Source organism: Crinia signifera, chromosome 1 (assembly GCF_055691185.1).
Source record: "Crinia signifera chromosome 1, ASM5569118v1, whole genome shotgun sequence".
Classification (NCBI taxonomy): domain Eukaryota; kingdom Metazoa; phylum Chordata; class Amphibia; order Anura; family Myobatrachidae; genus Crinia; species Crinia signifera.
The window spans coordinates 206,113,024-206,185,112 of record NC_139217.1 but is presented as its reverse complement, the minus strand read 5'-3'; the positions used below and the strand labels follow the sequence as shown (position 1 = coordinate 206,185,112).

At 45.9% G+C, this 72,089-nt stretch overlaps 1 protein-coding gene and 2 long non-coding RNA genes across 3 annotated transcripts; 2 read left to right on the top strand and 1 right to left on the bottom strand.

Moving 5' to 3' along the window:
- Positions 1–4,881: 4,881 nt before the first annotated feature.
- Positions 4,882–6,780, bottom strand: LOC146064186 (uncharacterized). Its single transcript, XM_083177402.1, has one exon. The coding sequence runs from the start codon at positions 6,778–6,780 to the stop codon at positions 5,593–5,595; it is 1,188 nt and encodes a 395-aa protein (XP_083033528.1). The 3' UTR covers positions 4,882–5,592.
- Positions 6,781–20,417: 13,637 nt separating this feature from the next.
- LOC146027130 (uncharacterized) lies at positions 20,418–43,071 on the top strand. The gene is made up of 3 exons (XR_014454694.1): positions 20,418–20,761; positions 42,127–42,225; positions 42,951–43,071. It is a non-coding gene; the product is annotated as an uncharacterized LOC146027130 (long non-coding RNA).
- A 3,127-nt stretch (positions 43,072–46,198) lies between these two features.
- LOC146027121 (uncharacterized) lies at positions 46,199–47,534 on the top strand. Its single transcript, XR_014454687.1, has 2 exons — positions 46,199–46,815; positions 47,296–47,534. It is a non-coding gene; the product is annotated as an uncharacterized LOC146027121 (long non-coding RNA).
- Positions 47,535–72,089: the final 24,555 nt, after the last annotated feature.

Below are 72,089 nucleotides of genomic sequence, written 5' to 3'. Positions count from 1 at the left end.
TCAGACCGGATTGCGTGACAAATTTGTTCTCAAAATGGATAAAACCATGCTGCACTGCAGGTGGGGCAGAGGTAGCATATGCAGCAAGAGTTAGATTTGGGTGGGGTGTGTTGAACTGAAATCTAATTTGCGGTGTAAAAATAAAGCAGCCAGTATTTACTCTGTCTGCACAGAAACAAAATAACACCCTTAAAGCTAACTCTGCACATGTTACATTTGCCTCACCTGGAGTGCACATGGCTTTGCCCATTTTGAGAACAAACTTTCCCTGCAATCGGGTCTGAATTAGGCCCAATATTCTTTGGAAGAGTGGTTATTAGGCTTTGTTACTGCTGACTATTTTACTTTGAAATAAATTGATTTAAAATGTGTGGGAGCTGCTCTGTTAAGTTCTGACTGACAGGGTTTCAAACTTTTTGCATATTTATTATTTCATCACATTATTAAATAAGTAATTATTGTGCTTCAAAATGTGTGTGTGTGTGTATATATATATATATATATATATATATATATATATATATAAAATCATGTTTTAGGGGGCCATTTATAAATAATTGCATTTGCAATGTGATCCATGTACGGAAATAGCGCTCAAGATCGCAGAATGTGACCATATCGGGTGATTGTCTCAACAGGTACTGTATGTGCAAGGACTCCTGAAAGATGCCCAACCATGCAATGTTATAATTGCACATCCAGGGCTTCTGCACATGCTCAGAGGTTTGACCCCAATGCTCAGGGGCCATTTCATAGGCTACAACAAGCTTCCATAATGTGCAGATTGTGGTATCTGCTGGGGGGGGGGGGGGGGGGCAATATCGGAAATGCTTTGCAACCTATGCAGGGGATGCAGTACAGGCAGCAATGGAGAGATCGCAGCTGATATTGGAGAGATCTGTTGTGGTCCCTCTTTCCTAAATTGCAGGGTGTTATTGTTTGATGAATGAGTCCCTAAGTTCATATTCTTTGAGTTTGTAATAAGTAGTTTTCACCTAAAATTCAGCGAAACGTGATTGCACAAAGTGTGCTCACACTTTTACTTACAACTTTACAGTATGTAAAAATGGTATACGCAGCCGTACTAAGCTCTGAGTGGCAGGGAAACGTAATTGTTTTGAATTTAGTTTTGAACCTTTTTTATTTTAGCATGCATTACATAACCATTTAATTACTATTGTGGGGTGTATTCAATGCGGCCGGCGAGGGAGTTAATTGGTGGGGATCGCTGAAAACAAGCGATTCTCACCATTTAACCCCCACGCTGGCCGCTCACCCTAGTCAAAGTTTCGGGGCTGACACAGGACGTATTCCCCCAAACAGCGAGGCTCGCGGCTAATGCAGGGAGCAAGTTAATTTTTTATACAAAAATAAATCACTAGCCAACAGTGAAAATGCTTCTGAAACAAAAATAGTAATTTCTAGTTTATTCGAGCATGGGAAAGACGAATATGGCATTTAAAATGCTGAGTTAGCTCTATGTTCTGAGATAGAACCATATTTCATTAAATGCTAGAGAATTTGAGGGATTTTCAAAAAAATACTAGGGATTGTTTTTATTTAAATAAATTGTAGGTTGCCAATGCTTAGTACAGGTATCCTGAGTTATTGTCAGCCATATTTTGTTACTCAATATATATGTTACTCAAAATTCATTTTCTCAATTCTCATCTGGACTTCTTTGCTATGAATTGTGGTGCAGTAAGTGATGAGCATGGTGAGAGATTCCACCAAGATATTTCAACTATGGAACAAAAATATCAGGGTAAATGGGACGTTTCCATGCTTGCAGACTACTGTTGGACGGTGACAAGAGATGCTCCAGGACAAACGATAAGCAAAACGAAGTCGCACTCATAAATAGGTAGTCATACGAAATAGCAAGGCATGTTATCTTATTTACTGCTAATTTACCTGTACATAGATTGAATTAAAACAATTGCTACTTCTGTTGTGTACAGATATCATATTAATATAATGTTGGTTTTTACTACAGAAGTACATGTATCGCAAGTAGTGTATCTAAAAAACTAGAGCTAATAAACAAATTCTAAGGTCATATTCGGTTTTCCTGACCCAAATTTAGTAAAAAAAAAATGACTATTTTTGTAAAAGAAGCAAATAAAAAGTTGTTTTTTGTTGTCTAGTGTAATCAGTCCCAAGCCTTAACAAAGATATGGTGTCCTATCAAAATGCCTTGGCAGAAGAGGAGAGATCTAACCTGCAGTGACCATCTAGCATTACCGGTTCTGCAGCATATCGCCACTCACCGCACCTCCAGTTACGGTGTTTTACCACTTTCATCCCAGTTGGTTTTGACTTGCTCCTATAATTTTGTGAATAAAACTGAAAGAGATTCTCTCTTCCTTTCGCATACCAGATGCCTGGAGCATCATATTATGAAGATTTTTTTATGTCAAGCAAAAGATTCCATTATGCACAGTACAGTATATTCACTAGTGAGTGTGGTATGCATTTATCTTTGAGGGATCTGTGTGGGGGATCATACCATTTTGATCAATACAAGGTGTGACCTGGATGCATGTAAAGATACCTTTACGAACCTATCTTTTCGCCTATCAGTGGGAGTTTGTCTGCTGATTCTGTTATCAGACCATCTAGATATTGTTGCTTTTATTTATTTTATATCCCCCCCCCCCCCCCAAAAAAAAAAAACCCACTTGTATGTGGTGGACCTTAATTGGACCAAGAAACATTGGTGTATCCAGTTCTCCATAGTCATTTGCCCATTTCACTTGGTAAGTTACTTATTTAAACTGAGGGCCAGGAGACAATACAGTACAATTCACCATTAGTTAATGTGATAAGGTAAATAATACAAACTCAGAGTTATTTGTCAGATCTTACATATAGACGCAGCAACTCTTTTCCAAACATTTACCTGCCATTTGATCAGGACACTAGGCTACTAATGTATTTTTTAGTGAAATGTGTCCTAAAGTTTTTTTACAATAGATTGCTAATTTATTTTGATTGGGATTAAAATGTTTTTCAGCATTTTAAATGATGGATGCAGAGCATACATACTTGTAGTGCAGTCAGAGCCGGCCTTAGGCATAGGCAAACTAGGCAATTGCCTAGGGCATTTGGAATGCCTAGGGGCACCAGCAGCTTCTGCTGATTAAAATGATATGCAGCACGCCTATATTCTGTGTGTGAGTGATGCTGTATCTGCATATTAAATAGTGTAATTATGGAAATCACTGTAACATAGCATTCGTATGCAGGTACAGCCATAGTCGCAAACAGAATATAGGCATGCCACATATCGTTTTAATCATCGGAAGCTCCTTGTGTGTCTTGGTCACATAACCATGAAAATAAGACAAATTTTCAGCAAAAAAGGCACCCAACGTTAGCAGAACTAGCCAGGAGCTGCATGGCATATTGAGGCAAGATGTATGAGGAAACATCTGTATCCAAGCAGAGGCAGAGGTCACAGTGTTAGCGGCTGTGCGAGTGCTGTCTGTGAGTGGGTTGGTTGTGCAATAGTGTTCGGCATATGTGTAAGGGGCATTATGTGTGTCATGTATAAATGAATTAATAATGTGCGACATATGTGTAACAGGCATTATGTGTGTCATGTGTATAAGGACATTAATAATGTGCAACATATGTGTAATGGGCATTATGTGTGTCATGTGTATAAGGGCATTAATAATGTGCAACATATGTGTAAGGGGCATTATGTGTGTCATTATGTGTATGAAGGGCATTAATAAAGGTTGGCACAATGTGTAAGGGGCATTATGGTTATAAGGACATTAATAATATGTGTCATGTGTAAGGGGCATTACTGTGTGGTATTATCAGGGGTGCCGAGAGAAAGTGGTAGGTGGTATAAATTACCCAGGCCAAAGTCTGATGGAAGGGCCCAGTGGGGGCCCCGGGCCCCCTCCCCTTACGTGACAGCAGCAGCTTCAGCTCTTTTCCTCTTCCCAGCACGCACTGCTTTGTGCTGGGTTGCAGTGTGGCCATGGAGGTGCTTAAAATACAATATTTTCTCAGGATTTTTTTCTAAGGGTATAATGTGAATAATGTGAGGAGTAATGTACATAAGGTAAAGTGGTACTACTGTGTGATGTTACGTGAATAAGGGACACCATCGCATGATATAATGTGAATAAAGTTGCACTACTGTGTGGCATAATTTGAATTGCGGGTACTATTGTGTGGCCATGCCCCTTCCCAGCAAGAACACACCCCTGTTTGGGCTGTGCACCGAATGTGTGCGCTGTTTCTATTTAAAATATTGCGGGTAGGAGCACCAAAATGATGACTGCTATAATGAGGGTTGATGGTGCTGGGAAAGCGGAGCAGGGTCAGAGGTGGAACTAGTGGCGGTGCTAGGGGGCACCAGCCAAAATCTTGCCTAGGGTGTCATTTGGGCTAGGGCCGGCTCTGAGTGCAGTAGCCACGTTATAAAACACGTGGCTTTGGTAGTGAGTGTTTATGTATGGTATATCAGCATATACACTATGGAGAAGGGCCAAATTACAGCAGAAACAACTGAGGGGAACGGACAGTAAATAGTTATGGTCGATGGAGCATCATGTTTAAATGAATGTATTCATTGTTAGGGCATGGCAACATCTACAATAAAAGCATTATCACATACTTTATATGAGTGTGGCAAGTAGGAAAGCCAAACCACAGCATATATACCAATTAAACATATTATTGAACTTTTTCTTCATTATGGGGGGAATTTACTAAAGGAAATTTGTAAAAAATAAGTATAAAAATAGGTGTATTTGTATCCAGAAATACACTTATTTTTGACATTTACTATCCCGAAAATATGGCAATTCATATTCGTATCAATACGAATACGAATTGACATATTTTCGGGATAGTAAATGTCAAAAATAAGTGTATTTCTGGATAAAAATACACCTATTTTTTACAAATTTCCTTTAGTAAATTTCCCCCTATGTGTCTTCTTGTGCATTAAAAGGCTCCAGCCATCATTTAATATTTTTGGGCAGTCTGTGCAAACAATAGACATATCCTCCATGTGAACCTTACTGTGCCTTACAACAGTAGATTTGTGTTTAAATGTTTTCCCGCACTCAGCACAGGTATAAGGCCTCTCCCCCGAATGAACACGTTGATGTCTAAAGGCCCCCATACATTAGGCCGACTTGTCCTTAGGACAAGTCGGACCCACTTCTCCTGTGAGTCACCCGGCAGCTCCCCGGGAGGCTCACATACAATTTGGCACTTGATGAGCCAGTTTTTACATGTGATAAATCGCTTGCGATTTATCACATGTAAAACAAATGGGGAGCTGCAGGGCGGTGAGGAGCAGTGGGGCGGGCAGCGGCAGTAGTTGGGGCGGGCAGCGGCAGTAGTTGGGGCGGACGGCGGCAGTAGTGGGGGCGGGCAGCAGCAGTAGTGGGGGCGGGCGGCGGCAGTAGTGGGGGCGGGCGGCGGCTCACAAATGAGCTCTCAGCCAATCACAGTACGGCCGGTCATTTGACAGGTATTTTAAAAATCTAATAGCCGCCACTGTGCGTCCCGTCCCGCAGCGGCAGCGCTGCTATTTGTTATCACAGCATGCCGGCCAGGTCAGTGTGTCTGCCCGCCGTGCTCCCCCGCCCCCCGGTGTCTGCATGCATATGCCTGACAGGTGGGCAGGCATATGCATAGCATACAGGGAGGTCGGATGATCTTATGTGCTGACCGTCCGACCTCCCTGATCCGGTCCGATGCGCACGGGACCGCGCATCGGATCGGATCATATATCACACACCTGCGATTTTGGGGCGATTTCATCCGGTTATTGGCCCAAAGTGCCGAAATCGGATGAAATCGTCCCAAAATTGTATAGTGTATGGGGGCCTTAACCAATGCGGAGTTGCCACTGAAACTTTTTCCGCACTCCGAACATGTAAATAATTTCTCATCTGTGTGGATTTTCTGGTGTCTCCCGAGGCTGGTTTCATCTGTGTAACATTTTCCACACTCGGGGCACACACAGGGTCTTTCTTTGACATGAGTTTTATGATGCTGTAAAAGTGCGGAGCTTTGGGTAAAGCGTTTGCCGCACTCTGTACAAACAAATGGCCTTTCTCCTGTATGAACCCTCTGATGAGTAACCAGGTTGGAGTTGCTGCTAAAGCTTTTTCCACACATACTGCACATATATGGCTTCTCTTTTGTATGGACTCTAAAATGCGCTCGAAGCTGTGTGCTGCAGGAAAAACTCTTCCAGCACACAGTGCAATGCCACGATTTTTCTCCTGTGTGAACTTTCCTGTGCTTTACCAGGTTTGAACTGCTGCCAAAATGTTTGCCACATTCTCTGCAGCAGTAGGGCCTTTCACTTGTGTGGATCCTCGTGTGAGTGATAAGATGTGCGTTCTGTGTAAAGGTTTTCCCACATTCTGAGCAAGTGTAGGGTTTAACTTCTGCGTGAACTCTCAGGTGCCTAAAAAGACTGAAGCTTTGTGTAAAGCATTTTCCGCATTCACTACATATGTAAGACCTTTCTCCAGTGTGAGTTCTCAGATGCACAATGTAGTTTGGCTTTCTGTTAAATTGTTTCGCACAATGCTCACAAGAAAACTTAGCCTGATCCTTAGTGCATGTATTTGTTGTATCAGAGTTTTCATTCACAGCCTTTCCTATGCGAGAGAGCTTCCTGTGCAGTAACTCCTTTGGAGAATCATTTTCTGTCTTTCTGCAGTGTCTCCTTGGCTTGGAATTTACTGTATAGAGAGCGCAGGCAGCCAAAAATGGCGCCCGAAGCGGCATAGGGGGGCGGGGCTGTTGCGGGCTGAGGACCGAACGGCGGGAAGCTAGGGGGGGTAGGCAGGTATGCCGACCCCCGTTTCACACCTAGCACGCTGGCCAGCCAGTCAGGGGGAGCGGGGGGGAGCTGGGCCAGGAAGGGGTTAAATGCCCGAGCCGGCGGGGGAGGCAGCATTCCTCTGCAGAACACGGCCGGGCAACAGATCTAGCAGCATTACAGAGAGAAGGCATCTGACCACATCGTCCAGCAGCAGCACCGCATTCCCGCTAGCAGCAGCACTCAGAGGCAGAACAAAGGGAGCACGGAGGCAAGCCCAGCTTACCTGCCCAGCAGCATTCAGCTGCATCCAGCAGCGTCGAAGTCACCCGGCAGCACAGCTTCGTCCTCTCTGTCCAGGACATCGCAGGGGCTTGCTAGGCAACAGCATTATACAGCCAGCAGCCTCAGGGGTCCAGAAGAGTATCCGCATCCAGATAACGCCAGGCAGCATGGAGACCCCAGCACCCAGACCGTCCAGAAGCAGGAAGCAGCCCAAGCGTTTCAGGCAGGAAGCGGGGGAGGAGCCCAACAACAAGGGAAACCAGAGAGCTGCTAGTCGAAAGCAGCAGCAGCAGCAAAAAGGTACACGGCAGAGGGGTGCGCCACCTGGTGTCCGCAATACAGCAGTGCGGCCAGCAGGAGCAATGGAAAATAATGTGCAAGCACCAAGCCCTGTGCCCAACAGTGTGATTGCCACATTTGATAACGACGTGCCGGCGGCGGCAGAATCGGACAGGCCGGAGTCCGACGGCGGGTCGCAATTACCAGGCATCACCTCACACTTGGCCAGCCCCAGCTTACCTCTCACACAGCAGTGGCATCGCATCCGCAGCGCATCCGAAGAACGAGCAGCGTGGGTTCAGCAGGCAGCAACGCAGCTATATGCGGCCTTGGCGCAGCCCACCACCACAGCCGCATCCTCATCACACCACGACAGGGGGTCGCCACCTTCCCTGCGCATGGCAGGGAGGGACCGGTCACATCATCGTCAGTCCCCCGCGTCATCACCAGCAAGGAGCAGGCATCATCACCACAGGTCCCGCACTGAGCGGACCGGCCGTCGTAGCTGCAGTTGCACACGGCGGCAGGAAAGGCGGGAGCGCACTTGCCACCGTGAGGAGCAGGTTTTCCTGCGCGGGGGGAGGGGGGCCAGCAGAAGCCGACAGAGTCCACAAAGTTCCCACGGCAGCAACCACACACGCAGGTACCATGGTTCAGAGCACCGTTTTACCCCACGCATGTCACCGCAGAGGAGAAGAAGCCCATATTACAGCACACCAAGAAGGTACCATGACAGGCACTCAAGCAGAAGGGAGAGAGGCCAGCAGCAAAGCACGGGCTCCGCTATGGTCGGCGTGGCTTCTACATTCACGCCCCAGCAGGCGCATCTCGCTCGGTCACCTCCTTGCGCTCTGTCCGGCGCAGGTAACGGGGGACACGAGAAGAACACTCCAGTCATCAACACAGAAGCGGAGCAGACGGTACATGGGATCGGTAAGACAAATGTCACAAACGATAACCAGCATAGCATGTGTAGTACACCAGGAAATGTATGCAATAGTCAGAATGCTAGCAATGCTGTAGATGATGTTGTTTCACAAAATGTATGTATTACACCAGGGAGGGCTCAGGGAGTTAACAATGCCACGGGTGATGTCATAGGGGCAACGGGTACAGTTTTACAAGGTACAAGTGTTACACCGGGAGGGGACCCACACACCAGCAGCGTGTCACAGGGGGACCTTGATTTAAAGGAGGGCCCCGCAGAGTCAGACGAGGACGAGGCGTGCAGGGTTTTAAGGGAACAATTGAGGGCCGCAGTAGCCAAATGGAAAAGCAAGATGGGTAACATCCCAGGGGCGGACGCGGTCAGGGAACAATTGGGCGGGGTACAGCCGGATAAGGTGGCATCTTTTGTGCAAGGCAACACCGCCATGGGATACGCATTTGGGTCAGTAGCGGCACACTTGCCAGCTGTGACCAGGAAGGAGATAGAAAAAGGGGCTTTTATAGATATATGTTCGTTAACAGCAGCAGGGCTAGCGGATAAGGAGAAGGCCAAGCCAAAAGGGGGGACACAGGGCGATAGCTACAAAACTATTGAGCATTGGCTCAGTGGCATGTTCGCCTACACAGCATGCTATACGGAGGCATACCCCGAGGCATGGCTAGGCCTATCACGATACACGGATTTCGTCTACAACGCATACAAGGAGCAAGGGGGCTCAGTATGGCGTAGATATGACGAAGACTTCAGGGCGAAGGCTGCGGGCAGGAAGCCCATAGACTTCGGCACTAGGGACGTAGACCTATGGCTTAAGGCACAGTCAGCAGGCTTAGCAGAAAAGGCAGCAGCTCCGCAAAGGGTAGCCGCAGGGAGGCCTAGCACGCAGAAGCAAGACCTTAAATGTTGGGCTTTTAACGACATGCGCTGCACCCGCACTCAGTGCAAATTCAAACACGCATGCAGCACATGTGGCGCTAACCATGCAGCTAAAGAATGCACCAGGCAAGGGGGTAATTACAAGAAAAAAGTACCCACAGTGCCAGGACCTAACAAAAGCAGTTAGTCCTGTCAACATTGACAGGATCCTGGCGTGGCTAGCCAGGTATCCTAAAAGGGGGGAAGCCAAAATGCTGCGGGAGGGTTTCAGGGAGGGTTTCAAAATTCCAATCACGAGGGAGGTCGCACCCACGGGCAGCTCAGCAAACCTAAAGTCCATTAGGGAGCAGCCAGGTTTGGTGCGCGAGAAGATTACTAAGGAACTGGCACTGGGAAGGATGGCAGGGCCATTCCTAGCCCCGCCAGTTCCAAGGCTAATTATATCACCTTTGGGGCTGGTCCCAAAAAAGGCAGCGGGTAAGTTCAGGCTCATTCAGCACCTGTCACACCCCGAAGGGGGCTCAGTGAACGACGCGTTAAACAAGGAGGAATGTTCTGTGCAATACCAGTCGTTTGACTCCGCAGTCAAGATGATACGTGCACAGGGCAGGGGAGCACTGATGGCAAAGTTAGACATCGAGTCAGCTTTTAGGTTGCTTCCCCTGCATCCGAAGAGTTTTAGCCTTATGGGCCTAAACTTTGACGGATACTTCTTCATAGACAAATGTTTGCCTATGGGCTGTGCGATATCATGCGCCTTCTTCGAGGCGTTCAGCACCTTTTTGCAGTGGTGCTGGCAGGAGCGCACAGGGTCAGGGGCGATAGCACACTACCTGGACGATTTTCTGGTGGCAGGGCCACCAGGGTCGCCACAATGCGGGTACTTTCTGAGCGAGCTACAGGCGATGCTGGAGGATTTCAGCGTGCCTATCGCGCCAGAAAAGACAGAAGGGCCCAAAGCAGTCCTATCTTACTTGGGCATAGAAATCGATACAATCAGGCAGGAGTGCAGGCTCCCAGAGGATAAAGTTGAAAAGCTGGGTAGGGAGGTGGGGCATTGCATCAGGGCTAAAAAGGTGACCCTCGGTCACCTGCAGTCCCTGTTGGGAAGCCTCAATTTTGCATGCAGAGTGATCCCCATGGGCAGGATATTCAAGAGGCGTTTGGAGCAAGCCACCACTGGCGTTGCAAAGAAACACCACTTTGTTCGCATTACTAAGGAACTCAGAGAGGACCTGCAGGTATGGGCAGAATTCCTGCGGAATTTCAACGGCGTGCGGGTTTGGCCCGACGAGTTTCGGCCCAATCACGCAATGCAGTTATTTACAGACGCTGCCGGGGCCACAGGCTTCGGGGCATACTGGCAAGGGGAGTGGTGCGCCCAGACGTGGCCGCCCGCATGGGAAGCTATAGGCCTAACTAGGAACTTGGCGGCATTAGAGTTATTCCCAATAGTGGTAGCAATTACCATTTGGGGAGAACGGCTCGCCAATAGGCAGATTCAGTTTTGGTGCGACAACCTGGGGGTTGTTCAAGCGGTGAACAGCCAGCGGGCGTCGTCCCCGCCAGTAGTCCGGCTGCTGAGACGGTTGGTAGCAGAAAGCCTGCGGTACAACATTACATTCAGGGCAAGGCATGTGCCAGGGGTGGAGAACGGGATAGCCGACGCACTGTCCAGGCAAAATTGGGAGGCATTCAGGGCAGCGGCACCCCAAGCCAGCCTAACAGGCCTAACATGCCCCTCCTGTCTCTGGCAGGTTGCCAACCCGAGCTAGAAAATTTGGTGGAGCGGTCGCTGGCACCAAGAACATGGAAGGCATACAAGGCTGCCTGGGAAAGCTGGCAACAATTCCTGGCGGCGGTAAGCTACAGGGGCCAAACGGTCCCGCAACGGATCTTGGGATTCTTAGCAAAATTAAGGAGGGAGGGGGCATCCAAGGCCAAGGCTAGCGCCTTGTTGGCGGGCATAGCTTTCTTCCAGAAACTGGCGGGCGAGAGGGACGAGACAAAGTCTTTCATGGTGCAGACAATTATGAGAGGGTGGGCAAGGGCAGAAGTTAGGAGACCCGACCCAAGGGAGCCAATCACGTTGGAAAGGTTAAGGACACTCCTGCGCCACGTCCCCACAATATGCAGGAATCAGGGCGAAGCAAGGTTGTTGCGAGCGGCATTCGCGATGGCTTTTAGCGGGGCATTTCGCATTAGCGAACTCGTAGCGAGAGCTAAGCTCTCGGCGGGAGATGGCCTGCTGTACGGGAACGTGGCGGTAACCAGCAACGCGGTGCTGTGTAAAGTGCATAGATCCAAAACGGATCAAGAGGGTAAGGGAAACTGGGTACAGCTGTGCAGACACAGCGAGGCATTGACATGCCCGGTGGCAGCCGTGCGGGACTATTTGGAAGTCAGGCCAGAATGCGGGGAGCAATTCTTGGTACACGACAACGGGTCACCGCTGACAAAGTACCAGTTTGCAGCAATTCTGAAGAAGTGCGTGGCGGCCAGCGGCTGGGAAGCCGGAAAGTTTAGCACGCACTCATTTAGAATCGGCGCAGCAACATCAGCAGCCGGGGCAGGCCGGGCGCCAGACGAAATTAGGGCTATAGGCAGATGGAGGTCAGATCGCTACAAACTTTATGTTAGGCCAGTCACGAGCAATGCAACAGCAAATTAACATCGCCACCCTCCTCCCCCTTTTCCGCAGGGCCCAAAGAGGCAAGGCGCATATGGATCGTGGGCCATTCCTACATACATTGGGCGGAAGTCAGGGCCGCGGTCAGGCCATATGGCCGGCAGCTAGGGCTGCCAAGGGAGTTCGGCCGAATCTCCTGGTTCGGAAAAAGGGGGATGAGGTGGGGCGAGCTCAGGGAAGTGCTCTTGCGCGCGGAGAGAGCTACAAGCCACCCAGAAGTGTTGGTCTTACATCTGGGGGGCAATGACTTGGGCAAAATACAGTCCCTGGACTTTAAAAGAGTAATAGAGGACGACCTAACATGGGTGAAAGGACGCTGGCCCGAATTGCGCATTATATGGTCCAGCATCATTCCCAGGCTAGCCTGGCGGGGTGCGCGCAGCGGGGCGGCAGTGGAAAGGACCAGGAAGAAAATTAACGTAGCAGTCGGGAGATGCGTCGAGGCCTTAGGGGGAGTCGTCATACGACACCCAGATATAAACCAGAAAATGGCAGGTTTATACAGGGGCGATGGGGTGCACTTGTCGGAGGTCGGCATAGACCTGTTCAACAATGCACTGCAGGAGGCGCTGGAGTCAGGAGCTAAGGGCATATGGCAGGGTGGGGGTTTTTCGGCCCAGGCAGGTCAAGGGGGGCCTCAGTGGCGGGAAGAAGCGGTGCGCAAGGCATCGGGACAGGAGGAGCCAGCTGAGGTTCGCAGATTCACCCTCGGTCGGGCCGCACGCCAGGCTCTAGCTATCGACGGCAGGCCGTCCGGCTGCGCGCCAGGCAGGGGGTGATCTGCAGGGGCTGGCCCACAGAGGGGGCGTAGCCAAGGGCCTACAGCGTAGGCAGGGGGCACGCCCCTACATCATAAATCAATGAAGGTCATTGATCAGGAACTTGCCTTGCCCACCGTTCTCTGTCCCTACCCTGCAATATGTATTTAGAGGTATTAATAAACTGTGGCCAATGATTCAATCCCACGTACTGTCTCTGAGCATGATTTCGGTTGGGGGGTTGAGAGTGAGGTCACACGAAGGACACAGCACACAGCCCTCGCACCCTTAAGAGAGCGCAGGCAGCCAAAAATGGCGCCCGAAGCGGCATAGGGGGGCGGGGCTGTTGCGGGCTGAGGACCGAACGGCGGGAAGCTAGGGGGGGGTAGGCAGGTATGCCGACCCCCGTTTCACACCTAGCACGCTGGCCAGCCAGTCAGGGGGAGCGGGGGGGAGCTGGGCCAGGAAGGGGTTAAATGCCCGAGCCGGCGGGGGAGGCAGCATTCCTCTGCAGAACACGGCCGGGCAACAGATCCCACCCACCCATCCCACTGTGCAAGGAACTAGAGGCTAGGACTCAGGCAGGGGCGGGCACCGCAGGGGTATCACAGGTAGCCTAGGGATATGCGACCACGGAATGGGTCAGTAGGGTATATGTGAGGGGGAAACAAGTACGGGTGTGTTTTCTTTTTCTTTTCTTGTGTGCAAAAAAAAAAAAAAAAAAAATATATATACGTTTAAAAAAAAAAAAAAAAAAAAAAAAGGATGACGGGACTATGTATGAATACATTGGAGGGTCAGCAAGGATTTGGGAATTCAAATGTGTTTAAGCGGGCGGTTGGTAACCACTGGGGGAATGTAGTTGTAACAATTATGCAATTCTGTCACAGTTGACTGTTAATGTATGTCGCAGGGCGGGAAGAAGCGGTGCGCAAGGCATCGGGACAGGAGGAGCCAGCTGAGGTTCGCAGATTCACCCTCGGTCGGGCCGCACGCCAGGCTCTAGCTATCGACGGCAGGCCGTCCGGCTGCGCGCCAGGCAGGGGGTGATCTGCAGGGGCTGGCCCACAGAGGGGGCGTAGCCAAGGGCCTACAGCGTAGGCAGGGGGCACGCCCCTACATCATAAATCAATGAAGGTCATTGATCAGGAACTTGCCTTGCCCACCGTTCTCTGTCCCTACCCTGCAATATGTATTTAGAGGTATTAATAAACTGTGGCCAATGATTCAATCCCACGTACTGTCTCTGAGCATGATTTCGGTTGGGGGGTTGAGAGTGAGGTCACACGAAGGACACAGCACACAGCCCTCGCACCCTTATGCCTTCTTTGTCATTCTTAGTTTTACTACTTGAATTTTTCATGGATAAATTGGGAAGCTGGATGTTTACGTACCGATCACTGGGTCATCTGTTAAAAAGTTAATGACACATTAGCTTAGGAGAAACTGTACACATTATTTCTATCTTGTTTGATATCCAAATTGTCTTACTAGTTTTATATTCTATGAAAGCTCACTGAAGAAAGAACACTTGCAATGCAGTAGTTGTAAACATTAAATATACCAAAATTCTGAAAAAACAGTACAGTAACTGTGAGTAATGTGGAAGAATAACCAACACATGTGCATCAGTGCCCCTCAGTAGAAATCTACCATCCCCATAGCATACCTCCCAACACTCACGATTTCAGCGGGACAGTCCCGATTACCGGGTCCTGTCCCGCTGTCCCACCCGCGGCCGGAGGTGTCCCGCTGCGGGGGGGGGGGGGGGTGGTGCCAGTTGGGAGCCCCCCCAATTTGACAGAATTGCACAGTGTCTATTCCCGGCTGAAAATGGGGACACGGCTCATTTGCATAAGCCGCGCCCCTCATTTACACAAGCCGCGCCCCTCATTTACACAAGCCGCGCCCCTCATTTACACAAGCCGTGCCCCCTTTTTGGACGCTCGTGCAGCCTATTTCTGCAGCTACAAAGTTGGGAGGTATGCCATAGGGGTATGGGTTGTTAGGTTGACAATCAAAAGGTCGACCACTATTAGTAGACAATCAACAGGTCGACACATCAAAAAGGTTGACACCATTAAGTTGACATGACCAAGAGGTCGACAAGCAAATTGTCAACATGAAGGTTAACACAAGCTTTTTTGGTGTCTATGTCGACATGGACACTGTTGTAGTGTACGCCATCCCATCGTATGGCTCGTATTCTCCCTCCATGCCCACTGGGATGGTCAAGTATGAACAAGTCTGTTTAAAAAAAAAAAAACATGATAAACTCATGAATCACACGGGACAGACTCAGGGGTAGGTGCTTTCTCCCCCCTGGGCAACCAGTTATGTAGGGTACACACCAGGACGACCCGCTCACGATGCACATCGTGAGCGGGTCGTCAGTGTCTCATCCGACCCGCTCACGGTGACGCGGGGGGGGCACGACCCGCTCACGATGTGTACCGTGAGCGGGTCCGATCCGATGGCGACCCGCACCCGGCTGTATGGTCGTCATTGAGATCCTACCTGCAGCAGGTAGGATCTCAATAACGACCGACCCGCGGGACCGCGCATCGGATCGGTATCGGTCAGAAAAGGGCCCAATCAGCACACAATCTACATCCAATTGATCGGAATTGGATCTAGATTGTGGGGATCGGGCCCTAGTCGTCCTGGTGTGTACCCAGCATAAGAGCACTTCCAATGCCACTCTTCTGCCTTTATGCCAGCCTTAATATGCTAATAGCAGTCCCCAAAACCCATGCAAGTACCAATGTTTTTTTAATTCTGAATGTCACACTCACAGTGCTACTTAGCCAGTAGGCAGACCCAGTCAAGTCCACTGCCCTATACATTCTGTGATACCCCTTTCACACCATAAAATGCAGGGACCCACCCGAGAATATGGCCCAGGGATCATGCCTGGCCATTCCTGGGTTGGCCCCTTTCACACCAGAAAAGTCCCTGCATTTTCTGGTGTGTGAAGGGAAAAGGAATGAGGCAGGGAGGAGGCGTGCTCGTGGCAGGGAGTACTCACCCCTGTCGCTGGACCTCGGTACAGGCCGGGGATCCACACAGACGGCAGGCGCAGATGACAGGTCAGACGGTGGGTGCAGATGATGCAGCTCTCCGGGGGCAGTGAGAGCACAGGAGAGCTGCGTCATCTTCATCCACCTCCTTTCCTGTCATTTGCGCCCGCCGCCTGTGTGGATCCCCGACCTGACAGCACACCGAGGACCGGCAACTCGGGTATGTACCCCCTATCCCTTTCACACTGGCCAGGACCCCGGGTTGAACCCAGGAACAACCCTGCTCCATAGCAGGGTTGGAATCCCGGCAATTTTTGCAAGGATTTTGGCCCGGGAACCTTACACACCAGCGCTAGTTGCTGTCCCAACCCGGGAAATTAGGTTGTGTGAAAGGGGTAGGAGAGTAAAGCTGGTTACACTCCTTAAGATTGGGTGATTGTCATTTGCTCCCATACATTACCAAATAGTTTTTCCCACCAGATTGGGCAGATAAGGGTGGAGTGATATAAATAGCTGTGGCAGGGATTGCATTATTGGCGGGGATTGCATTAACTATCAATCGTCAAAATTGTTGGTGATATTGGTGCTTAACACTGACACGCTGGCAGCTGTTACTGACAATGAGACAGTATCAGGAGTCTAAGCTGGTCCTGTCTCCTCTCAGGCTTGGCTCACTGGTACCACTGCTGCTGACACCAGGTAGCAGTGGCTGACAAAGTGACAGACACTTTGGTCAGGTCATACTAGTTGGCATCTCAAGGCTCTCTATTAGTGAATAAGCAGTAAGTGACAGTGTCAATCACTCATTGCTTGTTTGGCACAACGGGGCAGATGTATTAAGCCTTAACAAGAGATAAATGCAAGGGTGATAAGGAGAGATAAACGTCCAGCCAATCAGCTCCTTACTGACTTTTTTCAAACACAGGCTGTAACATGGCAGTTAGCAGGTGATTGGCTGGGGGTTTATCTCTTGTTAAAGCTTAATACATCTGTCCCAATGTACCTCTGAATCTGACCCAATGTTTTGTAATGTAATACGCCAGAGGGATAAACACTAACCTGGCAAGACTGCTCTATTGCACATGTACACACAAAGAACACTGATGGTTCACAAGCTATGGTCACATACAATCAAACGTCATTGTCGATGGCAGAAACACTTCCAACTATTCACTCGCCCTATAACTGGATATCATTACTGTAGGTATTCCAAGTCGGTATATGGTCACTAGGTCGACAAGGGGAAGGTCGACATGGGGTTCATCAACAGCATCATTAGGTTGACAAACACAAGGTCGACAGTCAAAAGGTCAATATGCTGTTTTCAATTTTTTTGAGCCAACATGTGCCGACAGGCGGTATTTCATGCCCTACCATCCACTAGGGTGTGGCGGGAGAATAGAATAGTGTGCCGAGCACAGCGAGGCACCATGCCCGAATGCGATTTAGCACCCTCCCACTAACCACATCACCCCAAAGCATGGCGAGCGCAGCGTGCCCCACGAGGGGATGCAGAACGCCTCCTCCCGACCTTTTCATACCTCCACTATCCACGTCGGTGTGAAGTTGATCTTATAAAGTGTGGTGAGTGCACGCAGATTGCTTTACATGTATTCCGCGTGCGCTCACCACACTTTATAAAATCAACTCCGCGCTGACATGGATAGTGGGGGTATGAAAAGTCAGGAGGACACGTTCCGCGTGCGCTCGCCTCGCTTCGGGGTGACGTGCATAGTGGAGGTGTGCTAAATCGCATTGCATGTGATCACACGCGATGCGATCTCTACGCCGGCGTATGTAGGCAAATTGGGCATCCTGATAATACACAATTACCCTCCTTTCAGTAGATTGTTTCAGCAAATGCAGATTGGAGATCTACAACAAAAGTGTGTATGCACAGACTGGATGTAGAATCAGTGACTCGTTCTCCAATAGTATTATATGGGGAAAGCAGCTCATAGGCTAGCAATAACTTTCGAATTGGAGCCACTTTGCCTGGGCTTTAGTACATTTGAAAATGCGGTAAAATCCCTGAAAGCATTTCTGGTTTAATACATCCCGCCCACAATCTGTTGCAGCAACAGCAAGCATTGTTACATTTTCTGTGGCCATGACACATGCAAAGCTGGTGTCAGCCAAATGCATTCAGACATACAGTACAGCAGAGCATTCCAAAATAACACAGCTGAGATACATGTTCTGAACCTGGGGCCCACTACCATCGGTGCCATCTCTGCAGAATTTTAGCAATATCATGGAGACATGTTTGTGTTGCAGATGTTCTGCCCCTACCACACCATTCCCACATGCAAAAGGCAGGCAAAGAGCCCAGACCTTAGACTTGACTACTAGTAATAATAAAAACACTATTATTTAATTTCTTATATAGCACAGCATATTATGCTGCACTTTACAATAGGAGACAGTGATAAAACAAACTGGGTAGTAACAAACCAACATAGAGGTAGGAGGGCCCTGCTCGCAAGCTAACTATCTATAGAATGCAGATGCAATACACAATGCACTGATGGTAGTGGTCCCCACCCTTATGCTGAACCAGCATCAGCTAAACTGCTATACTGTGCCAAGAGTGATAACTTCCATAATGAAACCTATTTTTATGATATAGGCCGGGGAGATATACTTCTGATAGTTTTACATTGACCACTATTAGTTCTATATCGAGTCAAACAAGAGTTCAACAATGTGTCACATTACATTTACGGCAATGTGGTATCTATTAGTTACAGCAGGGGATAACATACCACGGTGGAGGCTGCCGACAGAGGTTTTACTACAAGTCCCAGCAATCCCTGCGACCAAAAGACGTGCAGAGGATGCTGTGACCATTTTCATGACAGCGGCTCCGCTATTTCTCCGAGCACAGCACCCGGCGGCGCACTCTAATATTAACACAGTCGCTAACCACACCTGACCGCAGCTGCGGCAGGCAGCACAGACAGTCCCCGACTCCCCGACCCTGGTCCATACCTGTCTGGGCGGAAATCCGTCTGGTGAGCACCTGTGATTTGGGAATTCATCAGCCAACAGGAATTATAGGAGCACAGCATTGTGGCCTTTGTAGTGATTCTCTTCCAATGCTTACCCATTTGAGGAACAGAATGACTACAGCCCCCATAATACCGAGGGGCTAGAAAATAAAACTGATGCTGTGTACACACGGGTACAATCTCTTTACGATTCTGACTATATAGTCAGAATCTTATCTGGATCGCATGCAGATCGCAAGGGTTTTTAACCCTTGCGATCCAGATCCTATCCCGATGCGCGCCCCCGTGTCAGCAGAAATCGAAAATCAGCCCAGTCTATATAGTGCAGATTGTTCAGATATAGTGTAGATTGGATGCCTGTATTGAGGTTTCCTATCTGTTTGCAATGTGATGCAGATGAGATCTCCCGGGCCAGCCACTCCCATGATCTAGGGATGGACATCGGAAGCCAACCATCAAATGATGGCAGTGCTTCCACCATTGAAACTTTCGATGCGATGGTAACTAACCATCGCATCAAAAGTATTCGATGGTGAAAACTAGTTATATGACTAGCGCATGCGCAAAAGCCTGTATCGCCATTTGTATGGTGGTAATTGGCTTTGGTGGCAGGGCCCAGGCTCTGAGCAACATATTACTTTATCACTGGACATTGTGTGTATAATATACATATATAATATTCACACAATGCCAAATGATGATATATATTAATTTTGTACACATTATTAACACTTTAACAGCAAGTAATCGTCACAGCAGTGTATGGGCACCTTTAGCTTGGCTCATTCCACTGGTACCCCAGGACTGTGTATATTGTTCCTCACTATTTGACAGAAACAGACAATCTCTGACCAACACTTCCATACCCTCCAACATTTCAATGGCTGAAATCGGTACAACTTCAGAAAAGAGGCGTGGTCACGGGTGAAGGGGCGTGGCCACATCCCCTTTCTTATCTTTTTAATGGACAGTTTTGCTTATTTTGAATTATAATCTCTGATCACCCTCTGATCAGGGTGCAGTCCCTGCTGCTCCCCTCTCCCACTTCTCCATGCTGCAGACAGTACAGGAAGTGCCTGTTTCAAGGGTAACTCTCCGGCTACTGGTGCTCTCGACTTACACACGCAGCCGCCTGCGGGGAGGGACTGCAAGCGCTGCTTGATCCAAGCACCCAGCGCGGCCAATTAATGACCTTGAAGTGATTGAGGGCAGCCTAGCCAGTCAGGGCTCGCAAACAGGTATATGGGAGCTGCGTGTGGCTGCTAAATTACACTGTATTACACTGGCGGCTATTCTGTTGTAGTGTGTGAATGGGAGAGAGAGAAAAACCGGTACATTCGGTACAGGGAGATTTAGCCGGTACAGACTGCTAAAAAACGGTACTGTACCGGCTAAATCGGTACAGTTGGAGGGTATGAACTTCACTAATGATCATATAGTGGTTGCTGCCTGGTAATACTAATGCAGTTTATTAATGAGTGTTTTATGTGACTGACATTCACAAATATCTGCAGCTAGTTGTATTGTGTTCTTATTATTATTATTGTAGCTTGCCTGAGCTGGTATAACATTCAGTGACGTCACTGTCTCCTACAGAGCTCAGTGTGTCTGTGAAATTTGCTGCTGTTTGAGTGACTGGCGCTGCAGGGTGAGGTTTGTGCTCTGATTGGCTCTCTGAGTCAGTGAGAGCCAATTAGAACTAGCAGTGGGCCCTGTTACCTAGCAGCTATAGCAACCATAGAGAGGGAGAGGGAGGGAAGCAGAGAGAAAGTCAGACAGCCTCCAACGAACCTAGGAAGTTTCCCTGACACAGACACAGCAGCCAGGGGAGGCATATCTTTTGGGAATTACAAAAAATAAGCCACCATCGGTACACCATCGAATGATTAGCATTCGATAGTGACAAACATCGGAAGGTCACCATTAAATGGCAAAAACACTAACTTCGAAAGAAAAACATCGATGTTTCAGAAACATCGACCATCGATGTCCATCCCCGCCCTTCTTTTCTACAGCCCGGGAAAGAGAAGCAGCCTGCAAGCAGCACAGAGCCTGGGACAGCCTGCGAAGTCTTCTGAGGCTGGTAAGTATATTAAACAAATACCACTGCATCACCAATGATTTGGGAGGGTTTTCTTTATATTTCCACTGCCCCACCAATGATTTGTGTGGCGTTTTTTTTAATAATACCACTGCACCACCAATGATTTAGGAGGCTTTCATTTATATAATCACTGCATCACCAATGATTTGTGGGGCGTTTTTTTTAGAATACCACTGCACTACCAATGTTTTGGGAGGTTTACATTTATATTACCACTGCACCGTCAATGATTGTCGCTGGGGCCGGGCTGGCTGACAGTAGGGGGAGATACTGTAGCTGCACATGCAGCGTGTACTTCCTCGAAGGCTGAACTCCACCCACGTGACTGCTGTGTGTGGAGGAGAGCTGACGGGGGAAGAAAAACTGTGCTATGAGGACTTGAGGAGAGCTGCTGGCCGGGGGGAAGCAGAGACTGTGCTCATCAGCTGGGCAAGTACAATGTGCAGATTTTTTTTAGATCTAATAGGGGGACGGGGTGAATGCTGAGTGTGTGTTTGTTTGTACAGTATATGCTGTGTGTGTGTGTTTTTACATGCTTTGTGTCTATGTATACAGTATGATGCATGTACTGTATGTGGGTACATGGTATGTGTCTGTATGTATGTATATGTTGCCTGTATGTGTGCAAATGCTGTGAATATCTATGCTATGTGTGTCTGTGTATCTTTGCTATCTGTGTAAAACTATGTGTACATGCATGCTGTGTGTGTGTATATCTATGCTATGTTTTTCTTTGTGTACATGCTGTATGTACCTATGCTATTTGTGTGTATGTATGCTGTTTCTGTATGTATGTTATATGTGTGCATGCAGTATGTACACATACCCTCCAACATCTGAAGGGTGGAAATCGGTACACACCCAGAAAGGAGGTGTGGCCATGAGTAAAGTGGGTGTGACCATTGGTAAAGGGGGCGTGGCCATCCCTCTGTATGTGTACTGGCTGGCCATTTAAAATAAAATATCCAGGTCCCACCTACCCACTGCCAATACTTTTCCCCAATGAACTCTCACATAGGGCAGCTCCCTACACCCCCACTACAGTGGATACTGCACCAGTGATCCCCAATATTTCCTGCTCTCGCATAGGACACCCACAGCACTGTGCCCCCCGGCCTCCTGCTTTCACACAGGTCACCAACAGCTCTCTGCATTGGGCAGGCATTCACACAAAGGAGCCCGAGGAGCGCCCTCACCTTCCCCATACGCAAACTGCAGGAACCCCGCATGCACTTGCGTGACATTACCGTGCCCCACATAATACTGCCCCGTTCCCTTACCGGCATGTCACGTGTCTGGTGCTCATGGCTCTGGCCGGTCCCCCACGTCACGCGTGTTATTGTTTCCGATACCCAGGGCACAGGTGGGTGTAGTAAGATGGCTGCCGGTATGACTGAACAGCGGCAGCAGCCTGGTTCATTGCTATTTTCAATTCTTCCGCGGCTGGACGGCAGTGAGCCAATAGGAGCTCGCGGTCCGTCAGCCAATCATGAGCGGCTGCCGGACCGCGAGCTCCTATTGGCTCGCGGCCGTCCAGACTAGGCCCTAGGGAGAATTGATAATAACAGTGTCGGACCAGGCTGCTGCCACTTGTTTGATTATATGGCAAAAACTAGATCCAGCCGGGCAGCGCACAGACAGCCCTCTGCCCAGCTGTCAATTCAATAAAATCGGTACATTCGGTACAGGGTTAATTTGCCGGTACAGACCGTTAAAAAACGGTACTGTACCAGCAAATTCGGTACAGTTGGAGGGTATGTGTACATGTATGCATACCTCACAAAAACTTGAAAGCACAGCCGTCACCGTGATTTGCCCACTGATTCAGACTCAGTGGATCTTCTCCATGTTCCATGGATCAGCACAGCTGTGTATGTAATAATGACTGGTATTGTTGCTGCAGATATACTAATCGTGTTCACTACAGCTTCCGCTCCCAATTATAATGTTTCAGAAAATTAAGACAGTGTCTATAAATGAACTTCCAACAGTTAATGTTTTGTATGATGTATTGTACTTACCAACATTTAAACGTTATTTTCAGGGAAACTAGCTAGTGTCTGTCATATTTATTTATTTATTTATTTGTATGTTAAGATAGTTCTATTTAATAAAAATATATGTAAACGCCAGAGAAGACTAGATGGCCAGGAGTTTGGGTAACAAAAGTGCTAACTAATAGGGCCGTTTATACAGGGGGACGAGCCGTGCAACTGCCCGGGGCGCTGCACGGCTCGTCCCATTTTTTTCAATGCTGCCGCTGATGAGCCTGGCTGTCAGTGAGTCTCTATGTGCGCCGCTCGGTGCTCACAGTCACAGCCGCTTGACACTAAAGTCTATATTATTGAGTGACAGGCGGCTGTGACTGTGAGTGAGTGCTGATCGGCACACAGGGCGGGGATTGGCTGGCTGATGGGTGGAGGCGGAGCATAGAGGGAGCCTTGGAGACCAGGCGGTGGAGTGCAGCACTGTGTGAGTCTGTGACTGACAGGTAGTTTAGTGCCTCCCCCTCCTGCTATGAGGATTGGTCACCCATGGGACGGAGGAGGGATCCAGGCTTATGCGCAGGCTGTCACTCACTCACTGACCAACCGACCGTCACCCAGCTAGTGCGCACGCTGCGCAGCCTATCATTCATTCACTCACTGCCTCCGGAGGGACAGAGTAGGTTGGAGCAGAAGACAGAGGCTTATTTTAGTAGCCCAGCCAGGACTGTAATGTGAGTGCTGTGTGTGTGTGCTTCAACCGCCTTGGGGGGTGGTTTGGCGGTTTTTTTCTCCGGGCTCCGGCGCCATTTTCTTGGTGCCTGGGGGACTAGTTTAAAATGGGTAATTTGTCCAATTGTCCTTGTCATATGTTTGATGCTGGTTGGGTGTGGGATTACATAGATGGGGCGGGGGGGGGGGAGCCCAAGTTGGTTATTGACTGTAGGTCGCTGAGGGGGAGTACTCACTGGGGCTGAGGAGTGGGGTGGGTCATGCTGTGTCTCACGGGGGGGGGGGGGGGGAGGAATATATATGATCACTGGGTAGCCCCTTCTACACCCCCCCCCCATGATCATATGTGCAACCCCCCCCCCCCCCCCCAGTGACACGCAGCACCCACCCAACTGCCAGCCCCAGTGACATACAGCACCCACCCGCTACCCCACCCCAGTGACATGCACCAACTCAGGCATGTCCAAACTATGGCCCTCCAGCTGTTGTGAAACTACACATCCCAGCATGCCTTACAATAGTTTTAGCATTCCCTATTGGCAAACTGTGGCATGCCATGATGGTACTTGTAGTTTCACAATAGCTGGAGGGCCATAGTTTGGACATGCCTGCACTACCTCAGGTAAGGGGTTAGTGCAGTGGTTCCCAAACTTTGTGCCGCAGTACCCTGGGGTGCCTCAGAACACTTGCAGGGGTGCCCTGGGATGGTGGTCTAGGTCCAATTCATTTTATTTATGGTCAATGTAATAGGGAAAATCAGTGCTTGTGGCTTCCAATTATAAAATATTTGAACAAACCGGAGTGTATACTGTCCCTCACAACATAACTGGGCTTAAGGATCACATATAAACACAATTTATTAATTTAATATATATTTTAAGTAATCAATAAGAAACTTTTGGCCTAGGGGTGCCACGGAAAATTTCTAATACTCCCGGGTGCCGTGATTTCAAAAAGTTTGGTAACCCCTGGGTTAGTGTATTTCGCTGCGGAGGGGTTAGGGCTGGTGCTGTATGTTACTTGGGGGAAGGAGCTATCACTGGGTGTAGAGTGGGACAACTTGTCCTTCATTGGATTGCAGTGTTGTCTGCTCCACTCACTGTTTACAATGTCATTGTCACCATTTTAATGAACATTTCCATAATTGTTCTTTTCATGTGTGAAAGTATTTATTTGGTTCTGCTTATCCAAAAAGAACAAAAAATGTGCTTAAATATACATGTGCTGCTTTATTCCCATGTATGCTGTGTTGCCTTAGCACACCAAAATTTAGCATGTGATTGCAGAAAGCAATGAGAGTAAAATATTGGTGGCAGCAGATCATGCTGTTTGGTGCGGCGCTTCGTTCGCACGGGGACCTATGTTAGAGGCTGTGACGCTGGGGTGGGGGCAGCCAGCTGACATCACTGGATGTCAGCTGCCCGCCCATTTCCTCCCCAGCATGCATGCATATGTAATCACTCTATTATGCCCCTTTCAGACCGCACTTTGTAAACGGTATATTGCCGTTTTTTTTACCGTTTTAAAACGGTAATCTGTGCGGTCTGAAAGGTGCAGGACCACTTAACCGGTTAGAAAATACAGTTTTTTCTAACCGGTTAAAATGCAGGGTCCTACCCGTTTCAGAACCGGTATTTTAGGCTCAAAATCGGCTCTGAAACGGTATTTAGGACCCAGCCAATAAGCTGGGTCCTAAATTCAGTGCAGTGAATATTTAATGCGCTCATTAAATATTCATTGCGCAGGAGGTCTCCGCCGCCCCCCGCACGCGGGTTAACACATACAAACCCGTTAACCCCTCCGCACCCCCACCCCCGTTGACACCCCCCCGCATTGTGTTTAAGAACACCCCCCCCCCCCCCCTTGAAGCCGGTACCTCCTCACATTGCAGTTGATCGGCAGCCGCAGTACTGTACCACGGCTGGCTTCGCGTATGAAAAAAATAAGGAACTTTCTGAAAATGGCTGCCCCATAGGAAACCCCATTTAAAAAAACTGTCTTTTGTATGGGGGCAGCCATTTTCCGAAAGTCACTTTTCTTATAAGAAAAGTGACTTTCGGAAAATGGCTGCCCCCGTACGAAAGACAGTTTTTTTAAATGGGGTTTCCTATGGGGCAGCCATTTTCAGAAAGTTCCTTATTTTTTTCATACGCGAAGCCAGCCGTGGTACAGTACTGCGGCTGCCGATCAACTGCAATGTGAGGAGGTACCGACTTCACGTGGGGGGGGGGGGGGTGTTCTTAAACACAATGCGGGGAGGGGTTAACGGGGTTGGGGGTGCGGAGGGGTTAACGGGATTGTATGTGTTAACCCGCGCGGGGGGGTCGCTGAAGACTGGCTTTGACCCTGTATTTGGAAGGTTTCCAAAAACGGGTCTGCCAGTGCAAAAAAAACGCACTTAAACGGTAATATACCGTTTAAGAGATGCGGTGTGAAAGGGGTTTTACCTGGCAGACCCGTTTTTGGAAACGTTTCCAAATACAGGGTCAAAGCCAGTTTTGCGGTCTGAAAGCAGCATTAGTTACCAAATTGATGTCTCTGACCAATATTATAACAGGAGGCAGCGATTTGTGAGTACCATATTCAACTTGTTTATATATAGACTTGAATTGGTGCGGGGGCCTGTGCATCTAAAGGCCCATACACACTTGAAGATTTTCATTTCAAAAGACTTTGCCAAAATCTCTGATAGATATATCTTTCACCAAAGTAGTGCGTACACACTGAGCTACTTTCCCCAAAGATCGAGAGATTTTCAGGCGGCCAAAGACTTTGATGAAAATCTTTCATTATAAAAGGATATTTACATAATGGGCGGGGTTTGTATTGCAAGGGTGGGAGAAGAGGCCCTTTAATTTCAGTGCATTTCTGTTCTTGCGGCCTGATTCAGAACTGATCGCTGGGCTGAGTATATTCGGAGCCCAGCGATCAGGTAAATGCCGCCCGGCCATTCCTGCCATATATATATATATATATATATATATATATATATATATATATATATACACACATATACACACAGATGTAGCGCCGCTCCTCCAGCGCACGCCAGACCAGCCCCCGCTGGCGAGCGGACACTACATCTGACTGGGACACGTGACTGTCCCACACGCACACGCGTCCCAGTTTACCGTCGGTGGGGGACGGGAGCCCTGTCCGTCTCCGCTTCAGGGAGACGGGGAGGTAGGGGAACGTGGCGGGGACCGGCGGCGAGGGGAGCTCCGTTGTAAGGATACGCGCACGTGTCCCTTTGCAAAGTCTGGCGGGGGCTAGCATGTGGCGAATCCACCGCCAGCTCCTGCAATGATGGAGCCGACTCCATCTGTATGTGTGTATATACACACATATATATATATATATATATATATATATATACACACATGCACACATATACTGTGTATATATATATATATATATATATATACACACACATAGGTACTTGTGTATTTTGGCGGCGCCCCCGATGTCCATCGCGCAATGTTTTTATCGCATGCCATGCACCCGATGGCATGCGATGCGACACGATTTTTGCCCCAATGAAACATTGGATAAGCACCAATGGGTGCATACAATGTTAAATGCACCCCCATGCCACCCCCACCCCCCCCCCACTATAAACGTGAACCCGAAGCGTGGCGAGCACAGCCAGCCCGCGAGGCGCGGCGGTACGCGTCCTCTGACCTTTTAATACCCCCACTATCCACGTCGGCGTGGAGTTGAGAATAGAAAGTGTGGCGAGCGCAGCGAGCCACCGAGCCCGAAGCGTGGCGAGCGGACGCGGATACCTTCACAGGTATTCGCATCCCTTTGCGGGCTTCAGAGGTATCCGCGTTCCCTCGCCACGCTTCGGGTTCGGTCGCTCGCTGCGCTCGACACACTTTCTATTCTCAACTCCACGCCGACGTGGATAGTGGGGGTATGAAAAGGTCGGAGGACGCGTACCGCCGCCGCTCGCCACGCCTTGGGTTCACGTTTATAGTGGGGGGGTGGCGTGGGGGTGCATTTAACATTGTATAAGCACCCTTTAGGGTTCTTATACAATGTTTAATCGCATTGTATGGCATTGTATGCCATATACAATGTCATACAATTTTTAAAATGTATGACATTGTACAATATCACGCGATATCGCATCGCATGCCTTATGGTATGCGATGCGATGGACGCCGCCAAAATACACAAGTACCCACACATATACTGTATATAATATATATATATATATATATATATATATATATATATATATATACACACACACACACACACACTCACTATATATATATATATATATATATATATATATATATATATATATAAAATATACACTGTATGTATATATATATATATGTGTATATATATATATATATATACAGTGTATATATATATATATATACACACACTATATATATACACACTATATATATATATATATATATATATACTGTAATATATATATATATATACTGTAATATATATATATATATATATACTGTGTGTGTGTGTATATATATATATATATATATATGACATACTGTATATACATATATACTGTGTGTGTGTGTATATATATATATATATATATATATATATATATATATATATATATATATATATACACAGAGTATATAATATATATATCTGATTAGGCAGCCATACATTGGTGGCAGTGGTCTCACTTTAGAGAATTGCTGCTATTGTTTTATTTGCAGCTGAGGAGGCGGCAGGGGGACTGGAAAAAAACTGCTGCTGCGTGCGGGTGAGGGGGGGACAGATTGACTCCGTAGCGGGCGGCTGCAGCTCCACTGACAGGTGAGTACAGCTGCTGCTGCGTGCCGGTGAGGAAGGGGGCGGACGGACGGACGGACTCCGGAGCAGGTAGCTGCAGCTCCACTGACAGGTGGAGGTGTGGCTGGCAGTGTGTCTTCTTCCCCCTGCTCCGTCTCTGTGCGACAAGCAGGGGGAGGGGGGGAGGGACTCGGGAGCCGGGGGAGGGAGCCGGGCTGAAAGTGGTTAATCTTTCAGCCCGGCGCAGCGTACACACACAGCGATGATGGATGGTAAACCATCCATCATCGCTGTATCTGCTGGTAAAACCAGCAGATGAACCACATTGCTAGCGATGATGCGGGAGCGCGCATCATCGCTAGTCGGCAATCTGGGGGGCATACACACTAGGCTATTTTCAGTTGAAAATCGCTCAAAACGGCTGTTTTGAGCGATTTTCAGCTGAAAATCGGCAAGTGTGTATGGGCCTTAATGCTCTCAGTCAGTTACTTTCAGTGTGCTAATTCAGTCATCTGCAATTCTTGAGTCACAGTGTGATAGAGCCACAGTGTGTGCACTATCCAAGATTGGCACCACACAAAATTGGTGCAATTTAGCAATTGAAGCAGCTGTATACACACTGGGCAGTATTCAATGAGAATTTTGACGATGTGCAGCGAATCCTGTTAAGGATTTGCTGCACATTCGCCACTGCCCGCCGCGTTCCGGAGCCTCGCTGGCTCCAGTATTCAACGAGTCAGGGGCTCACTGCCCCTAACCGGCGAATTTTAACTCCTGCGGCGATGCCGCAGGGAGCCTGAGGACGGCGGCAGGCAGGGAGATGGAAGTCTCCCTGCCTGCCCCAGAACGTTTGTGGGGGGGAGGTGGGCTCCCGGGAGCCAGGCAGCACAGGCTGCCCCCCTGGGATAGCCAGCAGGGGAGCAGGTATTCACTGCACCCGATCGTGCATATGTAATGATCGGGTGCAGTGAATATATGAATATCTAATGAGCGGCTTGGCTCCCAGCTGGCTGCTGTGTAAAAAAATATATATATTTTTTTAAATTAAATATATATTCATGTGCTTACTGCACATGAATAAAAATAGCATGCCCCTCCTCAGAATAAAATTCCTGATTTTTTGACACCAAATGTAAAAAACAAAACACTTTATTTTAAAAGTTCACATTCCACTTCACCATAAAAAGATAGCGATTGCTACTCTGTGAATCATGGCGATAAAAACCTTGAAATGTATTCGCCATCTGGTCATTGAATAGGGTGATTCACCGTTTTAGTATAAAAATCGCCGTACAGCACGAAAATAGCACAAAATCGCCATAAAACATGGCGAATCAGCCTCATTGAATACTGCCCACTGTCTTTGCTCCGAGTGGGGGGATCAATATCCCTTCAATATCTCTATGGGTTACCACTTCGGGCTAATGGTGCTTGCAGTGTTGTGTGTTGGTGCAGAACAGTATGGGCTATTTCACACTGTCCGGCTCCTGCCAGACGGCGAAATCCTGCACGGCCAGGAAGCCGTGCCGTGCACAGTAGTTGTGAATGGACACTATTGTGTCCATTCACACGGGACGGCCACGACCCAGCCGTGCGGTTGCAGCCGGATCCCGCCACTGGAAGGGACGGCTGCCGGGCTGTGGCCATCCGCTCCATTCTAAACTGATGTGTGCAGCACGGCTTCCTGGCCGTGCGGGATTTTGCTGTCCGTCAGGAGCCGGAGTGTGTGAAATAGCCCTATAACAACAAATTATTGTTTAGATACGCTGTGAGTGGGTTTTACATTTGAGTCCTAAACGGACTGATATCTCAGCAATATGCCGCAGTCTATATGCCGCTCACAGTGGGTGCTGAATTCTTAAGTAGCATTGTTGCGTGATATCTCATGTGGAAAAGTTGATATACTTTAGCAACCAGCCGTGTAAATAGTATCCGAACTCCGAGTGGGGGATCACTGTCCCTTCGTTGTTACTGGAGTTATAGCGTGTGCACTGCCTCTAACAAAGGACCTTATTCTAGTTCACTCTTAGAGGCAAATTCCTTCTTAGCTGGACAAAACCATGTGCACTGCAGGTGGGGCAGATGTAACATGTGCAGAGAGAATTAGATTTGGGTGGGGTATACTTCAAAGTGAGATCTATATTGCAGTGTAAAAATAAAGCAGTCCGTATTTTCCCTGCACAGAAACAAAATAACTCACCCAAATCTAACTCTCTCTGCACATGTTACATCTGCCCCACCTGCAGTGCACATGGTTTTGTCCATCTAAGAAGGAATTTGTCAGAAAGAATGAACGGGAATAACCCCCACAGTGTGTGGGAGCCTATCGCCCTACTTAATACTTACTATAATTAACTGTAATGGGACCTCTCATCCCCAATGGCATAGCCTCCACTGTTGGTATTTGTAACTAACTATATATATATTTTCATCCAGTCAGCCTGGCACTCATTGGAAGTGATAGCAATTACCCGGGTGCCTTCTGGAGGATCATGTAGTCACTGGCGCATACACAGGCAGCGGCACTACATGGGATTTTTCGAAGTGCTTTTAATATCCCGACGTTTCGGGGTGTGAAAACCCAGTTTTCAAGGTGTACATAAACCGTTTATGTACACCATGAAAACGGGTTTTCACACCCCGAAACATCGGGATATTAAAAGCACTCTGAAAAATCCCAAGGAGTGCCGCTGAGGTCATGGGTTCCATTTCCACCATGGCCCTAACTGTGTGGAGTTTGTATATTCTTCTCGTGCTTGGGTGGGTTTACTCACACACAATATGAAAGTGTGGCGGTGACATCTTAGAAGTTCCACTGCATTAAGTATTACTAGGGTGTTGTACTCATGGATATCCTTCATTTTGTGAATGGCACACTCTGTGACACCCTCCCCTTCACTGTGAACAAGCCCTCGAGCGAAACACATGTCAAAGGAGACGCCACTGACACGCCCCCCCCCCCCCCCCCCCCCCCCCCCCCTTCTACTGACTGCAGGACGAGACAGCCAGCTAACGGGAGCAAACTTCGGTTCTTCTGTCTCCCCCACGGGAAATCAGGTATCGGCGGCACAAGCATAGGGTTGAGATTGTCTCACCCCGGTTCTCTCGCCATCCAAGTGAGAGTGTACAGCTGCCGTGACTCACGTGTCACGGTCAGCTCAGACACCTCACCGAGCGGAGACCGGCCAGAGTGACACTCTCCCCAGTTGCCACCAGCTGCTGTCTGCTATTTTACAGTCCTACCTGCATCTTTAACAAAATCTGACTTGACAATCAATGTGCAAACAGCCTGACCCGCATACTAAAAGACGGGTTTCTGCTGTTTTTGACTACACTGTATGATTTTTTTCTGAGACAGAGTTACTCTGCCCCTATTTTGCTTTAAGACCAGACCTACCCAGCAGATTTGACTTAAAGGGAAACAGTCTGTTCATACTCTGCTAATTACCACTGTCAAACAGCTTGACCGTTATTGGAACCACCTGACTGACTCTGCAAACATTATAATACCCCCAGTATCTGAGGATTAGCAGAGGCCAGCTAACTCACCTGCATAACCAATGTTTTTGTGTGTAGACAAACCGTGTCAACATTGATCCGGTACCAGTAAAACACCTAGGGTCTGCCATACCCCACATGTTTTTTGTCTTATTAACCGTGTGATCATACAGACACTGCAATCCAATCCATCGGACAGGTGACAACACTCATTTACATCCTGGTTGTTTAATTTGATAACGTGCATGTTCCCTGAGTGTCGACAACCGTGTCAACACTAATACATTGGCAGCTCAAAACTCAGGTCTTGTTATATCAACTGAGGTCAGCTAATATACCTGTACAATCAATGTTTCTTGGGTGTCGACAACTGTGTCAACACTGATCCGGTACTATTACAGTATCCAGGGTTGCTATATCCCGCATGTATTTTGCTTCAATAACCTTGTGAACATTTAGACACTAATTTCATCATTTGTATAGGTAACTACACCCACTCATATTTTGAGTGTTGAAGTTGAGAAGTCTGAGCTAAGTGTCAACAATCGTGTCAACACTGATAGTGTCAGTATTAACGCAGATGGTATTATACCGCACATATATTGTCTTCGGATTAATCTTGTGACTATTTATATACTGTACCAATAAATATTCTTTTTTTCATATTGGTGACAGTATATCCATCTGCATGTGTATTCAAAGATTCATGCGTTGTCACCCATTGAATATCTTCCCTGGGGTGTAATTTGGTCTTTAGTGACTACAATACGAAGACCAATTTCACTACTCCTACTTGGAGACTTGGGTACATTCCTTCACCATCTTCTTTTCACTCCGCTGGGTTTCCCGTGACACCACTATCACTCTCAATCACCATTCAATGTCTAAATGATAGATGGTGAGTAGCAGAAGAGGGGTTTCATGGTACCCACACTTTACCCTATACCTTCTACGCTGCCCTCTCATTTGCTGGGGTACACCTAGTCTCTTTGCAAGGCCATCGGCAACAAAGGACATGGTGTTACTTTTCAGCAAAAAGCAGAAGCACATATAAGCCTCCTGACAACCAGGTTATACTCTCATCCTATGGTGTGGTTACGGTCATACTTCACTGGCACGCCTGATTCTCATACCGAACTCAGAAGCTAAGCAGTGTTTGGCCGGGCCAGTACCCGTAGGGGTGACCGACGGGGAATACCCGGAACTGTAATACACCGGATTGCAGAAAAACACTTGGCCAAGGGAGCTATCTACCCTTTAACACTCTGTTCTCTCTCCTTCTATTAAGAACCCAGTCAAGTCAGTCCGCCTTATTTATCCACATTGATCCTTCCGAAGGGGGATAGTGTTATGCATCAAGTACACCCCAATGCAACATATTGTTTGTGAGCGGCCATTTTGCCTGGTACATTGACTCCATTACAGGATTCCCCAGTATTTTCTCACGCCAGTGTACTTAAACATTATTCGCCACCAAATGTTCAAATTGTGATCTTTATTCTTGTTATGCATCATGTTTAGAGTTCATATTTGAAATGTTATTTCATACGTACTGATATTTTAGTAGTAGTTTTTCATTAAAAGTTAAATTTTAAATACTTTCCATTCATTATCATTTTAAAAAGTGTGCCCCAAAAAACCTTTTTGTTCTGCCTATGTCACCCTCGTGACAAACCATATTTTTTCACCCTCTCCCCTTCCCCAGGTCTGTGCAGACTAGGCTAGAGCCAGCTCTGATTTAAAATCCACACCTCGCTTTTAAATTTTCATTAAAATGTAAGCTATGAGCGTAAATGCAGACTCTGGACCTGTAACGGTGAAACAGTCCGGTGACACAGCTCACGATGGGAGGATGTAGGAGGGTCCGCCAGGAGCCAGGCACCTATGCTTCTAATTCTTTGGGAGCAGGCTCCTCCCTACTGCATCCCATAATGCCCCAGTTAGTTTTAGGTGCCCACAGGAGTGGGTGCTATGCTTTGCAGCTGCGCTTTTTTCTTTGGATTTTTTTCAGAATAGTTAGGTTTTTTGTTATTTTATTAATGCACTAGCTAGAGCAGGTTTGCCAGTGTGTCGCTTCTCACAGAAGTGCATACACACTGAGGCGCAGCAGAGGCTGACAGAAGCGCGTCCTGTCAGCTCTCTGTGTGCAGAGGGACACCTTTTTATTCCCTCTGCACAGCGCTTAGTCTCATTAGGATAGAGACTTTCCTGCGCCCCAGCTCCTTGCAGAAGGGGATCTTGGGGGACGGACCCCCCGCGATGGCGCCCACCATCTTGAAGGGTTTAGGGACAGAAATCCAGCCAGGGAAGTGAAGTCCCTTACAGGAGTCCGGCGCTGCTGGACAACTCCATTGTGGTCCCATGGAGGGAGGTACAAGGAGGTGAGAGAGACATCTGCGGGAGCGGCTGAAGGGGGAGAAAGCACCATATGGTTTGGTCTCCCCGCTGATGCAGAGACTTGGTCTCTTCCTGCCCTGTGTTTGGCGCCTTTTTCACCGTGCTGCGGAGCTGACAGGGTGATTTTTACACAGTCTGCAGTCTCTTCACAGAAGCGTTTCCCTCGCTGATCGTTGACAGGATTACAGCTCAGATAAGTACACTGATACATTGCTCTGTGCGGTGCCTGTTCATTTGCATTGTGCTGTGGAGGAGGGAGCGCTGGACATGTTTATTTACTGTAAAAAGTGTGATGCTAAATTTACATGTGAACATGAGGATCAGGGGGATTTATGCCCGTCCTGTGAGGCTGTTCTCTGTGGGTCACGCACCCCCAGAGCGGAGATAGCTGAACCTGCTTGGGCTTTGGCGCTGGGCAGGTCTATGAATGCTCTTACTGAGGCTTTGAATAGGCAGAAGGATTCCTTGATAGGGTCTCCTGGCCACTTTACTTCGTCTCAGGTGTCTGGGGGGTCACTTACCCCGGCTCAGGGGGACCCCATTTTGCTGCAGGCTATGCAGGATACTGCCCAGGGAGTTCATAAGATGACTGCCCTGATGGAGCAGTTTACAAAATCCTCTGATAAGAGTGTGCTTAGGCACCCTGTGTCTACACCACCAATTATACAGGATTTGGATGATGATGATGGTGGGTGTGAGGAGAACTGGAGTTGGGACATGAGTGATGAAACTGAGGCTTTAACTTCAGGCATTGAGGATTTGATTGTGGCTGTTAAGCAGACTTTGAATCTTGCAGAGGAGGAAAAGACTCCTGTCTCTTGTGTGTTTAAAAAGAGTCGCAGGGACCCTGTGTGTTTTCCCTCTGATGAGGGAATGTCATCTCTTTTAAATGAGGCAGGAAAGACTCCTGATAAGAGATTGTTGATGGCAAAAAGGTATGCTAATATGTAACCTTTTTTTTTAAAATTGGGTAATTTTTATTAAATTTTTGAAGAGAAAAGAAAAAGACAAACATTGATATTAATATTACAGACGGCTAAGTAGGATACGGTGCGTACAGGAGATATGCAGTAATCAGAATATTATATGTACATTGGTAGAGATAAGCAAAGTATACTTTTGACATAAATGTAAGTGCCAACCCTTCAGGATATAGATAAACACACAATGCATCCAGTACCCGGAGGCGCCATCTAGGCACAGTGTGTTGGTAACCTGGAACAGGGAACGGGAGATCAGGCGTGAGCCCGCAGCCGGGACCGCCGGTTAGGACGGCCACAGCGAACCCTATACTAACTCTGTTGAGTATCCCGGGCAGATGACCAATCCCTGCGGGAACTAGGCTTCACCTGTGGCCGCCGCGTTCGAAGGAGTGAGTTAAGCCCGCTTCAACCCCGATGCAGCTAGGTCTATGAATGGACAAAGGAGAAGTGATCGTCAGGGGTAACTCAAAAGGAAATACTAACTACCGGGCCTAACTGAAAGACAACCCCTGTCTGCCGGCACCAGGCCAATAACGGGAATACGACCCAGTCGCAGACACAAGGAGAACTTGACGGGGAATCTCCAAAAGAATACAATACAATGCTAGATAGCGAATCCCCAAAACCAAACAGGAGTGGATAGGTAGGGAAGGCCCTGCCTAGGACAGGTAGGAAAAGGAAAGCGATGGCCAGAGCAAGGGTAAAAGACAGAAAGAATAATGTTCTGAATTAGGCCCACGGCGGAGCAGGTCCAATGCCCCAGCAAGGGAGTGGAACCAATATGGGCACAGCCTGATAAGAGAAAAGGAGCTCGGCGGCTCCACAGAAATAAACCAGGCTCCAAAGGAGCACTTACCTGACCCCGGGTGACCTACAGCGGAGCTGAACAGGTCACTGGAGGAAACGCTGAGAAGCTGACATCCAGCTGAGACAGGCAGGGAGACAGGAGATCTCTTGGAAGGGATCCAGGAAATAGGGCAGTGCTGGGATGAGCCAGGGACCGGCTTCTTATTCAAAATTGGCGCCGCCTGCATGACGTCAGGCGCGCCGTGCGAGTGCTGCTGCTGGGCGGAAGTTCGGGGACGTTGCCTAGCAACGCCCGGACTGAGAGGGAGGCTTGGAACGCTGCCGAGCAGCGTCACCAGCCTCACAGCCCCGCTCTCCATCCGCCGACCGTCCAGGTACTGGAGATACCGGACGGCGGCGTGTGACACCATGAATGTATATCATATAATAAACATCCGACAAAAACATCACCGACAATGTAGATAAAGACCCATAATCCTAATTAAAAAAAAAATAAGATAACAAAAGACAACCTCGCAAGGACCCAAAACAAACCTCCCACATAACCCCCCACCCTGTACTACCCACCCCCAACTTAGGTGTACCTGGAGCCCTATAAACGCGTAACACTATTACCTATATACCCATTCTAATCCCCCCCCCCTAGCCTACTAACTATACTACTAAACCTAAGTCTAATCTATACCCACCCACATATAAACTAACCCCCCCCCCCCCCCCAAATTGTAAATTAAGAGCAGGATATATATCGAGGGCTATAAGGATATGACCCTAAGGAAGGGCAGGATATATATTTCCTTCCCCATCACAAAAATTACTAAACAGAGAATACCAAAAGAAGGATATAGTGAGGGCCATAGACGCATGGACCTAAAAACAGCTATATTGAATCCAACAATCTCCTGAAGCAAAGTAAGGTATCTCGCTCAGCAATAAAGATGCATGTAAACTCACAGAATATAACTTATACAAGCAGGGTTAAGATGACAGTTACAGGATATTTCCAAAAACATTAATCTGGCCAGCTCTTAGTGTCCTTAGAAAACATGGCGAGCCTAAGAAGTACACCAGCAGGTATATGGAAAAAATAACAGATAAACAAAGGACAGTGTACAGTTATATGTGGATACAGTCCAGGCTTTCATCACAGTCACCAGCGACAAATAAGGAGGATGTAGGGAAGTAGCAGCACAATCAGTGTGCATGAGAGTATCACAGCTAATGTCCTTGATTTCGGGCACAACGACAGGTGTAGATATAGCCAGGATAGAATCTGAAATAGGTGCAGGCAGAGCCTTCATAGCATACATCACTTAAATATCTCCATTATCAATAAAATCGCAGTGTCCAGGATAAATAGGAGTGGGATGAAAAGGAGAGGTTAGAATATCATTCCGAATCCTGTCCAGTTACAGGAGTCGGGCAGATGAGGCATGGAGCGCACGCAGGATAGCATTTGCAGATGGTTCCATAATCATAGACAGAAGGTACAGAAAGACCAGCTATAGGCAGTATATGTAGCAGAGAATAAATTAGGTGCGGCTAGCACGCCACTAAGTACAAATAAAGGACTGCCAGCCGTTGAAGTAGTGGGGAGAATCCAGCTAAAAGCTCCCAGCTCCAGCCACCAAAATGATGGTGAAGAGACCAGTCAGAGAAAATGGCGGATGTAGGTAATGCTCACCGCTTCAGTCATGGCTATGTTGTGGCACAGCAGGAGACCAGCAGAGGATAGAAGACCGTCACTGCAGATCTTAAACACACGATGCAGGGCAAACGTGGAGGCCTCAGCCCCAAGCACAAGATGGCGCGGACCGCGGCATTGCGCCCCAGAGGAGGCAGCTTCCCGCTTCCACCGCTCAAAGGTACGGAGAGCCACCGCCACTTCTCACCCCGCCTGACAAAGCACCCAGCGATGAGGCGGCAGGCAGAATACTGTTAGTGTAGTAGGAGACCGACGTCATCCGGATCTTAGCAGAGAAGCAGGCCGCGGCTGTATATAATCCCAAACCAGCAGCCAAATAGTCCTAAAAACAGCTCAGCAGGGTGATAGGATAATGGGAGTGATGTCTCACACCCGTTGTTGAGGCCAAGGACTTCGGTGACAGCAAAACAGGATAAATTTCAGGATGTACAGGGGAGCGAAGAGAAACTGCTGCCTACTCTGTGCCAAACCACGCCCCCTCGCTAATATGTACCCTTTGCCAGAGGAACATACCAAATTGTGGGAGAAAGCCCCATTAGTGGATGCATCAGTTGCTAGACTGTCTAAAGCCACTGCCTTGCCGGTCCAGGGGGGTGCTGCCTTTAAGGACCCTGTGGACAAAAAAGTGGAAGGCTATTTTTGAAGGAGTGGGTTATACCTTGAGACCCATTATCGCGTCTGCTTGGGTCACAAAAGCCATGATTAAGTGGGCGGAGGAGCTGGCTGGGCTGCTCCACCAAAATTCAGAGGCTTTTATTCTGGCAGAGAAATTGAGATCTGCCACAGAGTATGTTTGTGAGGCTGGTGAGGAAGGAGCTAAAATGGCGTCCAGAGTGTCTGTAACCTCAGTGTCTGCTAGAAGGGCTCTTTGGCTCAAGGCTTGGGAAGCTGATAGTGAGTCTAAGAAGTCCCTTGAAAACTTGCCTTTTAAGGGGGAGTTATTGTTTGACTCAGAGCTGGAAGCCATTATCAAGCAGGCTACTGGGGGCAAGAGGGGTTTGCCAGTACGAGTACAATCCGACAATGCCACTATGGTGGCATACTTAAATCACCAGGGCGGTACTCGGAGCAAGATGGCGATGGCAGAGATTGTGAGAATCTTCATCTGGGCGGAGGTTCAGTTTCTGGCACTGTCAGACGTTTTCACTCCGGGGATCCGGAATGTGGAGGCGGACTATCTCAGCAGGGTGGACCTGCTGGAGGGGGTAGACAGATGGGGACTGCCAGACATAGATCTTATGGCGTCCAGGACCAATTGTCAAGTGCCGAGATTTTGTTCCCGGTCAAGGGATCCGTTGGCTTGGGCGGAGGATGCCATGACAATTCCTTGGTCTTTCAATCTGGTCTACATCTTCCCTCTGTTCCCAGTGATCTCGAGGGTGTTGAAGAGGATAAAGAACCAGAGAGTATCGGCCATTCTGGTTGCACCAGATTGGCCCAGGAGGTCATGGTACTCAGACATACTGAGATTATCTACGGAATTGTGGTGACTTGCTAAGCCAAGGACCGTTTCTGCACCAGGACCTAGCTCGTCTAAATTTGCCGGCGTGGCGTATGAATCCTCCTTGTTGAGAGAAAAAAGGGGTTTTCAGAAGAGGTCATACAGACCATGCTAAGGGCCAGAAAACCGGTGTCTGCGGCCAATTACCACAGGGTGTGGAGGATCTACATCAGATGGTGTGAAAGGCAGAGAGTTCATACCTCCAGGTTTATTTAGGCTACTGGAGTTCCTACAGGATGGCCTGTCGTCGGGGTTAAGTTTGCAGTCTCTGAAGGTGCAAATTTCTGCACTTTCCATTTTCTTTCAAAAGAGAGTGGCTCTGCTGCCGGAGGTACAAACGTTTTTGCAGGGTGTGGCTAGGATTAAGCCTCCTTACAGGCAGCCGGTTGCACCATGGGACTTGTCTCTTGTTCTGTCCATGCTGCAGAAACCTCCTTTCGAGCCACTGAGATCGGCTGATCTCAAGTACCTTACCTGGAAGCTTACTTTTTTATTGGCCATTGCTTCGGCTAGGCGTGTGTCAGAATTGGGTGCCTTGTCTTGCAAGTCACCATTTTTGATTTTTCACGATGACAGGGCCGTACTCAGGACAGTACCAAAATTTTTACCTAAAGTGGTTTCCTCTTTTCATTTGAATCAGGACATTGTGCTCCCAGTTTTTCCCCCGCCTGAGGGAACGAGGAATAGGGACAGTTTGAAAAAGTTGGATGTGGTTCGCGCATTGCGAATCTATATCAGTAGAGTAAAGGATGTTCGCAAATCAGATTTGCTGTTGGTTTTGTACGATGTACATAAGATTGGGTGGCCTGCTTCAAGTCAGACTATAGCCCGCTGGTTGAGATCAACTATTGCGTTTGCCTACTGTAAGGCAGGTAGGCCTGTGCCATCTCGCATAAACGCCCATACTACAAGGTCAGTTGCTTCTTCATGGGCGGTGAGGCATGGGGCCACAGTTGAGCAGCTGTGCAGGGCAGCCACCTGGTCCTCTGTTCACACCTTTTACAAAATTCTACAGGTTTCATGAGTTTGTGTCGGAGGACGCTTCATTTGGACCGGTAGTGATGAGAACTGGCAGTCTGAGTGTACCCTCCCAAAGGACTGCTCGTGAAAGTCCCATTGTGAGCTGTGTCACCGGACTGGACGAAAGAGAAAAGGGGATTTAAGAACTTACCGTTCAAACCCCTTTCTCTGAGTCCAGTCCGGTGACACAGCGATCCCTCCCTAACGCTCAGTAAGTTGTACCGTTCATGGTTGCCATGTTATGTGTTATAAGTCGCATATGTGATGTTCAGGCATTGTACTGAGTTGTGTATCCTAGTGTGCTGTTGAAGTTTAACTGAGGCATTATGGGATGCAGTAGGGAGGAGCCTGCTCCCAAAGAATTAGAAGCATAGGTGCCTGGCTCCTGGCGGACCCTCCTACATCCCATCGTGAGCTGTGTCACCGGACTGGACTCAGAGAAAGGGGTTCGAATGGTAAGTTCTTACAAAAATCCCCTTATTATAAATACTGTGCATTAACTCTTAACGAATAGTAGTGTAAGATTAAATAGAACTCTTCCTTTTCAATTTACTGGTTAAACACTATTAATGTAGTGTCGCCTCTGGCCTCCAGGTGTCACTATAACCCTGCTACTGTATATACAGCAATGGGGCGATTGTCCTACCATAACCACAAAGTGTGTGAATGCAGTAAAACCTATTCCTGCCAGTCAGTGCTGCTGATGAGTCACCTGCATTAATGTTATTTATATAAGCGTTAACATTATATGCATTGGTACTTATATGTTAGTTGGGCGCCCAATTAGCATACGTAAGGTAATTTAGGAATATCGCATCCCATGGGCCATTTTAAGGGCGATGCAATGCGATTTTCCTATGTAATTTATTCACTGCTCTCTTAGCCCCGGGGGATCGCATCGCATCGCACCTCCCGTAAAATCGCATGCGATTTTATAGGGTGTACGATGCCATTACATTAGCTATACAATAGCATTGTATGACATACAATGAGGTTTTAGGCACCCCACCCCCCACTATCCACACCACCCCGACGCGTGGCGAGCGCAGCGGTACGTGTCCTCCGACCTTTTCATACCACCACTAGCCACGTCGGCGTTGAGTTGATTTTATATAGTGTGTCGAGCACAGCGAGTCACCGATCCCGAAGCGCGGCGAGCACATGCGGATTACTTTACATATATTCCGCGTCCACTCGCCACGATTCGGGCTCGACGTGGATAGTGGGGGTATGAAAAGGTCGGAGGATGCGTTCCGCCGCCGCTCGCCACGCTTCGGGGTGGCGTGGATAGTGGTGGGGTGCCTAAAACATCATTGTATATCATACAATGATATTATTGTGTAGCTCATTTAATGGCATTGCACACCCTATAAAATCGCATGCGATTTTGCGGTAGATGCGATCCCCCGGGGCTAAGAGAGCAGTGAATAAATTACATAGGAGCATTGCACCGCACGGCCCTTAAAATGGCCCATGCGATGCGATTTTCCTACGCAGAATAGCCCACTAAGCAAATAGCTTAGTGGGTGCCCAACTAACATATAAGTACCTATGCATTATATTACATTTGCATTAGTCCCCCCTGGAGTCACTTACAGTATAAATTAGTGTAGGATTCGCTGATTTGAATTCTCCTATCCTGGTAACAATGAAGTGAGTTACGTTTGGAATTTATGTTTTTAGTTTGAGTTAGACCCCAGGGACCCTGGTGGTTGAATAGATTTATCCAGCGTGCTGTATATTAATCGCCGGGGTGATAGCGATGAGCTATCGCTATGGCGGATCAATCTGGTGAGATCGCTTAGAAAATGCCCAGGGATTGCAACGTGTGTAGGCACCATTAGGGTACATTATGCTTTCTATAGATTTTATGATCAATTGATGCTGTTTTGCGGTGTTATTTTTAATTTTTTTTAATCATTGTAACGCAGATCAGACCGTGCTTCACATTATAGCAATCCTTCCAGAAAGAAATACCAATCAGTGACGCAGAAGCATTTTACCCTGAAAACGTGAGCTTGCATTCTAATGTACGTCCGCTACTTGTGAGTTGTGTCATTGCTGGTATGTAGCAGCAGTACTGCGAGTGAGGGAGCGACGTGCTTTGGGGAAAGGTTCATACATGTGTTAGGCACACGTTCTCTTCTGGAACCAAAATATGACAAACTTATTAAACTCCTGATTGATTGCGCTCCTGTTGTTCCAAATCCATTCCAATCTGTTCTGTTACCATTGTCGGATGCTGCTAAGGGACGTCTGTTTCCCCATTGGCTGCGTTCTCGTTTTGTTTATTTAATTCGCACCCGTTGCGTTTTATTAATAGGGCGTTTGCAGATTTTCTACATTTCTTTTGTGAGTTGTAATTGCACTGAATGTTTTAATTGAGCTCGCAGATCAGATTGTAGATCTTTTCCCATACACTGCAGATCATTTCTCCATCGTTATTATGATGAAAATCTGCCGCAAGCTAACTCCCTTCCGCAGTCTAAGGTTCCAGACCATCGAATTCCAGATAATCGGTGGTGTGCTACGTGAAAGTCTTCCAAAATAGAATCTGCACTTTGGGAAAAAAATAAAAAATTATAATTTTAAATTTTATTTATTTTTTTAATAATTTTTATATTGACTGCATTAGATGCTGCCCCATTTCCACAGGGCATATGCAACTGCCCCCCCCCCCCCAATCAGCTCTGCTTTTAGAAGATAAGCTTTAAATGTTCAATCAAGCTATCCCATAAATTGTTTGTTTCTGCAGAGTGGTGCGCTATAGTCCTAAAAATGGAAAAGACAGTGTCTGAAGCCAGTGTTAACCGCAGGAAGTCCAACAATCCTCAGCGGGTGTCTGCAGCCTCGGCTGGTACATCTCAGAGTAAGAGGAAGCGTCTTTTTTATATTTTTTTTTTGTAAGGAATAAATAACGAAAGCTAAAGGAGATGCGTGGGACTGAGCTTGCTGTGGTGACCAGTAATGTGTCCAACGCTTGTCCACAGAATGTTCGCTGCATTTATTGTATTGGATAACGGGTTACAGAAGTCCAAAAAGGGGAGACTGTTAAACTCTGTTCTTTGTCTTCTATCTAATTTAAACCAGACACGAGCCAGAGAGTGCCATTGCCCATACGGAGGTTTTACCGCCCAGGTACTCGGGCACTGATGGAAATACGCAAGTACCAGAAATCAACGAAGCTGCTGATCAGGAAGGCCCCGTTCTACCGCCTGGTGAGATGGTGTTGCCTGTTCTGCATCTAACAGTTTCCCCTACTCTGTGCTCTGCTAGTAATGTCTGCTTTTTCTGTTTTAGGTGAGAGAGGTCTGCCTGGAGTATTCCCACGGAGTGCCGTTCAGCTGGCAAAGCCAAGCGCTGATGGCATTGCAGGAGGTAAGGCTTCTTAGCGGCGTAAACGCTCGCTGTATTCTGTTTGGGGTAGTTTTAGAATTATGTATTGTACTAAGATCTGATGCGGCCATGTATACCTCACCCATATCCTGGCCGTGTTCTGCTCTGTATATCCCATCACGTGTCACTAGAATCAGCGCTAATGCTCGATCTCCATCATAGCCATCGGTTGCGATTCGGAATGGTTTAAAGCACCAGCCAACAAGCTGAAACTTAAGCAGGCTGGCCGTCTGCTTCAAACACCTGAGTACAACAGGGATCTGCAATGCCTTCAAGCGGCGTGCCCATGTTTTGCAGAACGGTGTCGAGTTTCACCCTCTAAACATTGCAGCATGTCGGCAATCCTGCAGCCAATGGGGGGGCTCTGAGCGACATCCCAGGATTGGGTCTGTGTGCAAATAGGCACATAGTATATCCCGTACAGGCCACTTACTGATGACTTCAGTGGGCATGATGCCCGTGTTCAGCCCCAGTGCAGTCTCACTGTACCAGACAACTCCTATTACGCAGTCCCCGCTCTCTGATCTTTATCACATCATACACCACTATAATTAGAATTCCCAGCTCAGCTCCGAGCTCATTAGACAGACACGCATTACACAGCGACCTTTCTCAAGGCATAAAGGAATGTTCAAAACCAATACTCCTGATAACACTGGAAAAAGGTTGGTTTCCTACCAGAAGGTAGGAGGTGGACGACAGAGAAGGAGTGCCTTGTGATCCAAGCAGCTCACACCAAGGAAGGTCAGTTCCTTGAAAACAAACGTGAGGAAAAAGAAAAGGGTAGTGGAGCGCTAGGTTGGTATTAGAAAAAAATTCTTAGTTTGAGTATGGTCAATTGGGTATCACAATTAGTAAAATTTATTCAACACTGATAAACATAGTAAAAATGGTTGATACATTTAGACACATGAAGAGGTTATAAATGAATACATAAAATCAGCACATATAAAAAAGAATTTAAGAATAGTTGGCCTGAGCACTATACTTATGCGTTCTCCCGCTTGCCAAATGTCCTGAGCCAGTCCGTCCTGTAGTTTAACTGGAGATTGTGGAGGCTGGGTGTCCATATACCATGCTGGGAATTCGATGCCGCTGTGTAGGATGTCGCTGTCTGGATGTTGTATAGACAGATGCACAGGCTGAAGGTAGGCTTCCCAATGAGTATGCTGGTGGTGGTATCCAAAGGCTCTCTTCCAGTGGGTGAAGAACGGATGGAAAATTAATCCGAATATAAAGGCTGGGCAAGATATGGTTTTGGGAGTGTCCCGCAATAGAGCTCAGAGTCCAAACTGACAGTATACTGACGCGTTTCGTTACCTAGGCTGGTAACTTTATCAAAGGAGAGTCTCCTTTGATAAAGTTACCAGCCTAGGTAACGAAACGTCCCTCTATTGTGAGATTTCTCGCAGTTCCCTGCTGCAAACTGGAAGCGGGATAAGGGGGGCAGGATAGGCAGGTTCCGGAAACGGGGGCGTTTTCTGAGAGCTCCCAGATCTGGATCTTCCAGCACAGATTTCCTGGCCTCTGCTACAGAACAGCTTGGGCCAATATGACCAGCCTCGGGTTCCCTCAGATTGACCATGTTTTTGTGCAGTGATCCGTTGCAGCAGTGGATCACAGAAGTCGGCAGGAGGTGTTTATTGACACAAGGGGTGAGATTTAATAGGATGAGAGATTCAGAAAGTGATAGATTTGGTAAGAAATCTCCAGCTTTTTTTAAAGCGCCAATCATTTACACTGCAGAACCAGATCTTACCAAATCTCTCACCCTTTTAAATTTCACCCAAGATACCTCCTACAGCAATACAATTAGGGGGGTATGCAATGTCATTCGAGCTCCCGCAGCCATCTCCCGACAGGAGAGATGGCTGCGGGGCCCTATTCAATGCTGTCTTCTCTGACAGCATTGAACAGGGGTTTTGCGCAGAACGAGCCCGACATCACAAGCTGTCGGGCTCGTTCTGCCGAGAAAAGCCGGAAATAGGCGAGCTCCCGGCCGGAGCTCGTCTATTTCCATCATCAACTCGCGGCCACGCCCCCTTCTCGCCGCTCGGCGGCCGGGACATTGAATCCTGACTGCCGAGCTCCAGGCGAGCTGACCGAGAACGGGACAGGGGCACGGCTGTCGCGCTAGCTCGACAGCCGTGCCCCTGACATTGAATACCCCCCTTAGTATTCTCTAAAACGCACAATCGAGGAAATTACACAATGAAGATAAAGGCGCAAAGCTGAGGTAAAAAAGTAGCAACACAAAGTGCAAGTACGCACCACTGGGATTGGGCTGTACGTATGAGGGCATATCTGTGTGAATGAATGATTAATAGTGGCCTACAGAATTTATGGGGAAGAAAGATCTGTTTGCTCTGTTTGACCATGTATTGCCTCTCAAATTCTCTGTCTGTAACTTTTTTTTCCTATCTATGAATCGTATTAGTGATAAGGGCCTAATTCATCATGAATCGCTAATCTGAGAAGTAGGTATCCGCCACCCATGAAGAGGAAACACCCGGTTACTGCTCTCCCCCCCCCCAAATCTATATGCCAGGACAGGTCCAACCTGTGGCTCTCCAGATGTTGTGAAACTACAAATCCCAGCATGCCTTGCCACAGTTTTAATACTCCCTTATAGCAAAACTGTGGCAAGGCATGATGGGATTTGTAGTTTGACAACATCTGGGGAGCCAGGACTGTACGCAAATTCTGGAACATGGAAGAGACTAATCTGTGACTGACACAGGCTGAACAAGGCCAGTGCTGATGTCACAGACCTGCATTTTTTTTTTCGGACCCATCCAGAAATAGTCTGGTTTCCCCCCAAAACAGCAGCTTACCGATGGTCAATATCCAGCTGCATTGTGTTTACGATCTATACGTGTTTTCTGACGCTATTTTTCCTTGCGCATTGTGTTCGGTCTAAATGCGCAATCACTCTGCTTTGTGAATAAATAGCGATTCATACTGACTTAAGCCCAAAGTTCCTTTTCCTGTGTAAACCTCCGGTTTCAGTGTAACATCTCTTTCTTAGGCAGCTGAGGCCTACCTGGTGTGGCTTTTCGAAGACGCTTACCTGTTCAGTGTCCATGCACACAGGGTCACGCTGCACGTGAAGGACATTAAGCTCGCACGGCGAATTAGAGGGGGCCAACTCGGACTCGGATGTTGAAGTTTTCCGTTTGTTTTCGTTGGAATTTTATTCCCAGTTTTATACACCGTTGGAGGAGGTAATTTATGACCTCAGATAATCCTGTTGCAGAGCACGGACATTAAAGCTCTGGGTTTTCGTCACATTGACATGGAAGTTGACTGTTATTCTGCAAAGTTATATGGTTATTACTTGTTTATTTTTATTTTTTTTGATAAACAATTTTTTATTGTTTTTAATTTTTTCAATATTCAACAATAATACAGAAGTACAAAAAATCACACATATTCAACTCGAGCTATCGAACATTCTTGTTTGACCAGTTATTGTCCATGAATATTATGTAAATATCTGTTCTTTATTTTTAAATTGTATTTCTATTTTAACTCAAAGTAACGGGGAAAAGCTGGGTATGGGGGGAAGGGGGGGGGGGGGGTAGTAGTAGGTGCTTTTTAACACCCTTTATACAGTTATACAATCAGTACAGTCATACAGTCATATCTTAAGTGTTACATTTATATCCGAACCTTTCTAATTGATCCATTTCTCTATCTTTTAGGTGATTTCTGCTCATCATCCACTTTTTCAGAAAAGAAATCAGAGACGCCATGTCCTATCGCCTCATGTCACCCATTTACACCCGTTTACATCTCTCCTCCACTAGATATCAATCTTTATTAGTTAGTTTATATTACTGATCCACCAATTTACTTAGTTGGCTTACAAAACAGGAATTTTCTGTGTATTATGTGAACTGGATGTGAAATTTTAATAAATATTTATTTATATTGAACCGTTGTACATGTTTCAGAACTTTTCATTTGACCTTTGTATCTAATGTATGTGTTATATAGTTATACTGTAGCTATTGTTGACCAATTGTTTATATCAAAAGATTTTAAAATTTTTTCTTTAAGGTCTGAATCTAAAGTTTGAATGTAAGCGGACCATTTGCGTTCAAATGAGAATAATGAAAAATTTGAACCTGTCAGCCAGGATTTCCTGTCAAAATAAAGTTGTTGGATCATCATTTTTTGCATCTGGAGCATGTTCGGGGCAGTTTTTACTGTCCAGTGTTTTAATATAAGTTTTTTGGCTATAGTAAATAGCATGATAAACATATTCAACAATGGTTTTGCTGCCGGGATGTGACTCCACTCTTCAAAATTTAAACACAGGCTTGCCAAGGGGGAGGGGGTCAGGGATATGGCAAAATTCTTATTTATGAATTGATATACCTTGTTCCAAAAACGTCTGATCTTGGGACATTCCAAAAAGGAGTGGAAGTAGTCAGCTTTCGATCTCCCGCACCGGAGGCACGATCCATCCAACAGCGGGTCAAAGTGGGATCTCGTGTATGGAGGCATGTATGCTCTATGTAACGTTCTTAGGTGGACTTCTTGTAGGTATGCTGACCCCAATATTTTATTTACATATGGAAAGTTATGTATTAATGTATCAGTTGAATCAATTGAGGGAATATCTTTTTGCCATGAAATTAGAAGAGAGTTAAGGTGTTTCGTGTGTGATGTGTTCAGGAGTATGTCATATATATGTTTCAGTTTGCATGGTTTCCCTTCCCATCTCTTGAGAAGGCCCATCATAGGATTTTGGGGGGTTGAGTCACCCCATTTTATTGGTAGTGAATTTACGTAATGACGGGTTTGGAGATACATGAAAAAATGTGTGTTGGGTAATGTAAATTTATCTTTCAGTAGGGCAAATGTAATAATATTTCCTCCTGGGTCAAAGATTTGTGATGCCGCGCATAGTCCCTTAGCTTTCCACTGAAGGAAGAGAGAATTTGAAAGAGAAGGTTGGAAGGAGGGGTTTCCCCACAATGAGACCCTGGGTGTGGCTGTATGGTTTATTCCCAATTTCTTATGTATTTTCACCCAGTTAAGGTAAGTATCTCTAAACAGGGGATGATTCTGTATGTGTGTCGGGATGAGAGATTTTTTGGAGTGGAGAAGAGCGTTGAGTGAAAAGGGTAGAAAGATTTCAGAGTCCAGTTTATAGTCTGTGTAGATATTTTTCTCCAGAATCCAGTCTGCTGCGTATCTGGCCAAAACCGACATGGAGTATAGAGAAAAATCTGGTGTGTGGGTTCCCCCTCTGGATTTGTCCATGATCAATTTGGCCAGGGCAATTTTAGGTTTTTTACCCTGCCAAATGAATCTTGTAATGACTTTTCTTAGCCGTTTGTCATCCGTAGGAGAGAGGCAATAAGGGAGAAGTTGCATAATGTATAACATTTTCGGGAATATGATGGACTGAACTATGGAGAGTCTACCTAGTAGTGATATTGGTAATTTCTGCCAGCCCTCTAATTGGTTTGTTATTTTTGTGACCATAGCCCCGAAGTTCAAATCATATATTTTTGTGATAGTATTTGGGATTTGTAGGCCTAGGTATTTAAAATGGGTGGTGTTGATTGAAAAAGGGAAAGAGTGTAGATATGATGGAATGTTTGAGTTTGGGGGGAGGAGAGGGAGAAGTTCAGATTTTGAGGGATTAATTTTGTATCCCGCTTTTTGACCGAATTCTTCAATTATTCTGATTATTTCTGGTATTGAGTCTTGTGGTTTGGAAATAAATAATAACATGTCATCGGCGAATAGGGATAATTTGATCTCCCTACTTCCAATGGGGATTCCTCTATATATTGGTGATAATCTGAGGGCCATTGCCAGGGGCTCCAGTGCAATGGCGAAGAGTAGGGGGGATAATGGGCATCCCTGTCTTGTTCCTCTTTCTAGTGTAAAGGAGTTTGAAAGAAGGCCGTTGCATGAAACTTGGGATAGAGGATTGTGATATGGGGCCTTATTTTGGTTCATTCTTTCTGACAAAATCCTTCTTAGATGGACAAAACCATGTGCACTGCAGGTGGGGCAGATGAAACATGTGCAGAGAGAATTAGATTTGGGTGAGTAATTTTGTTTCTGTGCAGGGAAAATACTGACTGCTTTATTTTTACACTGCAATATAGATCTCACTTTGAAGTAAAACCCCACCCAAATCTAATTCTCTCTGCACAAGTAACACCTGCCCCACCTGCAGTGCACATGGTTTTGCCCATCTAAGAAGGATTTTGTCAGAAAGAATGAACCAAAATAAGGCCCATAGTGTTTCAATTATGCGAATGAAGTCTGGTGGGAATTGAAATCGTTTGAGTGTGTATATCAGGTGGGGCCATTCAACCAGATCAAACGCTTTTTCTGCGTCTAAAGCAAGGATTGCATGATCCTTTGGTGGGGAGGGCATTTGAAGTTGTGCTAAGGCAGCTATTACTTTGCGTACATTTGTTGAGGAGTGTGGTCCTGATATGAACCCTGTCTGATCTGTGTGTATGATAGAGGGAAGGATAAGCTTTAGTCTGTCTGCAATAATTTTAGTTAATAATTTATAATCAAGGTTGAGGAGGGAAATTGGTCGATATGATCCAGGAAGTGAAAGGTCCCTTCCTGGTTTTGGGAGAATTTTTATTATGGCCGAATTAAAATGAAGTGGAGGGTAATTACTTATGATTAGAGACAGGATTATATGCATTTGCATATTTGCATATGCATTTGCATATTTTGGCCATTCTCACTGGTTATTGCATATTTTACCTAATGATGATACATATTTTAGGCCCCGCCCTCTTCCTACCCGTGAGTCGCAGCACTGCTCTGCCCTGCTGCTGCTGGCCAGGTAGTGGTAGAGTTTGCAGGCTGGGACAATATGTGCACAGTGTGGGGAACCTTGGATGTACGGGATCCGATACGATTTCCCGGCGGTCGGGATTCCGGCGGTCGGAATCCCGACACTGGAATCCCGACCGCCGAAATCCCGACAAGGGGGGGACATGGATCACCCCCCCTTGCGGGCTCGCTGCGCTCGCCACGCAGCAGGCCCGGTGCCTCGCTACGCTCGGCACGCTATTTTATTCTCCCTCTATGGGTGTCGTGGACACCCACGGAGGGAGAAAGTTTCGGGATTTCGGCGGTCGGGATTCCAGTGTCGGGATTCCGACCGCCGGGATCCCGACCGCCGGCAAATCAACTGCATCCCGATGTACGTTATGCCTGACACTGCTCTAGGCTGCCAATCCATGTTGATAAAAGTCAGTCAGGGTGGATGCCATTACGAAGCTCTTGAACTTTTGCCTGCCCCTGGCCTGGGACTTTACACCAAGAGACAGACTTCTGCAGCAGAGGAGGCGGGCGGAAGGGTTGTGACATCACGCGGCACGGACGAAATGCCGTGTCACAGTGAGTATGCAGCGCAGGGAGGAAGCCTTCCACTGTGCCACCCTCACACGCTATGCTGACATTTGATCCATCGGCGCTGGAGATGAGGCTCTGTGTAGTTGATGCAAGAAGAGCTTTGGACACTGCAGTCTGCTGTAGCAGCCAGGAAGAAAAATAATCCTATGTACAGCACTAGACATCTGCAGATGCTGTGGGCCTAGTTTTGAGGTTAATTTGCAACTAATTGTATGCTGATTTTTAAATAAATAAGTTAAAAATGACTTTTGTTTAATGTAGCATATTTTAACACTTTTCATGCATATTTTAAGTATTTTTCATGCATATTTGCATGCATATTTCAAGCTTTTTATGTTGCATATAATCCTGTCTCTACTTAGGATAATTGAATTGAAAAGGTCGGTTAGTAGGGGGATAAGGTCTGTTCTCATGAGTTTGTAAAATTCTCCACAAAATCCGTCAGGCCCTGGGGCTTTATTAGTTTTAAGTTGTTTAATGGCTGAGTCAATCTCTGTCATGGTTATAGGGCCTAGGAGGAAAGTGGATTGTTCTTGTGTGATCGAAGGGAAATTCAATTCTTCCCACAATGGGGAAGGATGTGTGTCAGGGTCTTGACTGTCGTCAGGAGGGGGTAGGGATGAGGTATATAAGTCTTTGTAGAAATTTTGCATAACCTGGGCTATTTCTTCGTTTGTGGTTGTATGTGTGGCCTGGGATGTGCGTAACGGGTGTACTATTGCAGGTTTGCGAGTTCCACTTAGTAGATTTGATAAGAGTTTACCCGTTTTATTCCCAAATTTATGGAATTTATAATTAATGGAAAATAATTGCCTCTCTCCTACTTCCGACACATAGCCTTCCAGATGTGTTTTTGCCAAGATGTATTGTTCTTTGTGTGAGGGTGTGGGATCAGTCTGAAATATGGTGTAGGCAGATGTTAATGCTGATTGGAGCGTTGTATATTGTTTTGTGTAGTCTTTATTTGAGGCTGCTGTGAAGGAAAGGATGGCTCCTCTCAGAACAGCTTTCATAGCCATCCAGTATAATTGCGGATTCGAGGAGCGGCATTCCTCATTGTTCAGTTTGAATTCTGTTATGGTTTCTTTCAGTAGTATTTTAAACTTTTGGGATTTTAAGAATCTCGATGGGAAACGCCAGGTGCGTGATGTGTTTTGTTCTGGTGTTAAATTAATATCCAGGGATACTAAAGCATGATCCGAGATCACTATAGGGGCAATGTTGGAGTTTGTGATATGTGGAAATAGTGGGGGGGAGATTAATAGAAAATCAATGCGGGAGAAGGAACCATGCGCGGCTGATAGGCAGGTGTATTCCCTGTCTATGGGGTGTAATGATCTCCATACATCTATCAGATTCAGGGATTTTATTAGTAGGTTCAGACCAATTTTTGGGAGTTGGTTTGTCTGCACTTTTGGGTTTGATCTGTCTAGAGTCTGGGAGGAAACCATGTTGAAATCACCTCCAACCATAAGGTTAGAGTCCATGTATGGGGTGAGTAGTGCTATGATATGTTTGTAGTTGTTTTTTGAGTATGGGGGTGGCATGTATATGTTGGCAAGGGTGTATTGTTTACCTAGATAAGTGACTGTTGCGATCGCATACCGTCCATCTGTATCCGTGTTTTCATTGACCACCTCCAGTGCGAGAGATCTCTGAGCGAGGGTGACCACCCCCCTGGCCCTGGGCGAAAAAGAAGAATAGGTAATCACAGACCAGCCCATTATTTGAAGTTTCATCACCTCTGTTGGCATGAGATGAGTCTCTTGTAAAAATACAATATCACAATGGCATTTGTTTAAATAAACCAGCAATTTTCTTCGCTTTATTGGCGAATTTATGCCCCCAACATTCCAGGTGCTTATTTTGATTTTAGGAGTCATGGGGGGTACCAGTAGGGGGGATATATGAAGTTGCAGGAGAGATGTTTCTCTAGTAGATGGTACTGGCAATTTGTGGGAGCTGTTTTATGGGATGATTCTTCTAAACTTAGTACTGGTATATGACCTTCCTGTTGTGGTGTTGTGCACCTTTGGCAGAATGAAGTAGGGGGGAGAGGGTAGAATAGGGAAGATAGGAGGGTAGGGAGGATAGGGAGACAGAACAAAATATACATTCCCCCAGTGTATTCTCTGGGGGGTAGACTTCCTATACAAGCGATATTACTGTAATCTAGACCCAAACCTATGTTGTCCGGGAGTTTGATGGGCTTTCCCTTTATCCCCAAACCGCTTAAACTAGGATGTCTAGTTGGCTGTATAACTTGTAATAGTTATCCGTATCAGTTACATACCCGCTAATATGAGAGATGGGGGGGGGGGGGGAGGGGGGGGGAGATGTATGTTAGTATACCTAAGGAGTGAACATTCTTCATTTAAATTCTACTAGCTTTAGCCTTAACTACACTTCTACTATCATTAGCCTTAACTATACTTCTATAACAATGTAAGATACATGAAGAAGAAAATAGCATGTATAAACTTAATCGCAGATGATACTTAATACAGTTCTGTAAAATAAAAGGCGTTGTTGCTTCTGTGATGCCTGATTACATCTTAGCTGTGAAGCAGAGATTTCTTGGTTAGCTGTCCATGATGAGCATTTTTCTTTTGCTGCTTTATGGAAAAAAGGAACCACTGTCCCAATCTCTTCGTGTTCAAGGTGGTGTGTCTGTAATGTCCTCCGCTGCTGCTCTGGAAAGTTCTTTCAAATAATCAGTTGCTTCAGAGGGGTCAGAAAAGTCCTTAAAGTGGGATCCGTCATATATCCTCAGTTTTGCCGGGTATAAGAGACCAAATTTTCTGCCTGTAGAGGCCAGAGTAGAACATATGGGGGAAAAAGTCTTTCTTATTTTAGAAAGTTCGGCAGAAAAATCTTGAAAAATAAATAGTTTGTTGCCTTCCCAGGTGAGGTTTTTTATTTTTCTTGATGCCGACCAGATTTCCATCTTGTGCAGATAGTTCAAGCACTTGAAAAGAGTTACACGTGGTCGAGGTCTGTTTGGGGTCGGTGGCGGGCCCACCCTGTGGACCCTCTCTATCACCATGTCCTTGCAGGCTTCTGATATGCCTAGGAGCGAGGGAAGAGTGATGCGGACAAAATGGGTCAAGGCTGGTCCCTTAACAGCTTCGGGCAGTCCCACTAGTCTTATGTTTGATCTGCGTGACCTATTCTCAAGTTCATCGATTTTGTCCCAGAGTTGGTGATTTTCTCTGGTAAGTTTAATGATGTCCACCTGGGATTTAGCAACGTCATGAGAAACAGTCCCCATATGCTTTTTCACTGTGGTGACTCTCTGGGATAGCTTTTGAATCTGGGCTGTAATGTCCTCCACTGCTTTAGATAGGAGTGGGGACATTGCTGCATTAATAGCCTCCACAACCTCTGTGTATGTGACTGGCGTCTCCAGTCCCCTTTGGGGATAGCCCCCTTGTTTTGTACCTTCTGTCGCTGATTTTTTATGAGCTGGCAGGGTAAAGGGATCAGCGTCTCCGGGCGCCATGTTTTCAGCCCCGCGCCGTCTGTCTTGCCTTTGCTGCTGCGGCTGTGTCTGCTGCCCGCCGGGTGTTCGCTCCGTGTCCATTCTGAGCTGCGGTATTCTGGGAGGGTGAGCGGTGGTTTGTATGCCAAATTGAGGCTCCAGGAGCCGTGTAACTGCGGCGGTTTGGGTTGTGGGAAGCGGAGCTCAGAGCGGGAGCTCCGTCGCCATACAACCCGGAAGCGGAAGTCTGTGGTTATTACTTGTTTTATTTAACCTGTCAATAAAAATGTTTTAAAAAAAATATAAGTATATAGAAAGAAGCAATGAAGCATAATCTTATGAAGCATCTCCCTTGTGTATCAACATTTTAAATGCTTATGTCTGAACATAATCGTCCATCAGCCCCCCTACATAGAAACAATATCCGAATGATAGGTTGACATTTGAAAATGTCAAGATAAGTTTTTCACAATTTTTTTACATTTTTTTCCTTTTGATGGGACTTTTCCCATGCCCGAAGCACGCCCCGTGAAATGATTGGGGTCCATGTTGACAAGTGTTGACATTGACACTAATAAGTTGTGAAAAACTCACGTTGACTTTTTAATGTCAACCTTTGGTTTACATTGCCATTGCACCTGTCGATATATTGACTTTTGACCGAGACACTATAGACCCTTTGATTCACACCCCATAGAAACCTAGAATGTAATGGCAGATCAGAACCACTTGTCCCATCTAGTCTGCCCATGTATGCATTTAAGGTGGCCATACACTTATGGGATTTGGCCCGATTTCACCCAAATCCTACTGAGCCGCCCGAGAAAGTCACGTGTGTTTGAAATTGGATTCGAACCGAAGCCACGTGCACCTCGAATCTGGAGATTGAACCTTCTGCTCCCATAAGATAAATTGGAATTGCTGCCTTCAGTGCACGTCGCGGCTTCATCTGATTTATCGCATCAAATGTCCCTTGAATTCCCCCCAACAGCTCACCACGAGTCCTTCAGTGCTATAGATTGTAAGCGTACGAGCAGGGCCCTCCTACCTTTATGTCGGTTTGTTTCTACCCAGTTTCTATAATCACTGTTTCCTATTGTGAAGCGCAACGGAATCTGCTGCTCTATATAAGAAACTGTAAATAAAATATATACGTGAGATAAATCGCCAAATCAGATGAAGGGATGCTGGGGAGGTTAAGGGAAAATCAGGTCCGACTTGTGCCTCAGACAAGTCAGGCTGGTGTATGAGGGACTAATGTACTTTATTTTGGGCTTCCAAGACTAGAGTGCACATTTCCTAACATTTAAAAAGGACTATACAGGTTCATCTGTCAGTAAATGTGTGCTTTTAACCCGGATGACCAACTGGATACGGTCAGTAGGTCGACACGGCTTAGGTTGACACATGAAATACTGTAGGTCAACATGGCTAAGGCCAGCAGGTCCACACAAGCATTGGGTAAGGAAGGTCAACAGTCAAAACATGAGTTTATCAAGTTTTTTTTATTTTTAACCGACATGTGCCGACAGACTGTATATTATACCCTACCATCCACTAGGGCGGGGCGGGAGAATATAATAGTGTGCTGGGTGCAGCAGTACACTGATACCATGTCAATGTCCTCTTATGTAGAAATTCTGGTTAAAAAAAGGTCTTTCTCATGCTTTAACAGTCTCTCCAGGATCCTGATGACTCACCAGCCCATCATTTCCTGATCAGCTCCAGCTCCTTTGTGTCTACCCAGCCACCTTCTGTATCTTCAGCCCTCCATTGACTCACCAGCTCCAGCTACCTTGTGTCTCTCCAGTCTACTTCTGTAAATTCAGTGCCCAATAACCTGTGTAGTTCATTGGTGACCCCGTGTAATAGGGCAGTGTGGTAAGCCTAGCTAAAGACGGCATTGCCCACAATGTGCAAGTTCCATAATGTATTACATTCAACAGATCTGTGTATAAGCAGTTTGGCCAAACCTCCATTAGCTGTGTTCTTGGAGGTTTGAACGCAAATCCGGCCTTGATGCTTCCAGCCCCCTATGCCATTATAATTACCATCCAATGCCATATCCTATGTCACATCGGCCATTCCGGGAGGTTAGGCAGCCCTGCATTATGAAGCTTGATAAATCTTGCCCTAAGGGGTAAATTTACTAAAATTCGAAGAATTAAAAGAGGTGATGTTGCCAATCGTAACCCATCAGAGTATGTCTATCATTTTGTAGGATGCAATACAGAAATGATAGACAGATAGGTTGCTAGGGACAACATCACTTTTTTTTTTATATTTGGAAGATTTACTAAACTTACCACGCAAACTAAATGCATGCTGCAATACTACAACCATCACGTGCAGCGTCTCTCAAAACCCCCAAATTCCAACGAGGCTGAAGTTGGCTTCTTAATCACTTCTTATTGGAGCTCCAGCTTCTTATTCAGAACAATCACTTTTACAAGGGTTAATGAGTCTTGGACCACAAATTTTACACCAGAAATCCACACAGGGGGGTCACTTACAAATGACCCACTTGCAATTTATTTTGACCAACAAGGATTTGGGCAGAAATAGGGCACTAAAGTGGGCATGGGTCTCAGATTTCATCAATTTGAATAAGTAGCTGGTGTCCTGGAAGGGTTAAACAGCGTTGGTCAAAAAATATTACACTTGAAATCCACACTAGGGGGTCACGTACATACAGTATGACCCACTTGCAATTTTTTTTGACCAACATGGATTTTGGCAGAAATCGGGCACTAAATTGGGCATTGGTGCAAGATTTCATCATTTTGAATAAGTAGCTGGTGTCCTGCAAGGGTTAAACAGCGTTGGTCAACAAATATTTCACTTGAAACCCACGCAGGGGGGTCACTTACTTGTGACCCAATTGCAATTTCTTTTGACCAACATGGATTTTGGCAGAAATCGGTTACTAAAGTGGGCATGGGTACCAGATTTCATCATTTTGAATAAGCTGGTATCCTGCATGGGTTAAACAGCATTGGACAAACAGTATGATACTTGAAACCAGCACAGGGGGGTGACTTACATATGACCCACTTGCAATTTGTTTTGAACAACATGGATTTTGGCAGAAATCAGGCACTAAATTGGGCATGGGTCCCAGATTTCATCATTTTGAATAAGTAGCTGGTGTCCTGTAAGGGTTTAACAGCGTTGGTCAACAAATATTTCACTTGGAAGCCACACAGGGGTGTCACTTACATATGACCCACTTGCAATTTCTTTTGACCAACAAGCATTTGGGCAGAAATCGGGCACTAAAGTGGGCATGGGTCTCAGATTTCATCAATTTGAATAAGTAGCTGGTGTCCTGGAAGGGTTAAACAGCGTTGGTCAAAAAATATTACACTTGAAATCCACACTAGGGGGTCACGTACATACAGTATGACCCACTTGCAATTTTTTTTGACCAACATGGATTTTGGCAGAAATCGGGCACTAAATTGGGCATTGGTGCAAGATTTCATCATTTTGAATAAGTAGCTGGTGTCCTGGAAGGGTTAAACAGCGTTGGTCAAAAAATATTACACTTCAAATCCACACAGGGGGGTCACGTACATACAGTATGACACACTTGCAATTTGTTTTGACCAACAAGGATTTGGGCAGAAATAGGGCAGTAAAGTGGGCATGGGTCCCAGATTTCATCATTTTGAATAAGTAGCTGGTGTCCTGCAAGGGTTAAACAGCATTGGTCAAAAAATATTACACTTGAGACCCGCACAGGGGGTTCACGTACATATGACCCACTTGCAATTTCTTTTGAACACTAAGGATTTGGGCAGAAATTGGGTACTAAAGTGGGCATGGGTCCCAGATTTAATCATTTTGAATAAGTAGCTGTTGTCCTGCTGGGGTTAAACAGCATTGGTCAAAAAATATCACACTTGAAACCAGCACAGGGGGGTCACGTACATATGACCCACTTGCAATTTCTTTTGACCAACAAGCATTTGGGCAGAAATCGGGCACTAAAGTGGGCATTGGTGCAAGATGTCATCATTTTTTAATAAGTAGCTGGTGTCCTGCAAGGGTTAAACAGCGTTGGTCAACAAATATTTCACTTGAAACCCACGCAGGGGGGTCACTTACTTGTGACCCAATTGCAATTTCTTTTGACCAACATGGATTTTGGCAGAAATCGGTTACTAAAGTGGGCATGGGTACCAGATTTCATCATTTTGAATAAGCTGGTATCCTGCATGGGTTAAACAGCATTGGACAAACAGTATGATACTTGAAACCAGCACAGGGGGGTGACTTACATATGACCCACTTGCAATTTGTTTTGAACAACATGGATTTTGGCAGAAATCAGGCACTAAATTGGGCATGGGTCCCAGATTTCATCATTTTGAATAAGTAGCTGGTGTCCTGTAAGGGTTTAACAGCGTTGGTCAACAAATATTTCACTTGGAAGCCACACAGGGGTGTCCCTTTCATATGACCCACTTGCAATTTCTTTTGACCAACATGGATTTGGGCAGAAATTGGGCAATACAATGGGCATAGGTCCCAGATACCATTTTGAATAAGTAGCTGGTGTCCTGCAAGGGTTAAACAGCATTGGTCAAAAAATATTACACTTGAGACCCACACAGGGGGTTCACGTACATATGAACCCATTTACAATTTAATTTGACCAACAAGGATTTGGGCAGAAATAGGGCACTAAAGAAGGCATAGGTCCAAATGTCATCATTTTGAATAAGTAGCTGGTGTCTTGCAAGGGTTAAACAGCGTTGGTCAAAAAATATTACACTTGAAATCCACAGAAGGGGGTCCTTTACATATGACCCACTTGCAATTTCTTTTGAACACTAAGGATTTGGGCAGAAATTGGGTACTAAAGTGGGCATGGGTCCCAGATTTAATCATTTTGAATAAGTAGCTGTTGTCCTGCTGGGGTTAAACAGCATTGGTCAAAAACTATTACACTTGAAACCCGCACAATGGGGTCACTTACATATGACCCACTTGCAATTTCTTTTGACCAACATGGATGTTGGCAGAAATCAGACACTAAATTGGGCATGGGTCCCAGATTTCATCATTTTGAATAAGTAGCTGGTGTCCTGCAAGGGTTTAACAGCGTTGGTCAACAAATATTTCACTTGAAAGCCACACAGGGGGTGTCACTTACATATGACCCACTTGCAATTTCTTTTGACCAACAAGCATTTGGGCAGAAATCGGGCACTAAAGTGGGCATTGGTGCAAGATGTCATCATTTTGAAAAAGTAGCTGGTGTCCTGCAAGGGTTAAACAGCGTTGGTCAACACATATTTCACTTGAAACCCACACAGGGGGGTCACTTACATGTGACCCACTTGCAAATTCTTTTGACCAACATGGATTTGGGCAGAAATTGGGCAATACAATGGGCATAGGTCCCAGATACCATTTTGAATAAGTAGCTGGTGTCCTGCAAGGGTTAAACAGCATTGGTCAAAAAATATTACACTTGAGATCCACACAGGGGGGTCACGTACATATGACCCACTTGCAATTTATTTTGACCAACAAGGATTTGGGCATAAATAGGGCACTAAAGTGGGCATTGGTCTCAGATTTCATCATTTTGAATAAGTAGCTGGTGTCTTGCAAGGGTTAAACAGCGTTGGTCAAAAAATATTACACTTGAAATCCACAGAAGGGGGTCCTTTACATATGACCCACTTGCAATTTCTTTTGAACACTAAGGATTTGGGCAGAAATTGGGTACTAAAGTGGGCATGGGTCCCAGATTTAATCATTTTGAATAAGTAGCTGTTGTCCTGCTGGGGTTACACATCGTTGTTCAAAATATATTACACTTGAAACCCGCACAGGGTGGTCACTTACATATGACCCACTTGCAATTTCTTTTGACCAACATGGATTTTGGCAGAAATCGGGTACTAAAGTGGGTATGGGTACCATATTTCATCATTTTGAATAAGTAGCTGGTATCCTGCAAGGGTTAAACAGCATTGGACAAATAGTATGATACTTGAAATCCACACAGGGGGGTGACTTACATATGACCCACTTGCAATTTCTTTTGAACAACATGGATTTTGGCAGAAATCAGGCACTAAATTGGGCATGGGTCCCAGATTTCATCATTTTGAATAAGTAGCTGGTGTCCTGCAAGGGTTAATCAGCGTTGGTCAACAAATATTTCACTTGGAAGCCACACAGGGGTGTCCCTTTCATATGACCCACTTGCAATTTCTTTTGACCAACAAGCATTTGGGCAGAAATCGGGCAATACAATGGGCATAGGTCCCATATACCATTTTGAATAAGTAGCTGTTGTCCTGCTGGGGTTAAACCGCGTTGGTCAAAAACTATTACACTTGAAACCCGCACAGGGGGGTCACGTACATATGACCCACTTGCAATTTCTTTTGACCAACATGGATTTTGGCAGAAATCGGGTACTAAAGTGGGCATGGGTACCAGATTTCATAATTTTGAATAAGTAGCTGGTATCCTGCAAGGGTTAAACAGCATTGGTCAAAAAATATTACACTTGAGACCCGCACAGGGGGTTCACGTACATATGACCCACTTGCAATTTCTTTTGACCAACAAGAATTTGGGTAGAAATAGGGCACTAAAGTGGGCATAGGTCCCAAATGTCATCATTTTGAATAAGTAGCTGGTGTCTTGCAAGGGTTAAACAGCGTTGGTCAAAAAATATTACACTTGAAATCCACAGAAGGGGGTCATTTACATATGACCCACTTGCAATTTCTTTTGAACACTAAGGATTTGGGCTGAAATTGGTTACTAAAGTGGGCATGGGTCCCAGATTTAATAATTTTTAATAAGTAGCCGTTGTCCTGCAGGGGTTAAACAGCGTTGGTAAAAAAATATTACACTTGAAACCCACACAGATGGGTCACGTACATATGACCCACTTGCAATTTCTTTTGACCAACATGGATTTTGGCAGAAATCGGGTACTAAAGTGGGCATGGGTACCATATTTCATCATTTTGAATAAGTAGCTGGTATCCTGCAAGGGTTAAACAGCATTGACAAACAGTATGATACTTGAAATCCACACAGGGGGGTGACTTACATATGACCCACTTGCAATTTGTTTTGAACAACATGGATTTTGGCAGAAATCAGGCACTAAATTGGGCATGGGTCCCAGATTTCATCATTTTGAATAAGTAGCTGGTGTCCTGCAAGGGTTAAACAGCGTTGGTCAACAAATATTTAACTTGAAACCCACACAGGGGGGTCACTTACATATGACCCACTTGCAAATTCTTTTGACCAACATGGATTTGGGCAGAAATTGGGCAATACAATGGGCATAGGTCCCAGATACCATTTTGAATAAGTAACTGGTGTCCTGCAAGGATTAAACAGCATTGGTCAAAAAATATTACACTTGAGACCCGCACAGGGGGTTCACGTACATATGACCCACTTGCAACTTCTTTTGACCAACAAGGATTTGGGCAGAAATAGGGCACTAAAGTGGGCATAGGTCCCAAATGTCATCATTTTGAATAAGTAGCTGGTGTCTTGCAAGGGTTAAACAGCGTTGGTAAAAAAATATTACACTTGAAATCCAGAGAAGGGGGTCATTTACATATGACCCACTTGCATTTTCTTTTGAACACTAAGGATTTGGGCAGAAATTGGGTACTAAAGTGGGCATGGGTCCCAGATTTAATCATTTTGAATAAGTAGCTGTTGTCCTGCTGGGGTTAAACAGCGTTGGTCAAAAAATATTACACTTGAAACCCGCACATGGGGGTCACGTACATATGACCCACTTGCAATTTCTTTTGACCAACATGGATTTTGGCAGAAATCGGGTACTAAAGTGGGCATGGGTACCATATTTCATCATTTTGAATAAGTAGCTGGTATCCTGCAAGGGTTAAACAGCATTGACAAACAGTATGATACTTGAAATCCACACAGGGGTGTCACTTTCATATGACCCACTTGCAATTTCTTTTGACCAACAAGCATTTGGGCAGAAATCGGGCACTAAAGTGGGCATTGGTGCAAGATGTCATCATTTTGAATAAGTAGCTGGAGTCCTGCAAGGGTTAAACAGCGTTGGTCAACAAATATTTCACTTGAAACCCACACAGGGGGTCACTTACATATGACCCACTTGCAAATTCTTTTGACCAACATGGATTTGGGCAGAAATTGGGCAATACAATGGGCATAGGTCCCATATACCATTTTGAATAAGTAGCTGGTGTCCTGCAAGGGTTTAACAGCGTTGGTCAACAAATATTTCACTTGGAAGCCACACAGGGGTGTCACTTACATATGACCCACTTGCAATTTCTTTTGACCAACAAGCATTTGGGCAGAAATCGGGCACTAAAGTGGGCATTGGTGCAAGATGTCATTTTGAATAAGTAGCTGGTGTCCTGCAAGGGTTAAACAGCGTTGGTCAACAAATATTTCACTTGAAACCCACGCAGGGGGGTCACTTACTTGTGACCCACTTGCAAATTCTTTTGACCAACATGGATTTGGGCAGAAATTGGGTAATACAATGGGCATAGGTCCCAGATACCATTTTGAATAAGTAGCTGGTGTCCTGCAAGGGTTAAACAGCATTGGTCAAAAAATATTACACTTGAGATCCACACAGGGGGGTCACGTACATATGACCCACTTGCAATTTATTTTGACCAACAAGGATTTGGGCAGAAATACTGTAGGGCACTAAAGTGGGTATAGGTCCCAAATGTCATCATTTTGAATAAGTAGCTGGTGTCTTGAAAGGGTTAAACAGCGTTGGTCAAAAAATATTACACTTGAAATCCACAGAAGGGGGTCATTTACATATGACCCACTTGCAATTTCTTTTGAACACTAAGGATTTGGGCAGAAATTGGGTACTAAAGTGGGCATTGGTGCAAGATGTCATCATTTTGAAAAAGTAGCTGTTGTCCTGCTGGGGTTAAACAGCGTTGGTCAAAAAATATTACTTTTGAAACCCGCACAGGGGGGTCACTTACATGTGACCCACTTGCAAATTCTTTTGACCAACATGGATTTGGGCAGAAATTGGGCAATACAATGGGCATAGGTCCCAGATACCATTTTGAATAAGTAGCTGGTGTCCTGCAAGGGTTAAACAGCATTGGTCAAAAAATATTACACTTGAGATCCACACAGGGGGGTCACGTACATATGACCCACTTGCAATTTATTTTGACCAACAAGGATTTGGGCAGAAATAGGGCACTAAAGTGGGTATAGGTCCCAAATGTCATCATTTTGAATAAGTAGCTGGTGTCTTGAAAGGGTTAAACAGCGTTGGTCAAAAAATATTACACTTGAAATCCACAGAAGGGGGTCATTTACATATGACCCACTTGCAATTTCTTTTGACCAACATGGATTTTGGCAGAAATCGGGTACTAAAGTGGGCATGGGTACCAGATTTCATAATTTTGAATAAGTAGCTGGTATCCTGCAAGGGTTAAACAGCATTGGTCAAAAAATATTACACTTGAGACCCGCACAGGGGGTTCACGTACATATGACCCACTTGCAATTTCTTTTGACCAACAAGAATTTGGGTAGAAATAGGGTACTAAAGTGGGCATAGGTCCCAAATGTCATCATTTTGAATAAGTAGCTGGTGTCTTGCAAGGGTTAAACAGCGTTGGTCAAAAAATATTACACTTGAAATCCACAGAAGGGGGTCATTTACATATGACCCACTTGCAATTTCTTTTGAACACTAAGGATTTGGGCTGAAATTGGTTACTAAAGTGGGCATGGGTCCCAGATTTAATAATTTTTAATAAGTAGCCGTTGTCCTGCAGGGGTTAAACAGCGTTGGTAAAAAAATATTACACTTGAAACCCACACAGATGGGTCACGTACATATGACCCACTTGCAATTTCTTTTGACCAACATGGATTTTGGCAGAAATCGGGTACTAAAGTGGGCATGGGTACCATATTTCATCATTTTGAATAAGTAGCTGGTATCCTGCAAGGGTTAAACAGCATTGACAAACAGTATGATACTTGAAATCCACACAGGGGGGTGACTTACATATGACCCACTTGCAATTTGTTTTGAACAACATGGATTTTGGCAGAAATCAGGCACTAAATTGGGCATGGGTCCCAGATTTCATCATTTTGAATAAGTAGCTGGTGTCCTGCAAGGGTTAAACAGCGTTGGTCAACAAATATTTAACTTGAAACCCACACAGGGGGGTTACTTACATATGACCCACTTGCAAATTCTTTTGACCAACATGGATTTGGGCAGAAATTGGGCAATACAATGGGCATAGGTCCCAGATACCATTTTGAATAAGTAACTGGTGTCCTGCAAGGGTTAAACAGCATTGGTCAAAAAATATTACACTTGAGACCCGCACAGGGGGTTCACGTACATATGACCCACTTGCAACTTCTTTTGACCAACAAGGATTTGGGCAGAAATAGGGCACTAAAGTGGGCATAGGTCCCAAATGTCATCATTTTGAATAAGTAGCTGGTGTCTTGCAAGGGTTAAACAGCGTTGGTAAAAAAATATTACACTTGAAATCCAGAGAAGGGGGTCATTTACATATGACCCACTTGCATTTTCTTTTGAACACTAAGGATTTGGGCAGAAATTGGGTACTAAAGTGGGCATGGGTCCCAGATTTAATAATTTTGAATAAGTAGCTGTTGTCCTGCTGGGGTTAAACAGCGTTGGTCAAAAAATATTACACTTGAAACCCGCACATGGGGGTCACGTACATATGACCCACTTGCAATTTCTTTTGACCAACATGGATTTTGGCAGAAATCGGGTACTAAAGTGGGCATGGGTACCATATTTCATCATTTTGAATAAGTAGCTGGTATCCTGCAAGGGTTAAACAGCATTGACAAACAGTATGATACTTGAAATCCACACAGGGGTGTCACTTTCATATGACCCACTTGCAATTTCTTTTGACCAACAAGCATTTGGGCAGAAATCGGGCACTAAAGTGGGCATTGGTGCAAGATGTCATCATTTTGAATAAGTAGCTGGAGTCCTGCAAGGGTTAAACAGCGTTGGTCAACAAATATTTCACTTGAAACCCACACAGGGGGTCACTTACATATGACCCACTTGCAAATTCTTTTGACCAACATGGATTTGGGCAGAAATTGGGCAATACAATGGGCATAGGTCCCATATACCATTTTGAATAAGTAGCTGGTGTCCTGCAAGGGTTTAACAGCATTGGTCAACAAATATTTCACTTGGAAGCCACACAGGGGGGTCACGTACATATGACCCACTTGCAATTTATTTTGACCAACAAGGATTTGGGCAGAAATAGGGCACTAAAGTGGGTATAGGTCCCAAATGTCATCATTTTGAATAAGTAGCTGGTGTCTTGAAAGGGTTAAACAGCGTTGGTCAAAAAATATTACACTTGAAATCCACAGAAGGGGGTCATTTACATATGACCCACTTGCAATTTCTTTTGACCAACATGGATTTTGGCAGAAATCGGGTACTAAAGTGGGCATGGGTACCAGATTTCATAATTTTGAATAAGTAGCTGGTATCCTGCAAGGGTTAAACAGCATTGGTCAAAAAATATTACACTTGAGACCCGCACAGGGGGTTCACGTACATATGACCCACTTGCAATTTCTTTTGACCAACAAGAATTTGGGTAGAAATAGGGTACTAAAGTGGGCATAGGTCCCAAATGTCATCATTTTGAATAAGTAGCTGGTGTCTTGCAAGGGTTAAACAGCGTTGGTCAAAAAATATTACACTTGAAATCCACAGAAGGGGGTCATTTACATATGACCCACTTGCAATTTCTTTTGAACACTAAGGATTTGGGCTGAAATTGGTTACTAAAGTGGGCATGGGTCCCAGATTTAATAATTTTTAATAAGTAGCCGTTGTCCTGCAGGGGTTAAACAGCGTTGGTAAAAAAATATTACACTTGAAACCCACACAGATGGGTCACGTACATATGACCCACTTGCAATTTCTTTTGACCAACATGGATTTTGGCAGAAATCGGGTACTAAAGTGGGCATGGGTACCATATTTCATCATTTTGAATAAGTAGCTGGTATCCTGCAAGGGTTAAACAGCATTGGTCAAAAAATATTACACTTGAGATCCACACAGGGGGGTCACGTACATATGACCCACTTGCAATTTATTTTGAACAACATGGATTTTGGCAGAAATCAGGCACTAAATTGGGCATGGGTCCCAGATTTCATCATTTTGAATAAGTAGCTGGTGTCCTGCAAGGGTTAAACAGCGTTGGTCAACAAATATTTAACTTGAAACCCACACAGGGGGGTTACTTACATATGACCCACTTGCAAATTCTTTTGACCAACATGGATTTGGGCAGAAATTGGGCAATACAATGGGCATAGGTCCCAGATACCATTTTGAATAAGTAACTGGTGTCCTGCAAGGGTTAAACAGCATTGGTCAAAAAATATTACACTTGAGACCCGCACAGGGGGTTCACGTACATATGACCCACTTGCAACTTCTTTTGACCAACAAGGATTTGGGCAGAAATAGGGCACTAAAGTGGGCATAGGTCCCAAATGTCATCATTTTGAATAAGTAGCTGGTGTCTTGCAAGGGTTAAACAGCGTTGGTAAAAAAATATTACACTTGAAATCCAGAGAAGGGGGTCATTTACATATGACCCACTTGCATTTTCTTTTGAACACTAAGGATTTGGGCAGAAATTGGGTACTAAAGTGGGCATGGGTCCCAGATTTAATAATTTTGAATAAGTAGCTGTTGTCCTGCTGGGGTTAAACAGCGTTGGTCAAAAAATATTACACTTGAAACCCGCACATGGGGGTCACGTACATATGACCCACTTGCAATTTCTTTTGACCAACATGGATTTTGGCAGAAATCGGGTACTAAAGTGGGCATGGGTACCATATTTCATCATTTTGAATAAGTAGCTGGTATCCTGCAAGGGTTAAACAGCATTGACAAACAGTATGATACTTGAAATCCACACAGGGGTGTCACTTTCATATGACCCACTTGCAATTTCTTTTGACCAACAAGCATTTGGGCAGAAATCGGGCACTAAAGTGGGCATTGGTGCAAGATGTCATCATTTTGAATAAGTAGCTGGAGTCCTGCAAGGGTTAAACAGCGTTGGTCAACAAATATTTCACTTGAAACCCACACAGGGGGTCACTTACATATGACCCACTTGCAAATTCTTTTGACCAACATGGATTTGGGCAGAAATTGGGCAATACAATGGGCATAGGTCCCATATACCATTTTGAATAAGTAGCTGGTGTCCTGCAAGGGTTTAACAGCGTTGGTCAACAAATATTTCACTTGGAAGCCACACAGGGGTGTCACTTACATATGACCCACTTGCAATTTCTTTTGACCAACAAGCATTTGGGCAGAAATCGGGCACTAAAGTGGGCATTGGTGCAAGATGTCATTTTGAATAAGTAGCTGGTGTCCTGCAAGGGTTAAACAGCGTTGGTCAACAAATATTTCACTTGAAACCCACGCAGGGGGGTCACTTACTTGTGACCCACTTGCAAATTCTTTTGACCAACATGGATTTGGGCAGAAATTGGGTAATACAATGGGCATATGTCCCAGATACCATTTTGAATAAGTAGCTGGTGTCCTGCAAGGGTTAAACAGCATTGGTCAAAAAATATTACACTTGAGATCCACACAGGGGGGTCACGTACATATGACCCACTTGCAATTTATTTTGACCAACAAGGATTTGGGCAGAAATACTGTAGGGCACTAAAGTGGGTATAGGTCCCAAATGTCATCATTTTGAATAAGTAGCTGGTGTCTTGAAAGGGTTAAACAGCGTTGGTCAAAAAATATTACACTTGAAATCCACAGAAGGGGGTCATTTACATATGACCCACTTGCAATTTCTTTTGAACACTAAGGATTTGGGCAGAAATTGGGTACTAAAGTGGGCATTGGTGCAAGATGTCATCATTTTGAAAAAGTAGCTGTTGTCCTGCTGGGGTTAAACAGCGTTGGTCAAAAAATATTACTTTTGAAACCCGCACAGGGGGGTCACTTACATGTGACCCACTTGCAAATTCTTTTGACCAACATGGATTTGGGCAGAAATTGGGCAATACAATGGGCATAGGTCCCAGATACCATTTTGAATAAGTAGCTGGTGTCCTGCAAGGGTTAAACAGCATTGGTCAAAAAATATTACACTTGAGATCCACACAGGGGGGTCACGTACATATGACCCACTTGCAATTTATTTTGACCAACAAGGATTTGGGCAGAAATAGGGCACTAAAGTGGGTATAGGTCCCAAATGTCATCATTTTGAATAAGTAGCTGGTGTCTTGAAAGGGTTAAACAGCGTTGGTCAAAAAATATTACACTTGAAATCCACAGAAGGGGGTCATTTACATATGACCCACTTGCAATTTCTTTTGAACACTAAGGATTTGGGCAGAAATTGGGTACTAAAGTGGGCATGGGTCCCAGATTTAATCATTTTGAATAAGTAGCTGTTGTCCCGCTGGGGTTAAACAGCATTGGTCAAAAATATTACACTTGAAACCCGCACAGGGGGGTCACGTACATATGACCCACTTGCAATTTCTTTTGACCAACATGGATTTTGGCAGAAATCCGGTACTAAAGTGGGCATGGGTACCAGATTTCATCATTTTGAATAAGCTGGTATCCTGCAAGGGTTAAACAGCATTGGACAAACAGTATGATACTTGAAATCCACACAGGGGGGTGACTTACATATGACACACTTGCAATTTGTTTAGAACAACATGGATTTTGGCAGAAATCAGGCACTAAGGGTGACATTTATTAGTGATCGTTGTTGGGTTTTTGGCGATTTATATCGCAAAAACTTACGTTTTTTTTCACAAATCGACTACTTATTGGGTGGCGATTCGCGGCATAAATCGCACTTTTTGCCGCTAATTCGCACTTTCTGAAGTGGCGATTTACAACATCGCATCCAGATGTTTTCCCATTGAAAAAGATACAAATCGCTAATTTAATGTCTGCCGCATTTGGAAATCGACAGCAAAATGCGATTTTTCCCCAAAACCAAAACAGACCAAGTACAGGGTGGCGATTTGCTTAAAATCGCCAGCGTTTGAGCGTAGAAACAAAGGCACAGGTGACCCACATACCACTTACTAACTCCCCTAAATATACTCCCACATGATTATGGACACCTGTCAGGCTGTTTGAGATGGACATTTTGCAGAGTGGACTGGAGGTGCTAGTTTGTGAGCTGGGGCGTTTGGAGGAGCTGCGCAGGAGGGATGCTGCTGCTGCCCACCAGATCCAGGTACCCCGACCACTCCGTGCTTCTCGTCGGTACCGTGCTAGGGTGTACCTGGACTCCCTCTCTGATCAACAGGTGGTGGACATGTTTAGGTTGAACCGACAGAACCTGTTGAACTTATATGAGCAGGTGAGAGATGATTTGGACCCTTGTGGGGGGGCCAACTATGCAGTGTCTGGGCTGCAGAAATTAATGTGCGCCCTCCACTTGTTTGCCACAGGCTCCACTCAGTCTGTGAGCTCATGGGCCTTGGTGGTGTCACAAGCCACTTTCTCTAAACATTTTTCTCAAGTGTTAAATGCATTGAAGAAGCTGTGGTGCACATATATCACATTCCCACGTTGTGAGTCCGAGTGGCAGGACCTGAAGGTGGCATTCTATCGTCTCTCAGCATTTCCAAATGTGCTGGGAGCCATAGACTGCACCCACATTGGGATTCGGGCCCCGCACGTGAGAGAGCATGTCTATGTGAATCGCAGGGGCAGACATTCCCTCAATGTGCAGGTGGTCTGCGATGCCAACCTCAGAATTCTCAGTGTGGTTGCAGGCTACCCCGGGAACTGCCATGATGCCTATATCCTGCGGCACTCAGCTCTCTGGGACCGTTTCCACAACAACACCATGCCAGAGGGCTGGCTACTTGGTAAGTCACTTACCACTCTTTACATGCTGTTTGCTTACCTATGTCTTTACCTTTAACATTCATGTGTGTAACCTTCTAATCAAAAGTCATTTCTGTTGTAATTCTTTAGACCAGGCCAAACAATGTAGTATAGGATGCTACTATTATTTTGCAAATTACCCACATGATATGTGACCACACAAATCCCTTTACATGTTAGGTGACTCAGGATATGGGTGTCATTCGTGGCTCATGACACCTCTGCGGAACCCACAAAGCCCTGCACAGCACCGCTACAATGCTGCACATATTGCTACCCGCAATGTAGTGGAACGCACCTTTGGGGTGCTGAAAAGCCGATTTAGGTGTTTGGACAGGTCAGCAGGTACACTACTATACCACCCTGCCAAAGTTGTTTTGGTTGTCCAGGCTTGCTGCATGCTGCATAACATAGCTTTGGGTCAACCAAATTATGTCGATGTGGCCCCTGCAGCAGTCGTGCAGAAAGCTCAAACTACTGATGTTGTAGTGCGAGGTACATGGAGGGGGGATGTGGGGTGAGATTTAATAGGATGAGAGATTCAGAAAGTGAGAGATTTGGTGAGAAATCTCCAGTTTTTTTAAAGCGGCAATCATTTACACTGCAAAACCAGTTTGATTTTGAAGTGTAAATGATTGCCGCTTTAAAAAAAACTGGAGATTTCTCACCAAATCTCTCACTTTCTGAATCTCTCATCCTATTAAATCTCACCCGTGGTTCGTACACGGATCATCCTGCAGCATTTCAGAGGTAATTTGTGTGTGTACAATGAATAGTAATGGGGAACCTGTAATACACATACATTGGTAACATGACAGTTTTCCCTGTCCATGTTAATTGCCCAGAAGCAGACCAACACTAATGGCCAACACCTGAAAGCTACCCCACCACAGCATACTTTATGGCTGGCAACATGATAACACCTATAACAATGTCAAGTAAGTACTGTAGTTTTCAGTGTGTGCAAATGTTGGCAACTACTATTTAACATAGGCTTCATGGATGGAGGTGACATGGATCATTGATCTCAGGTGCTTGAAATGGTGCAAAAAAAGTGGTGCCTACATACAGTATGCAATTCCCAATGCATAACCCCTTCAAATGTGACTATTTCCTAAAAATCCCATTACTAATAAGCACACACAACCCAAAGTCCCATGGCTGGTAAAAAGTCACTAGTTGACAATACATAATAGAACAGTGTGGGTAATCATTTGGAAAAAATGACAACAAGTTTGCTGGATGCAAATAATTTTTACTTGCAGAAACATTTGGCCATAGGCCATAGCATATAAAACATTTGCAGGAAGAATCACTGCAACAGTGAATGCAAAAAAGAATAAACATGATACACATGTAAATGCAAAGAAGATTATTGATGTTTAAATACTGCCCCGGGTATTAGCACCCTTACCAGTAGTGGCACCACCACCCCTAGTACGGACACTACGCCGTGGGAGAGTAGTGGGGGACCCACTCATGGGAGTGGAGGATACACTACTGCTTTGGGTAGATGTGGTTTGGTGCTGACCTAACAAACTATTTGCACTGAGGCTGATTTGCGTTTGTAGGGACATCAACGC

Coding starts and splice junctions, on each gene's coding strand:
- LOC146064186 (XM_083177402.1), bottom strand. CDS start 6,780: ATGCCGCTTCGGGCGCCATTTTTGGCTGCCTGCGCTCTCTATACAGTA.